General features: G+C 36.4%; 2 protein-coding genes and 3 long non-coding RNA genes across 5 annotated transcripts; 1 reads left to right on the top strand and 4 right to left on the bottom strand.

The window, feature by feature from the left end:
* Nucleotides 1-25,625: 25,625 nt before the first annotated feature.
* On the bottom strand, nt 25,626-31,556 carry LOC104878878 (solanesyl-diphosphate synthase 1, mitochondrial). Its single transcript, XM_010649776.1, has 4 exons — nt 31,384-31,556; nt 27,214-27,346; nt 26,372-26,461; nt 25,626-25,736 (listed from the first exon to the last, which is right to left on the bottom strand). The coding sequence occupies exons 1-4, from the start codon at nt 31,554-31,556 to the stop codon at nt 25,626-25,628; spliced, it is 507 nt and encodes a 168-aa protein (XP_010648078.1).
* A 14,790-nt stretch (nt 31,557-46,346) lies between these two features.
* On the bottom strand, nt 46,347-46,729 carry LOC109122352 (uncharacterized). The gene is made up of 2 exons (XR_002029747.2): nt 46,658-46,729; nt 46,347-46,559 (listed from the first exon to the last, which is right to left on the bottom strand). It is a non-coding gene; the product is annotated as an uncharacterized LOC109122352 (long non-coding RNA).
* A 452-nt stretch (nt 46,730-47,181) lies between these two features.
* On the bottom strand, nt 47,182-48,239 carry LOC104878880 (uncharacterized). Its single transcript, XR_009465371.1, has 4 exons — nt 48,051-48,239; nt 47,819-47,956; nt 47,444-47,528; nt 47,182-47,365 (listed from the first exon to the last, which is right to left on the bottom strand). It is a non-coding gene; the product is annotated as an uncharacterized LOC104878880 (long non-coding RNA).
* Nucleotides 48,240-50,112: 1,873 nt separating this feature from the next.
* On the bottom strand, nt 50,113-51,082 carry LOC104878873 (uncharacterized). Its single transcript, XR_002029736.2, has 3 exons — nt 50,851-51,082; nt 50,499-50,666; nt 50,113-50,135 (listed from the first exon to the last, which is right to left on the bottom strand). It is a non-coding gene; the product is annotated as an uncharacterized LOC104878873 (long non-coding RNA).
* A 520-nt stretch (nt 51,083-51,602) lies between these two features.
* Nucleotides 51,603-57,072, top strand: LOC100247569 (uncharacterized). Its single transcript, XM_002264972.5, has 8 exons — nt 51,603-51,793; nt 51,974-52,000; nt 52,159-52,281; nt 53,382-53,631; nt 53,932-54,006; nt 54,288-54,377; nt 54,490-54,570; nt 55,652-57,072. Exons 1-8 carry the CDS (start codon nt 51,738-51,740, stop codon nt 56,615-56,617), a joined length of 1,668 nt encoding a protein of 555 aa, XP_002265008.1. The 5' UTR covers nt 51,603-51,737; the 3' UTR covers nt 56,618-57,072.
* Nucleotides 57,073-72,089: the final 15,017 nt, after the last annotated feature.

The raw sequence follows: 72,089 nt of genomic DNA, 5'->3' as shown, positions 1-72,089 counted from the left end.
CATTCTTCGTACCCGTGTTAATTTTTTAGTATTTTTCGATTCCGATTTTTCCGGATATCATTTGACCACCTTCTAAGTGTAACGGACTTATTTAAACCACATCCAAGCCATATCATGCCCCAAAAAATTTTAAAAAGTCCAAAGAAGTGGAGATTTGGGAGGGTATGAAGAATGTGATGATTCCTCACATTCTTCGTACCCTTGGGAATTTTTTAGTATTTTTGGATTTCGATTTTTCCAGATATCATTTGACCACCTTCTAAGTGTAACGGACCTATTTAAACAACATCCAAGCCATATCATGCCCCAAAAAAGTTTAAAAAGGCCGAAGAAGTGGAGATTTGGGAGGGTACGAAGAATCCTCACATTTTTCGTACCCTTGTGAATTTTTTAGTATTTTTGGATTTCGATATTTCCGGATATCATTTGACCACCTTCTAAGTGTAAGGGACCTATGTAAACAACATCCAAGCCATATCATGCCCCAAAAAATTTGAAAATGTCCAAAGAAGTGGAGATTTGGGAGGGTACGAAGAATCCTCACATTCTTCGTACCCTTGTGAATTTTTTAGTATTTTTGGATTTCGATATTTCCGGATATCATTTGACCACCTTCTAAGTGTAAGGGACCTATGTAAACAACATCCAAGCCATATCATGCCCCAAAAAATTTGAAAATGTCCAAAGAAGTGGAGATTTGGGAGGGTACGAAGAATGTGAGGTTTCCTCACATTCTTCGTACACTTGTGAATTTTTTAGTATTTTTCGATTCCGATTTTTTCGGATATCATTTGACCACCTTCTAAGTGTAACGGACCTATTTAAACAACATCCAAGCCATATCATGCCCCAAAAAAGTTTAAAAAGGCCGAAGAAGTGGAGATTTGGGAGGGTACGAAGAATCCTCACATTCTTCGTACCCTTGTGAATTTTTTAGTATTTTTGGATTTCGATTTTTCCGGATATGATTTGACCACCTTCTAAGGGTAACGGACCTATTTAAACAACATCCAAGCCATATCATGCCCCAAAAAATTTGAAAATGTCCAAAGAAGTGGAGATTTGGGAGGGTACGAAGAATGTGAGGAATCCTCACATTCTTCGTACCCTTGTGAATTTTTTAGTATTTTTGGATTTCGATTTTTCCGGATATCATTTGAACACCTTCTCAGTGTATTGGACCTATTTAAACAACATCCAAGCCATATGATGCCCCAAAAAATTTTAAAAAGTCCAAGGAAGTGGAGATTTGGGAGGGTACGAAGATTGTGAGGATTCCTCACATTCTTCGTACCCTTGTGAATTTTTTAGTATTTTTCGATTCCGATTTCTCCGGATATCATTTGACCACCTTCTAAGTGTAACGGACTTATTTAAACCACATCCAAGCCATATCATGCCCCAAAAAATTTTAAAAAGTCCAAAGAAGTGGAGATTTGGGAGGGTACGAAGAATGCGAGGATTCCTCACATTCTTCGTACCCTTGTGAATTTTTTAGTATTTTTCGATTCCGTTTTTTCCGGATATCATTTGAACACCTTCTAAGTGTAACGGACCTATTTAAACAACATCCAAACCATATGATGCCCCAAAAAATTTTAAAATGTCCAAAGAAGTGGAGATTTGGGAGGGTACGAAGAATGTGAGGATTCCTCACATTCTTCGTACCCTTGTGAATTTTTTAGTATTTTTCGATTCCGTTTTTTCCGGATATCATTTGAACACCTTCTAAGTGTAACGGACCTATTTAAACAACATCCAAACCATATGATGCCCCAAAAAATTTTAAAATGTCCAAAGAAGTGGAGATTTGGGAGGGTACGAAGAATGTGAGGATTCCTCACATTCTTCGTACCCTTGTGAATTTTTTAGTATTTTTTGATTCCGTTTTTTTCGGATATCATTTGAACACATTCTAAGTGTAACGGACCTATTTAAACAACATCCAAGCCATATGATGCCCCAAAAAATTTTAAAAAGTCCAAAGAAGTAGAGATTTGGGAGGGTACGAAGAATGTGAGGATTCCTCACATTCTTCGTACCCTTGTGAAGTTTATAGTATTTTTCGATTCCGATTTTTCCGGATATCATTTGGCCACCTTCTAAGTGTAACAGACCTATTTAAACAACATCCAAGCCATATGATGCCCCAAAAAATTTTGAAAAGTCCAAAGAAGTGGAGATTTGGGAGGGTACGAAGAATGTGAGGATTCCTCACATTCTTCGTACCCTTGTGAATTTTTTAGTATTTTTGGATTTCGATTTTTCCGAATATCATTTGAACACCTTCTAAGTGTAACGGACCTATTTAAAAAACATCCAAGCCATATCATGCCCCAAAAAAATTTTAAAAAGTCCAAAGAAGTGGAGATTTGGGAGGGTACGAAGAATGTGAGGATTCCTCACATTCTTCGTACACTTGTGAATTTTTTAATATTTTTGGATTTCGATTTTTCCGGATATCATTTGACCACCTTCTAAGTGTAACGGACCGATTTAAACATTATCCAAGCCATATCATGCCCCAAAAAAATTTTAAAAAGTCCAAAGAAGTGGAGATTTGGGAGGGTACGAAGAATGTGAGGATTCCTCACATTCTTCGTACCCTTGTGAATTTTTTAGTATTTTTCGATTTCGATTTTTTCGGATATCATTTGAACACCTTCTAAGTGTAACGGACCTATTTAAACAACATCCAAGCCATATCATGCCCCAAAAAATTTTATAAAGTCCAAAGAAGTGGAGATTTGGAAGGGTACGAAGAATGTGAGGATTCCTCACATTCTTCGTACACTTGTGAATTTTTTAGTATTTTTGGATTTCGATTTTTCATATCATTTGACCACCTTCTAAGTGTAACGGACCTATTTAAACAACATCCAGGTCATATGATGCCCCAAAAAAATTTTAAAATGTCCAAAGTAGTGGAGATTTGGGAGGGTACGAAGAATGTGAGGATTGCTCACATTCTTCGTACACTTGTGAATTTTTTAGTATTTTTCGATTCGAATTTTTCCGGATATCATTTGAACACCTTCTAAGTGTAACGGACCAATTTAAACAACATCGAAGCCATATGATGCCCCAAAAAATTTTAAAATGTCCAAAGAAGTGGAGATTTGGGAGGGTACGAAGAATGTGAGGATTCCTCACATTCTTCGTACACTTGTGAATTTTTTAGTATTTTTCGATTTCGATTTTTTCGGATATCATTTGAACACCTTCTAAGTGTAACGGACCTATTTAAACAACATCCAAGCCATATCATGCCCCAAAAAATTTTATAAAGTCCAAAGAAGTAGAGATTTGGGAAGGTACGAAGAATGTGAGGAATCCTCACATTCTTCGTACCCTTGTGAATTTTTTAGTATTTTTGGATTTCGATTTTTTCGGATATCATTTCACCACCTTCTAAGTGTAACGGACCTATTTAAACAACATCCAAGCCATATGATGCCCCAAAAAATTTTAAAATGTCCAAAGAAGTGGAGATTTGGGAGGGTACGAAGAATGTGAGGATTCCTCACATTCTTCGTACCCGTGTGAATTTTTTAGTATTTTTCGATTCCGATTTTTCCGGATATCATTTGAACACCTTCTTAGTGTATCGGACCTATTTAAACAACATCCAAGCCATATCATGCCCCAAAAAATTTTAAAAAGTCCAAAGAAGTGGAGATTTGGGTGGGTACGAAGAATGTGAGGATTCCTCACATTCTTCGTACCCGTGTGAATTTTTTAGTAATTTTGGATTTCGATATTTCCGGATATCATTTGAACACCTTCTAAGTCTAACGGACCTATTTAAACAACATCCAAGCCATATCAGGCCCCAAAAAATTTTAACAAGTCCAAAGAAGTGGAGATTTGGGAGGGTACGAAGAATGTGAGGTTTCCTCACATTCTTCGTACTGTTGTGAATTTTTTAGTATTTGTCGATTCCGATTTTTCCGGATATTATTTGAACACCTTCTAAATGTAACGGACCTATTTAAACAACATCCAAGCCATATGATGCCCCAAAAAATTTTAAAATGTCCAAAGAAGTGGAGATTTGGGAGGGTACGAAGAATGTGAGGAATCCTCACATTCTTCGTACCCTTGTGAATTTTTTAGTATTTTAGGATTTCGATTTTTCCGAATATCATTTGAACACCTTCTAAGTGTAACGGACCTATTTAAACAACATCCAAGCCATATGATGCCCCAAAAAATTTTAAAAAGTCCGAAGAAGTGGAGATTTGGGAGGGTACGAAGAATGTGAGGATTCCTCACATGCTTCGTACCCTTGTGAATTTTTTAGTATTTTTGGATTTCGATTTTTCATATCATTTGACCACCTTCTAAGTGTAACGGACCTATTTAAAAAACATCCAAGCCATATGAAGCCCAAAAAAATTTTAAAATGTCCAAAGAAGTGGAGATTTGGGAGGGTACGAAGAATGTGAGGATTCCTCACATTCTTCGTACCCTTGTGAATTTTTTAGTATTTTTCGATTTCGATTTTTTCGGATATCATTTGAACACCTTCTAAGTGTAACGGACCTATTTAAACAACATCCAAGCCATATCATGCCCCAAAAAATTTTATAAAGTCCAAAGAAGTGGAGATTTGGAAGGGTACGAAGAATGTGAGGATTCCTCACATTCTTCGTACACTTGTGAATTTTTTAGTATTTTTGGATTTCGATTTTTCATATCATTTGACCACCTTCTAAGTGTAACGGACCTATTTAAACAACATCCAGGTCATATGATGCCCCAAAAAAATTTTAAAATGTCCAAAGTAGTGGAGATTTGGGAGGGTACGAAGAATGTGAGGATTGCTCACATTCTTCGTACACTTGTGAATTTTTTAGTATTTTTCGATTCGAATTTTTCCGGATATCATTTGAACACCTTCTAAGTGTAACGGACCAATTTAAACAACATCGAAGCCATATGATGCCCCAAAAAATTTTAAAATGTCCAAAGAAGTGGAGATTTGGGAGGGTACGAAGAATGTGAGGATTCCTCACATTCTTCGTACACTTGTGAATTTTTTAGTATTTTTCGATTTCGATTTTTTCGGATATCATTTGAACACCTTCTAAGTGTAACGGACCTATTTAAACAACATCCAAGCCATATCATGCCCCAAAAAATTTTATAAAGTCCAAAGAAGTAGAGATTTGGGAAGGTACGAAGAATGTGAGGAATCCTCACATTCTTCGTACCCTTGTGAATTTTTTAGTATTTTTGGATTTCGATTTTTTCGGATATCATTTCACCACCTTCTAAGTGTAACGGACCTATTTAAACAACATCCAAGCCATATGATGCCCCAAAAAATTTTAAAATGTCCAAAGAAGTGGAGATTTGGGAGGGTACGAAGAATGTGAGGATTCCTCACATTCTTCGTACCCGTGTGAATTTTTTAGTATTTTTCGATTCCGATTTTTCCGGATATCATTTGAACACCTTCTTAGTGTATCGGACCTATTTAAACAACATCCAAGCCATATCATGCCCCAAAAAATTTTAAAAAGTCCAAAGAAGTGGAGATTTGGGTGGGTACGAAGAATGTGAGGATTCCTCACATTCTTCGTACCCGTGTGAATTTTTTAGTAATTTTGGATTTCGATATTTCCGGATATCATTTGAACACCTTCTAAGTCTAACGGACCTATTTAAACAACATCCAAGCCATATCAGGCCCCAAAAAATTTTAACAAGTCCAAAGAAGTGGAGATTTGGGAGGGTACGAAGAATGTGAGGTTTCCTCACATTCTTCGTACTGTTGTGAATTTTTTAGTATTTGTCGATTCCGATTTTTCCGGATATTATTTGAACACCTTCTAAATGTAACGGACCTATTTAAACAACATCCAAGCCATATGATGCCCCAAAAAATTTTAAAATGTCCAAAGAAGTGGAGATTTGGGAGGGTACGAAGAATGTGAGGAATCCTCACATTCTTCGTACCCTTGTGAATTTTTTAGTATTTTAGGATTTCGATTTTTCCGAATATCATTTGAACACCTTCTAAGTGTAACGGACCTATTTAAACAACATCCAAGCCATATGATGCCCCAAAAAATTTTAAAAAGTCCGAAGAAGTGGAGATTTGGGAGGGTACGAAGAATGTGAGGATTCCTCACATGCTTCGTACCCTTGTGAATTTTTTAGTATTTTTGGATTTCGATTTTTCATATCATTTGACCACCTTCTAAGTGTAACGGACCTATTTAAAAAACATCCAAGCCATATGAAGCCCAAAAAAATTTTAAAAAGTCCAAAGAAGTGGAGATTTGGGAGGGTACGAAGAATGTGAGGATTCCTCACATTCTTCGTACCCTTGTGAATTTTTTAGTATTTTTCGATTTCGATTTTTTCGGATATCATTTGAACACCTTCTAAGTGTAACGGACCTATTTAAACAACATCCAAGCCATATCATGCCCCAAAAAATTTTATAAAGTCCAAAGAAGTGGAGATTTGGAAGGGTACGAAGAATGTGAGGATTCCTCACATTCTTCGTACACTTGTGAATTTTTTAGTATTTTTGGATTTCGATTTTTCATATCATTTGACCACCTTCTAAGTGTAACGGACCTATTTAAACAACATCCAGGTCATATGATGCCCCAAAAAAATTTTAAAATGTCCAAAGTAGTGGAGATTTGGGAGGGTACGAAGAATGTGAGGATTGCTCACATTCTTCGTACACTTGTGAATTTTTTAGTATTTTTCGATTCGAATTTTTCCGGATATCATTTGAACACCTTCTAAGTGTAACGGACCAATTTAAACAACATCGAAGCCATATGATGCCCCAAAAAATTTTAAAATGTCCAAAGAAGTGGAGATTTGGGAGGGTACGAAGAATGTGAGGATTCCTCACATTCTTCGTACACTTGTGAATTTTTTAGTATTTTTCGATTTCGATTTTTTCGGATATCATTTGAACACCTTCTAAGTGTAACGGACCTATTTAAACAACATCCAAGCCATATCATGCCCCAAAAAATTTTATAAAGTCCAAAGAAGTAGAGATTTGGGAAGGTACGAAGAATGTGAGGAATCCTCACATTCTTCGTACCCTTGTGAATTTTTTAGTATTTTTGGATTTCGATTTTTTCGGATATCATTTCACCACCTTCTAAGTGTAACGGACCTATTTAAACAACATCCAAGCCATATGATGCCCCAAAAAATTTTAAAATGTCCAAAGAAGTGGAGATTTGGGAGGGTACGAAGAATGTGAGGATTCCTCACATTCTTCGTACCCGTGTGAATTTTTTAGTATTTTTCGATTCCGATTTTTCCGGATATCATTTGAACACCTTCTTAGTGTATCGGACCTATTTAAACAACATCCAAGCCATATCATGCCCCAAAAAATTTTAAAAAGTCCAAAGAAGTGGAGATTTGGGTGGGTACGAAGAATGTGAGGATTCCTCACATTCTTCGTACCCGTGTGAATTTTTTAGTAATTTTGGATTTCGATATTTCCGGATATCATTTGAACACCTTCTAAGTCTAACGGACCTATTTAAACAACATCCAAGCCATATCAGGCCCCAAAAAATTTTAACAAGTCCAAAGAAGTGGAGATTTGGGAGGGTACGAAGAATGTGAGGTTTCCTCACATTCTTCGTACTGTTGTGAATTTTTTAGTATTTGTCGATTCCGATTTTTCCGGATATTATTTGAACACCTTCTAAATGTAACGGACCTATTTAAACAACATCCAAGCCATATGATGCCCCAAAAAATTTTAAAATGTCCAAAGAAGTGGAGATTTGGGAGGGTACGAAGAATGTGAGGAATCCTCACATTCTTCGTACCCTTGTGAATTTTTTAGTATTTTAGGATTTCGATTTTTCCGAATATCATTTGAACACCTTCTAAGTGTAACGGACCTATTTAAACAACATCCAAGCCATATGATGCCCCAAAAAATTTTAAAAAGTCCGAAGAAGTGGAGATTTGGGAGGGTACGAAGAATGTGAGGATTCCTCACATGCTTCGTACCCTTGTGAATTTTTTAGTATTTTTGGATTTCGATTTTTCATATCATTTCACCACCTTCTAAGTGTAACGGACCTATTTAAACAACATCCAAGCCATATGATGCCCAAAAAAATTTTAAAATGCCCAAAGAAGTGGTGATTTGGGAGGGTACGAAGAATGTGAGGATTTCTCACATTCTTCATACACTTGTGAATTTTTTAGTATTTTTGGATTTCGATATTTCCGCATATCATTTGAACACCTTCTAAGTGTAACGGACCTATTTAAACAACATCCAAGCCATATCAGGCCCCAAAATATTTTAAAAAGTCCAAAGTAGTGGAGATTTGGGAAGGTACGAAGAATGTGAGGATTCCTCACATTCTTCGTACCCTTGTGAATTTTTTAGTATTTTAGGATTTCGATTTTTCCGAATATCATTTGAACACCTTCTAAGTGTAACGGACCTATTTAAACAACATCCAAGCCATATCATGCCCCAAAAAATTTTAAAAAGTCCAAAGAAGTGCAGATTTGGGAGGGTACGAAGAATGTGAGGATTTCTCACATTCTTCGTACCCTTGTGAATTTTTTAGTATTTTTGGATTTCAATATTTACGGATATCATTTGAACACCTTCTAAGTGTAACGGACCTATTTAAACAACATCCAAGCCATATGATGCCACAAAAAATTTTAAAATGTCTAAAGAAGTGGAGATTTGGGAGGGTACGAAGAATGTGAGGATTCCTCACATTCTTCGTACCCTTGTGAATTTTTTAGTATTTTTGGATTTCGATTTTTTCGGATATCATTTGAACACCTTCTAAGTGTAACGGACCTATTTAAACAACATCCAAGCCATATCAGGCCCCAAAAAATTTTAAAAAGTCCAAAGAAGTGGAGATTTGGGAAGGTACGAAGAATGTGAGGATTCCTCACATTTTTCGTACCCTTGTGAATTTTTTAGTATTTTAGGATTTCGATTTTTCCGAATATCATTTGAACACCTTCTAAGTGTAACGGACCTATTTAAACAACATCCAAGCCATATGATGCCCCAAAAAATTTTAAAAAGTCCAAAGAAGTGGAGATTTGGGAGGGTACGAAGAATGTCAGGATTCCTCACATTCTTCGTACCCTTGTGAATTTTTTAGTATTTTTGGATTTCAATATTTACGGATATCATTTGAACACCTTCTAAGTGTAACGGACCTATTTAAACAACATCCAAGCCATATGATGCCACAAAAAATTTTAAAATGTCTAAAGAAGTGGAGATTTGGGAGGGTACGAAGAATGTGAGGATTCCTCACATTCTTCGTACCCTTGTGAATTTTTTAGTATTTTTGGATTTCGATTTTTTCGGATATCATTTGAACACCTTCTAAGTGTAACGGACCTATTTAAACAACATCCAAGCTATATCATGCCCCAAAAAATTTTTAAAAGTCCGAAGAAGTGGAGATTTGGGAGGGTACGACGAATGTGAGGATTCCTCACATGCTTCGTACCCTTGTGAATTTTTTAGTATTTTTGGATTTCGATATTTTCGGATATCATTTGAACACCTTCTAAGTGTAACGGACCTATTTAAACAACATCCAAGCCATATCATGCCCCAAAAAATTTTAGAAAGTCCAAAGAAGTGGACATTTGGGAGGCTACGAAGAATGTGAGGAATCCTCACATTCTTCTTACCCTTGTGAATTTTTTAGTATTTTTGGATTTCGATTTTTCCGGATATCATTTGACCACCTTCTAAGTGTAATGGACCTATTTAAATAACATCCAAGCCATATCATGCCCCAAAAAATTTTAAAAAGTCCAAAGAAGTGGAGATTTGGGAGGGTACGAAGAATGTGAGGAATCCTCACATTCTTCTTACCCTTGTGCATTTTTTAGTATTTTTGGATTTCGATTTTTCCGGATATCATTTGACCACCTTCTAAGTGTAACGGACCTATTTAAAAATCATCCAAGCCATATGATGCCCCAAAAAATTTTAAAATGTCCAAAGAAGTGGAGATTTGGGAGGGTACGAAGAATGTGAGGATTCCTCACATTCTTCGTACCCTTGTGAATTTTTTAGTATTTTTGGATTTCGATATTTTCGGTTATCATTTGAACACCTTCTAAGTGTAACGGACCTATTTAAACAACATCCAAGCCATATCATGCCCCAAAAAATTTTACAAAGTCCAAAGAAGTGGACATTTGGGAGGGTACGAAGAATGTGAGGAATCCTCACATTCTTCGTACCCTTGTGAATTTCTTAGTATTTTTCGATTCTGATTTTTTCGGATATCATTTCAACAACTTCTAAGTGTAACGGACCTATTTAAACAAAATCCAAGCCATATCAAGGCCCGAAAAATTTTAAAAAGTCCAAAGAAGTGGAGATTTGGGAGGGTACGAAGAATGTGAGGAATCCTCACGTTCTTCGTACCCTTGTGAATTTTTTAGTATTTTTGGATTTCGATTTTTCCGGATATCATTTGACCACCTTCTAAGTGTAACGGACCTATTTAAACAACATCCAAGCCATATCATGCCCCGAAAAATTTTAAAAAGTCCAAAGAAGTGGAGATTTGGGAGGGTACGAAGAATGTGAGGAATCCTCACGTTCTTCTCACCCTTGTGAATTTTTTAGTATTTTTGGATTTCGATTTTTCCGGATATCATTTGACCACCTTCTAAGTGTAACGGACCTATTTAAACAACATCCAAGCCATATGATGCCCCGAAAAATTTTAAAAAGTCCAAAGAAGTGGAGATTTGGGAGGGTACGAAGAATGTGAGGAATCCTCACGTTCTTCTCACCCTTGTGAATTTTTTAGTATTTTTGGATTTCGATTTTTCCGGATATCATTTGACCACCTTCTAAGTGTAACGGACCTATTTAAACAATATCCAAGCCATATGATGCCCCGAAAAATTTTAAAAAGTCCAAAGAAGTGGAGATTTGGGAGGGTACGAAGAATGTGAGGAATCCTCACGTTCTTCTCACCCTTGTGAATTTTTTAGTATTTTTGGATTTCGATTTTTCCGGATATCATTTGACCACCTTCTAAGTGTAACGGACCTATTTAAACAACATCCAAGCCATATCATGCTCCAAAAAATTTTAAAAAGTCCAAAGAAGTGGACATTTGGGAGGGCACGATGAATGTGAGGATTCCTCACATTCTTCGTACCCTTATGAATTTTTTAGTATTTTTGGATTTCGATTTTTCCGGATATCATTTGACCACCTTCTAACTGTAACGGACCTATTTAAACAACGTCCAAGCCATATGATGCCCCAAAAAATTTTAAAATGTCCAAAGAAGTGGAGATTTGGGAGGGTACGAAGAATGTGAGGTTTTCTCACATTCTTCGTACTGTTGTGAATTTTTTAGTATTTTTCGATTCCAATTTTTCTGGATATTATTTGAACACCTTCTAAGTGTAACGGACCTATTTAAACAACATCCAAGCCATATGATGCCCCAAAAAATTTTAAAATGTCCAAAGAAGTGGAGATTTGGGAGGGTACGAAGAATGTGAGGAATCCTCACATTCTTCGTACCCTTGTGAATTTTTTAGTATTTTAGGATTTCGATTTTTCCAAATATCATTTGAACACCTTCTAAGTGTAACGGACCTATTTAAACAACATCCAAGCCATATCATGCCCCAAGAAATTTTAAAAAGTCCGAAGAAGTGGAGATTTGGGAGGGTACGAAGAATGTGAGGATTCCTCACATGCTTCGTACCCTTGTGAATTTTTTAGTATTTTTGGATTTCGATTTTTCATATCATTTGACCACCTTCTAAGTGTAACGGACCTATTTAAAAAACATCCAAGCCATATGAAGCCCAAAAAAATTTTAAAAAGTCCAAAGAAGTGGAGATTTGGGAGGGTACGAAGAATGTGAGGAATCCTCACATTCTTCGTACCCTTGTGAATTTTTTAGTATTTTTGGATTTCAATATTTCCGGATATCATTTGAACACCTTCTAAGTGTAACGGACCTATTTAAACAACATCCAAGCCATATGATGCCACAAAAAATTTTAAAATGTCTAAAGAAGTGGAGATTTGGGAGGGTACGAAGAATGTGAGGATTCCTCACATTCTTCGTACCCTTGTGAATTTTTTAGTATTTTTGGATTTCTATTTTTTCGGATATCATTTGAACACCTTCTAAGTGTAACGGACCTATTTAAACAACATCCAAGCCATATTATGCCCCAAAAAATTTTTAAAAGTCCGAAGAAGTGGAGATTTGGGGGGGTACGACGAATGTGAGGATTCCTCACATGCTTCGTACCCTTGTGAATTTTTTAGTATTTTTGGATTTCGATTTTTCATATCATTTCACCACCTTCTAAGTGTAACGGACCTATTTAAACAACATCCAAGGCATATGATGCCCAAAAAAATTTTAAAATGCCCAAAGAAGTGGTGATTTGGGAGGGTACGAAGAATGTGAGGATTTCTCACATTCTTCATACACTTGTGAATTTTTTAGTATTTTTGGATTTCGATATTTCCGCATATCATTTGAACACCTTCTAAGTGTAACGGACCTATTTAAACAACATCCAAGCCATATCAGGCCCCAAAAAATTTTAAAAAGTCCAAAGAAGTGGAGATTTGGGAAGGTACGAAGAATGTGAGGATTCCTCACATTCTTCGTACCCTTGTGAATTTTTTAGTATTTTAGGATTTCGATTTTTCCGAATATCATTTGAACACCTTCTAAGTGTAACGGACCTATTTAAACAACATCCAAGCCATATCATGCCCCAAAAAATTTTAAAAAGTCCAAAGAAGTGGAGATTTGGGAGGGTACGAAGAATGTGAGGATTTCTCACATTCTTCGTACCCTTGTGAATTTTTTAGTATTTTTGGATTTCAATATTTACGGATATCATTTGAACACCTTCTAAGTGTAACGGACCTATTTAAACAACATCCAAGCCATATGATGCCACAAAAAATTTTAAAATGTCTAAAGAAGTGGAGATTTGGGAGGGTACGAAGAATGTGAGGATTCCTCACATTCTTCGTACCCTTGTGAATTTTTTAGTATTTTTGGATTTCGATTTTTTCGGATATCATTTGAACACCTTCTAAGTGTAACGGACCTATTTAAACAACATCCAAGCCATATCAGGCCCCAAAAAATTTTAAAAAGTCCAAAGAAGTGGAGATTTGGGAAGGTACGAAGAATGTGAGGATTCCTCACATTTTTCGTACCCTTGTGAATTTTTTAGTATTTTAGGATTTCGATTTTTCCGAATATCATTTGAACACCTTCTAAGTGTAACGGAGCTATTTAAACAACATCCAAGCCATATGATGCCCCAAAAAATTTTAAAAAGTCCAAAGAACTGGAGATTTGGGAGGGTACGAAGAATGTGAGGATTCCTCACATTCTTCGTACCCTTGTGAATTTTTTAGTATTTTTGGATTTCGATATTTTCGGTTATCATTTGAACACCTTCTAAGTGTAACGGACCTATTTAAACAACATCCAAGCCATATGATGCCCCAAAAAATTTTAAAATGTCCAAAGAAGTGGAGATTTGGGAGGGTACGAAGAATGTGAGGAATCCTCACATTCTTCGTACCCTTGTGAATTTTTTAGTATTTTAGGATTTCGATTTTTCCAAATATCATTTGAACACCTTCTAAGTGTAACGGACCTATTTAAACAACATCCAAGCCATATCATGCCCCAAGAAATTTTAAAAAGTCCGAAGAAGTGGAGATTTGGGAGGGTACGAAGAATGTGAGGATTCCTCACATGCTTCGTACCCTTGTGAATTTTTTAGTATTTTTGGATTTCGATTTTTCATATCATTTGACCACCTTCTAAGTGTAACGGACCTATTTAAAAAACATCCAAGCCATATGAAGCCCAAAAAAATTTTAAAAAGTCCAAAGAAGTGGAGATTTGGGAGGGTACGAAGAATGTGAGGAATCCTCACATTCTTCGTACCCTTGTGAATTTTTTAGTATTTTTGGATTTCAATATTTCCGGATATCATTTGAACACCTTCTAAGTGTAACGGACCTATTTAAACAACATCCAAGCCATATGATGCCACAAAAAATTTTAAAAATGTCTAAAGAAGTGGAGATTTGGGAGGGTACGAAGAATGTGAGGATTCCTCACATTCTTCGTACCCTTGTGAATTTTTTAGTATTTTTGGATTTCTATTTTTTCGGATATCATTTGAACACCTTCTAAGTGTAACGGACCTATTTAAACAACATCCAAGCCATATTATGCCCCAAAAAATTTTTAAAAGTCCGAAGAAGTGGAGATTTGGGGGGGTACGACGAATGTGAGGATTCCTCACATGCTTCGTACCCTTGTGAATTTTTTAGTATTTTTGGATTTCGATTTTTCATATCATTTCACCACCTTCTAAGTGTAACGGACCTATTTAAACAACATCCAAGGCATATGATGCCCAAAAAAATTTTAAAATGCCCAAAGAAGTGGTGATTTGGGAGGGTACGAAGAATGTGAGGATTTCTCACATTCTTCATACACTTGTGAATTTTTTAGTATTTTTGGATTTCGATATTTCCGCATATCATTTGAACACCTTCTAAGTGTAACGGACCTATTTAAACAACATCCAAGCCATATCAGGCCCCAAAAAATTTTAAAAAGTCCAAAGAAGTGGAGATTTGGGAAGGTACGAAGAATGTGAGGATTCCTCACATTCTTCGTACCCTTGTGAATTTTTTAGTATTTTAGGATTTCGATTTTTCCGAATATCATTTGAACACCTTCTAAGTGTAACGGACCTATTTAAACAACATCCAAGCCATATCATGCCCCAAAAAATTTTAAAAAGTCCAAAGAAGTGGAGATTTGGGAGGGTACGAAGAATGTGAGGATTTCTCACATTCTTCGTACCCTTGTGAATTTTTTAGTATTTTTGGATTTCAATATTTACGGATATCATTTGAACACCTTCTAAGTGTAACGGACCTATTTAAACAACATCCAAGCCATATGATGCCACAAAAAATTTTAAAATGTCTAAAGAAGTGGAGATTTGGGAGGGTACGAAGAATGTGAGGATTCCTCACATTCTTCGTACCCTTGTGAATTTTTTAGTATTTTTGGATTTCGATTTTTTCGGATATCATTTGAACACCTTCTAAGTGTAACGGACCTATTTAAACAACATCCAAGCCATATCAGGCCCCAAAAAATTTTAAAAAGTCCAAAGAAGTGGAGATTTGGGAAGGTACGAAGAATGTGAGGATTCCTCACATTTTTCGTACCCTTGTGAATTTTTTAGTATTTTTGGATTTCGATTTTTCCGGATATCATTTGACCACCTTCTAAGTGTAATGGACCTATTTAAACAACATCCAAGCCATATCATGCCCCAAAAAATTTTAAAAAGTCCAAAGAAGTGGAGATTTGGGAGGGTACGAAGAATGTGAGGAATCCTCACGTTCTTCGTACCCTTGTGAATTTTTTAGTATTTTTGGATTTCGATTTTTACGGATATCATTTGAACACCTTCTAAGTGTAACGGACCTATTTAAACAGCATCCAAGCCATATCAGGCCCCAAAAAATTTTAAAAAGTCCAAAGAACTGGAGATTTGGGAAGGTACGAAGAATGTGAGGATTCCTCACATTCTTCGTACCCTTGTGAATTTTTTAGTATTTTAGGATTTCGATTTTTCCGAATATCATTTGAACACCTTCTAAGTGTAACGGACCTGTTTAAACAACATCCAAGCCATTTGATGCCCCAAAAAATTTTAAAATGTCCAAAGAAGTGGAGATTTGGGAGGGTACGAAGAATGTGAGGATTCCTCACATTCTTCGTACCCTTGTGAATTTTTTAGTATTTTAGGATTTCGATTTTTCCGAATATCATTTGAACACCTTCTAAGTGTAAGGGACCTATTTAAACAACATCCAAGCCATATCATGCCCCAAAAAATTTTAAAAAGTCCAAACAAGTGGAGATTTGGGAGGGTACGAAGAATGTGAGGAATCCTCACATTCTTCGTACCCTTGTGAATTTTTTAGTATTTTTCGATTCCGATTTTTCCGGATATCATTTGACCACCTTCTAACTGTAACGGACCTATTTAAACAACGTCCAAGCCATATGATGCCCCAAAAAATTTTAAAATGTCCAAAGAAGTGGAGATTTGGGAGGGTACGAAGAATGTGAGGTTTTCTCACATTCTTCGTACTGTTGTGAATTTTTTAGTATTTTTCGATTCCAATTTTTCTGGATATTATTTGAACACCTTCTAAGTGTAACGGACCTATTTAAACAACATCCAAGCCATATGATGCCCCAAAAAATTTTAAAATGTCCAAAGAAGTGGAGATTTGGGAGGGTACGAAGAATGTGAGGAATCCTCACATTCTTCGTACCCTTGTGAATTTTTTAGTATTTTAGGATTTCGATTTTTCCAAATATCATTTGAACACCTTCTAATTGTAACGGACCTATTTAAACAACATCCAAGCCATATCATGCCCCAAAAAATTTTAAAAAGTCCGAAGAAGTGGAGATTTGGGAGGGTACGAAGAATGTGAGGATTCCTCACATGCTTCGTACCCTTGTGAATTTTTTAGTATTTTTGGATTTCGATTTTTCATATCATTTGACCACCTTCTAAGTGTAACGGACCTATTTAAAAAACATCCAAGCCATATGAAGCCCAAAAAAATTTTAAAATGTCCAAAGAAGTGGAGATTTGGGAGGGTACGAAGAATGTGAGGATTCCTCACATTCTTCGTACCCTTGGGAATTTTTTAGTATTTTTAGATTTCGATTTTTCCGGATATCATTTGACCACCTTCTAAGTGTAACGGACCTATTTAAACAACATCCAAGCCATATGATGCCCCAAAAAATTTTAAAATGTCCAAAGAAGTGGAGATTTGGGAGGGTACGAAGAATGTGAGGATTCCTCACATTCTTCGTACCCTTGGGAATTTTTTAGTATTTTTAGATTTCGATTTTTCCGGATATCATTTGACCACCTTCTAAGTGTAACGGACCTATTTAAACAACATCCAAGCCATATGATGCCCCAAAAAATTTTAAAATGTCCAAAGAAGTGGAGATTTGGGAGGGTACGAAGAATGTGAGGAATCCTCACATTCTTCGTACCCTTGTGAATTTTTTAGTATTTTAGGATTTCGATTTTTCCGAATATCATTTGAACACCTTCTAAGTGTAACGGACCTATTTAAACAACATCCAAGCCATATCATGCCCCAAAAAATTTTAAAATGTCCAAAGAAGTAGAGATTTGGGAGGGTAGGAAGAATGTGAGGAATCCTCACATTCTTCGTACCCTTGTGAATTTTTTAGTATTTTTCGATTCTGATTTTTTCGGATATCATTTGAACACCTTCTAAGTGTAACGGACCTATTTAAACAACATCCAAGCCATATGATGGTCCAAAAATTTTTAAAATGTCCAAAGAAGTGGAGATTTGGGAGGGTACGAAGAATGTGAGTATTCCTCACGTTCTTTGTATCCTTGTGAATTTTTTAGTCTTTTTCGATTCCGATTTTTCCGGATATCATTTGACCACCTTCTAAGTGTAACGGACCTATTTAAACAACGTCCAAGCCATATGATGGCCCAAAAAATTTTAAAATGTCCAAAGAAGTGGAGATTTGGGAGGGTACGAAGAATGTGAGGTTTTCTCACATTCTTCGTACTGTTGTGAATTTTTTAGTATTTTTCGATTCCGATTTTTCCGGATATTATTTGAACACCTTCTAAGTGTAACGAACCTATTTAAACAACATCCAAGCCATATGATGCCCCAAAAAATTTTAAAATGTCCAAAGAAGTGGAGATTTGGGAGGGTACGGAGAATATGAGTATTCCTCACATTCTTCGTACCCTTGTGAATTTTTTAGTCTTTTTCGATTCCGATTTTTCCAGATATCATTTGACCACCTTCTAAGTGTAACGGACCTATTTAAACAACATCCAAGCCATATGATGCCCCAAAAAATTTTAAAGAGTCCAAAGAACTGGAGATTTGGGAGGGTACGAAGAATGTGAGGATTCCTCACATTCTTCGTACCCTTGTGAATTTTTTAGTATTTTTCGATTCCGATTTTTCTGGATATCATTTGACCACCTTCTAAGTGTAACGGACCTATTTAAACAACGTCCAAGTCATATGATGCCCCAAAAAATTTTAAAATGTCCAAAGAAGTGGAGATTTGGGAGGGTACGAAGAATGTGAGGTTTCCTCACATTCTTCGTACTGTTGTGAATTTTTTAGTATTTTTCGATTCCGATTTTTCCGGATATTATTTGAACACCTTCTAAATGTAACGGACCAATTTAAACAACATCCAAGCCATATGATGCTCCAAAAAATTTTAAAAAGTCCAAAGAAGTGGAGATTTGGGAGGGTACAAAGAATGTGAGGTTTCCTCACATTTTTCGTACCATTGTGAATTTTTCAGTATTTTTCGATTCCGATTTTTCCGGATATTATTTGAACACCTTCTAACTGTAACGGACCTATTTAAACAACATCCAAGCCATATGATGCTCCAAAAAATTTTAAAATGTCCAAAGAAGTGGAGATTTGGGAGGGTACGGAGAATATGAGTATTCCTCACGTTCTTCGTACCCTTGTGAATTTTTTAGTCTTTTTCGATTCCGATTTTTCCAGATATCATTTGACCACCTTCTAAGTGTAACGGACCTATTTAAACAACATCCAAGCCATATGATGCCCCAAAAAATTTTAAAGAGTCCAAAGAACTGGAGATTTGGGAGGGTACGAAGAATGTGAGGATTCCTCACATTCTTCGTACCCTTGTGAATTTTTTAGTATTTTTCGATTCCGATTTTTCTGGATATCATTTGACCACCTTCTAAGTGTAACGGACCTATTTAAACAACGTCCAAGTCATATGATGCCCCAAAAAATTTTAAAATGTCCAAAGAAGTGGAGATTTGGGAGGGTACGAAGAATGTGAGGTTTCCTCACATTCTTCGTACTGTTGTGAATTTTTTAGTATTTTTCGATTCCGATTTTTCCGGATATTATTTGAACACCTTCTAAATGTAACGGACCAATTTAAACAACATCCAAGCCATATGATGCTCCAAAAAATTTTAAAAAGTCCAAAGAAGTGGAGATTTGGGAGGGTACAAAGAATGTGAGGTTTCCTCACATTTTTCGTACCATTGTGAATTTTTCAGTATTTTTCGATTCCGATTTTTCCGGATATTATTTGAACACCTTCTAACTGTAACGGACCTATTTAAACAACATCCAAGCCATATGATGCTCCAAAAAATTTTAAAATGTCCAAAGAAGTGGAGATTTGGGAGGGTACGAAGAATGTGAGTATTCCTCACGTTCTTCGTACCCTTGTGAATTTTTTAGTCTTTTTCGATTCCGATTTTTCCCGATATCATTTGACCGTCTTCTAAGTGAACGGACCTATTTAAACAACATCCAAGCCATATGATGCCCCAAAAAATTTTAAAAAGTCCAAAGAAGTGGAGATTTGGGAGGGTACGAAGAATGTGAGGATTCCTCACATTCTTCATACCCTTGTGAATTTTTTAGTATTTTTCGATTCCGATTTTTCCGGATATCATTTGACCATCTTCTAAGTGTAACGGACCTATTTAAACAACGTCCAAGCCATATGATGCCCCAAAAAATTTTAAAATGTCCAAAGAAGTGGAGATTTGGGAGGGTACGAAGAATGTGAGGTTTTCTCACATTCTTCGTACTGTTGTGAATTTTTTAGTATTTTTCGATTCCGATTTTTCAGGATATTATTTGAACACCTTCTAAGTGTAACGGACCTATTTAAACAACATCCAAGCCATATGATGCTCCAAAAAATTTTAAAAAGTCCAAAGAAGTGGAGATTTGGGAGGGTACGAAGAATGTGAGGTTTCCTCACATTTTTCGTACCGTTGTGAATTTTTTAGTATTTTTCGATTCCGATTTTTCCGGATATTATTTGAACACCTTCTAAGTGTAACGGACCTATTTAAACAACATCCAAGCCATATGATGCTCCAAAAAATTTTAAAATGTCCAAAGAAGTGGAGATTTGGGAGGGTACGAAGAATGTGAGTATTCCTCACGTTCTTCGTACCCTTGTGAATTTTTTAGTCTTTTTCGATTCCGATTTTTACGGATATCATTTGACCACCTTCTAAGTGAACGGACATATTTAAACAACATCCAAGCCATATGATGCCCCAAAAAATTTTAAAAAGTCCAAAGAAGTGGAGATTTGGGAGGGTACGAAGAATGTGAGGATTCCTCACATTCTTCGTACCCTTGTGAATTTTTTAGTATTTTTCGATTCCGATTTTTCCGGATATCATTTGACCACCTTCTAAGTGTAACGGACCTATTTAAACAACGTCCAAGCCATATGATGCCCCAAAAAATTTTAAAATGTCCAAAGAAGTGGAGATTTGGGAGGGTACGAAGAATGTGAGGTTTTCTCACATTCTTCGTACTGTTGTGAATTTTTTAGTATTTTTCGATTCCAATTTTTCTGGATATTATTTGAACACCTTCTAAGTGTAACGGACCTATTTAAACAACATCCAAGCCATATGATGCGCCAAAAAATTTTAAAAAGTCCAAAGAAGTGGAGATTTGGGAGGGTACGAAGAATGTGAGGAATCCTCACATTCTTCGTACCCTTGTGAATTTTTTAGTATTTTTTTGTTTCGATTTTTCCGGATATCATTTGACCACCTTCTAAGTGTAACAGACCTATTTAAACAACATCCAAGCCATATGATGCCCCAAAAAATTTTAAAAAGTCCAAAGAAGTGGAGATTTGGGAGGGTACGAAGAATGTGAGGATTCCTCACATTCTTCGTACCCTTGTGAATTTTTTAGTATTTTTGGATTTCGATTTTTCCGGATATCATTTGACCACCTTCTAAGTGTAACGGACCTATTTAAACAACATCCAAGCCATATGATGCCCCAAAAATTTTTAAAAAGTCTAAAGAAGTGGAGATTTGGGAGGGTACGAAGAATGTGAGGATTCCTCACATTCTTCGTACCCTTGTGAATTTTTTAGTATTTTCCCATTCCGATTTTTCTAGATATCATTTCATAACCGCTTGCACGCAACTAAAGTTTGGCTGATATGGATGTTCGTTTACCACAATGATGTCCCTTCAAAGGAAGAGCAATTACATGTAGCAAAATGCCAAATTGCCCTATCAATACACGAATCTATGGAGGAATCCAAACAAATTACAACTTATACAAGTAAAGCTTAACCGGTCGATCGGTTCTCTTCAACCTGTCTCCTACTTATCTCAACCGGTAGCCATTGGCCATTTGAGAATCCAGGCACCAAAAGGGCCAGTGGCTACCGGTTGAGCTAAAGATGCAACCGGTAGAATATAACCGGTCAACCGGTTATTGTAATTCATTTTGTTTTCGTTTAGGTATGTGATATGGCGATTAGATCAAAGCATATGACTTCTCTTTGTTACTATTCCCAACATAGATCAAGACATAGGCTTACCCACAGACAAGCTCACATCAAACACCAAACGGATCTTGTGATCCTTAAAAAACCCAACCTTATCATGTATAGACATAGGCTTCCAATTCATTTGATGCAATTTTTGGTTAAATAACGCATTTCAACATGGACATAAAGAACATGAATAAAAGAAGTAACTAATGAATTATATAACCTTATGCTACCACCATATGCATCAGTTTTTGTACCTTTGTTGGTTTTTGTTAGTTTATTTCAATCCCACAAAGTCATTCCAAAATTGACTAGATTAAAAAATGTTGATCTTATGTTGAATCCTCATTTAAGGGGTTATAGACATTTGATCCTTTTTCTTCAATAGGCCATCAAGTCTTTTTTGGATAATCGAAATTAGGAGGTGCAATTTAGGCAAGTTGTCATGACTTAACCCAACCTTAATTTGGATAAGGTTCAAAAATTATTTATAATCTTAGGGTACAATTTTATTTCCCCAAACTTAATTAAGGTGAAATACAAATAAAAATTCGAACAACCCAAACCTAATCTAAATCCAATTCAATATTTTTATAATAATTATAATTTAAATTATTTTATTTAATAACTTCATTTTATTTAATTTTGTACATGTTACAATAATAATATCAAATTACTATTTTTCCCCCTTTTTTATAAATACAATAACGGGGCGAAGGCGGTCGACCGGTTCGTCGGGGGTCAGAACTTAAAACGGCCCTCGCGCGCTTCATTTATCCCATTTTCGCCTCAATAGCTTCCCGCCCCTTCATATCCTTGCTTCCCGAAGAGTTTTTGGCCAGATTTCAGCCCGTTTGCAGGCTGAGGACATCATTTTGGGACGGATTTGGGCTAGGGTTTTGGTTAGAAACCCAGGGTTTCACCTCTTCAAGGCGCCTCCTCTCTTCACCGCGCGTGTGAGGGCTGTTCAGCTTCATCTCCAGGTGTCTAGGGTTTCGGGTTTGTGGTTGCATCTTCCTCTTTGCTTTCATTCCCTGTTTGGACTCCTTCTTCACCTCTTTCACTTCATTGATGGCACCACGGAGAGAGACGAGGACTTCCAGGGCTCAGGGCAAGCGCCCTGTTGACCCATCTCAGCCTGAGCAGCCGGAGGCTCGCCGAAAGGCGAGGTTTGACACGGCACTTTTCAGTTCGAATGAGGACTATCAGCGCTACAAGCAAAAATTTGCTCAGAGGAAAGTCATCCCTGGGAGAAGTGTGAATTTCTCCCAACTTCAGCACTTTGGCTTTGAGGGGTTGTTCGGACGGATGGGATGGCTGCCCATAGTGACGATCTCTGAGCCCGTCTTCCCGACTCTGGTGCGGACTTTCTATTCTCGGGCGAGTTACGAGGTTGGAGGACCCGTATTATCCACTATGAGAGGCGTTCAGATCCGTTTGAGTCCGGAGAGCATCTGCCGCATTCTCGACATCCTTTCGGTTGGACTCCGTGTTTATGAGGCCAAGGTGTGGCCCACTGTGCTGGGATTTGAGCCTACAGAGGCTGTTCAGAGGTTGTGCGGACTTGCCGATCCTCAGGGGATGGGCAAACCATCGGCTCACAGTTTGACAGTGACTAGCCAAGTCCTTCACCATATGATTTGTTCGATTCTCTTGCCACGTGGAGGACATCTAGACGAGGTCTCCTACCTCGAGGCTTTCATTGTTGACTCGATCCTCACCGGGAGACGGATTCATGTTGGCTACCTTATGATGATGCACATGATCTCCTGTGTTGAGAGCTCGACACGTGTACTCCCCTACGGCCGTTTCCTTACCCGTGCTTTCAAGGATGCCGGGATCGACTTGAGTAGAGAGATAGATATTGAGGCCCCCACCACTTATGACACGTATGATGCGCAGTCTCTGGGGCGCATGAAGTTCGAGAAGGCACCCGATGGCTCATGGGTTAGGAAAGCCAACCGACAGGCTCGGGGACATGATCAGATACACCTTGGAGTAGATGAGGAGGCCGAGATCAGAGAGATGGAGGCTGGGTTGGACCCTCAGAGGGACTTTGAGCATAGAGGGCCCGATGTTGACATTCCGCCACCACATCAGTCAGAGGGCATTCATTGTGAGGCTACCTTCTCCGAGCCTATGATGACTGAGTCGTCCTTCACAGCAAACCCTTCATCTCAGCCATCATTTACCGAGCTACCATCTCAGGCTCCTCATGCTACTGATTATCCACCTTGGATGGATTTGTCAGCACAGATCAGCTCTGTCGGGACCCGTATGGAGGAGTTAGCCGTAGTGCATGATACTCGTTTTTCTTCCATAGAGGATCACATCGATCAGTCTGAGGCCAGCTTCACCTCTCAGTTTGAGCATCTCGTAGAGAGGATTGAGCGGCTTGAGAGCCGCCAGGAGAGTCACCACGAGGAGCTGATGGCTTACCTACGTTCTGTGTTTCCACCACCACCTCCTCAGCCTTGAGTGTGTTTGGGATCCCCCTTCGTTTCTTTTTTATGTTGCCAAAGGGGGAGATATTTATAGGATGTACGATCTATAGGATCTACGAGTCTATCATGCATGTCATTGTTATCAATGTCATAGCTATCTTATTGTACATGTTAGATTTCCATATATATATGATATGATATTTTTATCAATTGATTCTTCGTGTTTTACATTGCTTATCATATGATTGATCCATGATTGGTTTGAGGAGGAGATTTCTTTCTTTCTCTCCTAGATAACCAAGGTTTGTCAGCATAAAAAAGGGGGAGATTGTTAGCCCAAGGGTTCTCCTAATCGGGTTTCGATGATAACAAACCATGGTTAAGTAACTAATTGGTTTAATGTTTAAGAATCTCAAGTAGTAACTCCGAAATTCATCAAAGGACCAAATGGTTTTTGTTGGACGTGACATTTTCTTCTATGAAATTATTATATGTGGATTTGTTGTACTATTGCTTTGACTCCATATATAGATTTTTTTTTCCTTTCTGGAATCCAAATATCTTAAACAAAAACTAATACCCAACTACTCATGATATTTTTTGTTATGTGCATTTTACTTGAGCTACTGCCTTGAAAAAATGTAAACAAGATGCTGATAAATTATATAACTAGAGTTATTGCTAGTTAATAAATAATAAACTACGACGAGATACTTTATACATCTGTTTGTATATATATCTTGATTAGTTGCAAAACCATAACCAATGCTATGCTTATCTCACCATAATTTATTATAGAGCAACCGGTCGACCGGTTACCTTCAACCGGTTGTCCTGTGGACTCGACCGGTAGACACTGGTCATTGTGTCTTATCTGGTCATTAATGATTTTTGGTCCAATGAATTATTGTATTTGCAGGTAGTTGATGTGAAACAACTTGACCGAAATGGCCTTCAAGGAAATAGAGAATTCTTGGTGGAGGTTCTCATGCTTAGCCTCTTACATCACCCAAACCTTGTTAACTTGATTGGTTATTGCGCTGATGGGGACCAACGTCTGCTTGTCTATGACTTTATGCCATTGGGATCTTTGGAGGATCATTTACATGGTTAGATTGCCTGCCTTTTGTGCACTAGTTATTAACCCATAAATAACAAAAGACAGTTTTGTTATTTTTGCATGTAGATCAACCATGCTGGCATTTAATTTAGTGTGAAACTTGATTTGCATGTTCAGGAGGAATGCTTATCTTGAGGTTGTTTCTTAGCCTTTTATTTGTCCACCAAGATCTTAGACGTTTGAGATAAACAGAATAGGTTCTTAGAATTATACAATTGTTGTTTATATGACATCATAGATTAATTTCTGACTGTTGGTTGTGGACTGACTTTGGTTTTTTTTCCTTCTTTTCGGATTTATTGCAAGCATTTATGCACTTATCGTATTAGTGTGTGTCTATATATACCTCTTTCAATTGAACATGGTATGCTAACAAGAGGATTACATAGAAAAAGGAGATGCTTTAATTGAGAGCTAAAATTCAAATACCAGCATTGTCACCAAACAGAGACACAATAAGAAGACAAGAAAAATATCACAGCCTCATAAGTTCCCTTTTGTAGCTTCAGTATGAGCAGCATCAACCACATGCAAAAAGAAAAGAAAGGTTCAGAAACTGACAAGATCAATATCTGCAGGATTGTCAAGGCCGCGTTTGACAACAGCATCCAATTGAGGGAACTCTTCTATAGCAAACAATATTGGGGCTGTTATTATTCCCTGTAAAATAATCAAAATTGTCTCCACTTACAATTACAACATAATACGCATTAAATAGTATACAGCCAAAAATTAAAATTAAGTCCGTAGTGGAACCCACTATAAAAATGCATAGTTCCCACATGCTTTGCAAAAGTTAGTAGTAGCATTTTCCCACATTCCATATTAGTGCTAACAGATTAACCTTTCTAGGGCAAAATATAGCAAATGTACAATTGTTAGTGCCTACACTTAAGGATATGTTTCAAGAAAGAAAAGTAATGCAACACTGAAATTGAATTTAGAAATGAATTGAAACTATTGCATGAGACAACACAAGCAAAAAATGGTGCAACAGTTCAATTAAAATTTAAAATAAATAGCAACTATTAGATGAGGCCACTGAAGAGATAACAATAACAAAGACTTAAAATGACAGCAGTAGGACAAGCCAAATGAATTTTTTATCTGCCATTCAGTTCCTTCTAGGGTCATGTCCTCCATTAAATTTAAGACAATTGAAGAAACATTGTGAGGAAAATAGCAGATTTCCTGACACTTCTGTCTACCACATTTATATCTTTGCTTCAATGAACTTTTCAAGCTCAAGAAAACTTTTCTACATTAACATTATACATCAAAGAAAGAAGGATTACATTACGGATGTCAGACAATGAACCCTTCCCCAGGGAAGCTGATGTGCCTGTGAAATCAAGGACGTTATCTATTAATTGGAATGCCAATCCCTGTCCAGAAAAAAGGGCAGCACCAGACCAATCAGATTGAAAGAGACATAAGAAAGAAAACCACAGCAAACAACACCAATATCTTCTCCACAATAAATCATAGCAATTGCACCAAGTCACTACATGCCAAATCATTGGGGACAGTGCTGATGTCATTTTGCCAAAATAAATGAACGGTACACTTTCAAAAAAAAGACATCAGTGTCCCTCCACTGTGATAGGCAGTGCAGCAGTTGGAAACAAGATTGCAATAGCAACAATAGCAATCAACAAAATGGATCCAGATTCAACCACTTGTCATAAAAAAACTAAATTAAAATATTCAGATATCTCAATATTATACAAAGAAGTTGGCAAGAAGAGTGATGTTTTGAGAAGCGTAATTTCAAAAGTATCCAAGATACTGATATGTATATTTGTCATCTTTCTAGACCCCAAATTGATGGAATGACCCTATCAGATCAAATAAACCATGAAAAAAGCCCAAATAAAACCAATTTGTAGTTTATTTAAGTAATCAATTTCTAGATGTTCCTATAGAAATTAAAGTTTTTCTTCTGATTTACATGTTTAATAGGTGTAGGGTCAGGTGAGAGACCATTTCATTTTGAGGAGAGAGAAAATGAATTTGTCAACTAGAATCTCTAGATTTGTCTATTAGGAGATAAGACCCATGAACTCAAAGAGATTACTCCACTAAGCTTACTCCAAACATATAATAGAAAGAAGATGAAGCTAAGGAATTCACAAACCAGATTCTTGGCATACTCGAAGGCCAACATTGAAACTTCCGCAGTTTGCCCTGCAAGAAGAGCACTAGCCTTGCTGCTGTTTGAAATCAAAGATGCAGTCTTGTAGTATGTCTTCTGCAAATAATATTCCATGCTGCAATCACAAACAATTATTTTCACATAATTTACTGAAAGGACCATCTTAATGTGCAAACACAGGAATAAGACTTGATAATCTATCAAAATGGATGTTTAATATGCTACAAATAATCCCATAATCCAAAACAAACACAACTCCATGTGTTGACATGTGAAAATTACTTCTAATTCATGTAACAGGGGTATAATTTGATTCTCTATATGTCAGAATTTAACAGGATCGTTGTGAACTATGCCTCTTATATACAGTTTTGTTTTATACTCTAAAATGCTTTAAACACGTGCTCTATTTGTAAATAATTTTTTTTCTATAAATTTGTTTGTATTTTATCTTAAATACTAAATCTCAGACATAAATTTTTATTATTTTTATTCATTGTGATGAAGTTAATTCATAAGTAGACAACTTTATACATCCAAGATAGAGTTGACTAACACAGTCATGAGTGGAAAAATAAAGGGACAGTTTCCACAAGGAACAAGGGAACTCAGAAGTGAGGGGACTGAATGCCTTATGGTTATTTGAAAACATACTATTTTGTTCTTTGCCTCTTTGAGCTGTAACTGGTGTTTCTTATGGTTCGTTCCTAGATTTTTGTAACCTTCCTTAGTTTTCCAACTTGTATGATTCCTTTTAAGGAGTTTCTTCTTTTCTTTTGATCAGATTTGTATATTGTGGAAGGATGTCTCATCCCTCTTGATCTTTAAAATTAATAGAAAAGATTTAGGGTTGGTTTGTTTTTTTAACTTAAGTCTCAAAGCAAGTTGCTTTAAGATTTAAGATAAAAATAAAATAAAATTTTAGAGCCTCTTTGGGAATTGTTTCTAAGATAGTTTTTTTTTTTTTCTCTTTTTGATAGAAAAAATGTTTTTTCAGAACTTGTTCTGAAAGTAAAGTGTCTGTTGATAACACACTTTAATTGTTTTAGTTGTTTTGTAACGGTTGGTTTAAAAAATACTTGTATAAATATGGAGAATGATTAAAAAGAACTCACTACAAATTTAAGAAATATTAGAAAACATAGGAAACAAGTTAAAAGCATACCAAGATCCAAAATAAATTCTTATTCTAAAAAACACTGAGAACTGTTTGCGAAAACTGTTTTAAACAACTATTTTAAAGAAGTTCCCAAACAAACCCTTACATTTGACATTAAGACAAAATTGTCATAGAAAAAGTGGTAAGTTAAAAAACAAACAATTTTAAAAATGACTTAAACTCCTAAAAAAACTTGCTTTAAGACTTACATATAAAATAAAAAAATAAAAAAAATCAAAAAGAAAATAAACAACTTAATACTTAAAACTATTGAGTACTATTTAGACTTAAGTTAAATTAAGGTCTATTTAGATTTAAGACAAAAAAAAAAAACAAATGTATCCTAAGTGTATTTATGAGAAGTAGGATTGGTAATACTTTTAGCAATTCTTTGAAGGAGTTCTTTGTAGAAGTAGTAGCAGTAGTGATGTAATGATGTATTTTTTAGGCGAAAGAAAGACAGGATAGATGACTTGATGGTGGAGCTGACACTAGATGCTGACAGGCTCAACCACTGCATGAGAGATTGTGTTTATGACACTTCTCGAACCGTATCGACCCGACAGGCTACACCGGTCGACCGGGCAGGCTAAACTGGTCGACCGTCTGGCACATAGTCTCGACCGGTTGCCATTTTGACCCCGAGAAACTTCCTTTTCAAATTCATTTCTTTTCTACTAATTATGCAAGGTCTTTAGGTGAATTAATATGCCATTTTATAATCAATTTGCCTAAGGTATGTTTGCAAAAACTCGGGTTTTAAAGAAAAGCAAGTTTTAAAGAATAAACTGAGTTTTGTAAGATGCATGAAAAGGTATGAACATCCTAAGTGCACTCGTGCTATCATCCAACATTTATTTCCTATGATCTCAAGTCTTCGAAGCGTCTCGATCATCTATCCATTTGGTCCTTTGATGAATTTTCGAGTGTATACCTGAGATTCTTAAAAATTTAAAACAATTAGTCACTTAACCATGGTTTGTTATCATCAAAACCCGCTTAGGGGCACCCATTCGGCTAACAATCTCCCCCTATTTGATGATGACAAACCTTGCTTATCTAGGAGAGACGAAATCTCCCCCTCAATCCAAACATGGATCAATTAAAGCGAAAATTTTAAATGACATGCAAAATTTCAATAGGAGACATTGTGAATTGTGAAAATAGCATATCATATATAATAATATCGCATATACACAACACAAGACTAATGATATGGAAATGTCATGCATCTGTGTGCCCCCTACATCATATAATTTCTCCCCCTTTGGCAACATCATAAAGAAACGAAGGGGAGGGGGGGTGATTACTACTCAAAAAGGGCTATTTGATAGCTTGTAATTAACTCTTTTAAACACTTTTGAGTAGTAATTATTGCCTTTTAACCCAATTAACATATTAAGGACCTTTGCAATCACTTCTAATCACTTTGTGTAAGTTTTGGTGTTTTTGTTAGTAATTTGATCACCAAGGCAATCCAAGATGGAGGAGAGTTATTTGGAATCCATGGCAAAGCAATGGAAAGCTCAGAAACATGAAGAATCAGAGCTTTGAAGCCTTAAAGTCCTTTGCCATAACCAATCCGGAATGCAAGGAGGAGAAGTAAAGAGAGAATCTACCTTGAAGCATCCTTGATGACAGTAATTTCAGCCACTTTTGGAGTACTTCCTAAAGTCCAATTTATGCATGCTTTATGTCGTTTCGAAGATCGGGAAGTCAACAATCCAATGCTTCAAACGGTTCGCAAATCAGAGTTGAAATGAAGAAGTTAGAGCCAATGGAAGCAGATCACTCCAAGCTGAAGGCCAATTTCGCAGGGCTGCGAAATCAGCCTTTGGCTGCGAAATCAGCCTTCGGCTGCGAAATTTCGCAGCCATTTTGTGCGCCTGCGAAATTCTCCTGAGTGCTTCCAGATATTTGCGACCAACGTTTTTGGATATTTTGCTTCAGATATTTGTTGTCTAAATCCCAATTCTCTCCTTGTAATCCACCAATTAGATGATTCCTTAGTTGTTAAGCAAGAATACAGGGGTAAACAACCTGTTATATATTGTTTTGTAATTTTCATTTTATAGGCCCGTCGTCGGGGAACTTTCCCCAGGAGACCAACTTATGTAAATTTTACACTTAGCTAAATACAGGGTATCTTTTGCTTTCTTTTTCTCTCTACTATTTTCTATTTTCTTAGTAGCCAAACATCCTTGGAGGATGAAATCCCCAAGGATGAGAGGCTAAAACCTTTTAGTTTCTTGAAGTAATGGATGCCATGTGAAGCTCCCGTGTCAGGATGGAGATTTCCAAGCCATAAATGTAAGTAGTTGAGCATCATAAATGTTTTCATTCAAAGTAAAGCTTTTAATCCCTCTGACTTGCTTTGAATGGCCAATACTTGATAACCTTTTGGTCTCAGTGGATTCTTATTGTTAGATCCACTGACGTTCATTAGTTATCTCCTACGAGCCATTGTATTGCAAGTCGAGGAGATGACCTATATCATTAAAAGAGCATTTATGAGGTTCAGCTACCCTTTTTGTAAGTTTTCAAGGACTAAAACTTAGTTGTTAAACACATACCGGTTCGGGAAGTAAGCATCACCTGAGTTGCTTCCCCAACTCGAGGTGAAAAGTTCCAAAATCTCCATTTTTACACCGTGAGTTAAGCATGGCTATCCAAAGCTTTGAGAAACTTCTTTTTCCATCTTTTAACCTACTTGCATGTTAGTTTAGTTTACAACACCTTCATCTTTTTATGTTTTCATCTTAATCTAATTTTTATTAAGAAAAGTTCACTCCATCCTCCGAACTTCACCAGTTAAAGTAAAAACCCTTCCCAGTGTTCGATCCTAGAGCCACTATGCTATAGTAGCTTTGCTACTTTAGTGTAAGGACCTTAGGTATAAATTTTGTTGATACCCTTACATGCCAAGCTACCAAGAGTCGGGTTATCAGGGGGAGGGGGGGTCTCGAATATATCAAGGCGGAGGTGGAGAAAACACTGAGCGAAGGTAGGCCATCATCTCCTCATGCTGTTGATCCATATGCTCCTCAAGATGCCCAAGTCTCTGATCGAGATGCTCAAACTGAGAGGTGAAGTCGGTCTGATACTCATCTATGCGATCCTCCATAGAGTGGAAACGAGTATCATTGACAACTGCCAGCTCCTCCATACGAGTCCCGAGAGAAATGATCTGAGCGGATAAATCCATCCAAGGCGCATGATCAGGTGTGTGAGGTGGCTAAAATGGTATCTCTGCGTCATAAGGCTCAGATGGTCCAGTTGTGTATGCCGGCTCAGATATCATCGGCTCAGGAGGAGGAATGTCGCACTCAGGCATGCTCTGAACAAAGTCCCTCTGAGGGTCTAGGCCACCCTCCATCTCTCGAATCTGGGCATCCTCCTCATCTACATGATGCATATGTCCCTGCCCATGGGCCTGTGCCGGTGGTCGCTCAGCTCTCCTGATCCAAGAGCCATCAGGGGCCTTCTCAAACTTCATCCGCCCCAGAGACTGCTCGTCATATGTGTCATACGTGGTTGGGGCCTCCAAATCTGTCTCGCGGCTCAAATCAACCCCGGCATCCTTGAATACTCTCGTGAGGAAGCGACCATAGGGGAGGACGCGGGTCTTGCTCTCACAGCAAGATATCATATGCATCATCATCAAGTACCCGACATGAATCCGTCTCCCTGTCAAAATGGAATCCACTATGAAAGCCTCGAGGTAGGATACCTCGTCTCGATGTCCACCCCGTGGCAAAAGAATGCAGCAGACCATGTGATGCAGGATACGACTGATCACTGTCAGGCTATGTGCAGAGGGTTTGCCCATCCCCTGGGCATCGGGAAGTCCACACAGCCTCTAAATAGCCTCTCTGGGCTCAAATCCTGGCACCGTTGCCCACACCTTGGACTCATACACCCTGAGTCCAACTGATGGTATATCGAATATCTCTCCGGACTCAAGGTGATCTCAACTCCTCTGACAGTGGAAGTGATCGATCCTCCAACCCCGTAGGTCACCCGTGAGTAGAAAGTGCGAATCAGAGTCGGGAAGATAGGCTCCGAAATAGTCACCACTGGCAGCCATCTCATCCGTGCAAATATCTCCTCAAATCCAAAGTACTTAAGCTGGGAGAAATTGATGCTTCTCTCGGGAACAACTTTCCTCTGGGCGAATTTTTGTTTATATCTCTGGTAGTCTTCGACAGAGCCGAAAAGAGCGGTGTCGTACCTCGCCTTTCGGCGAGCCTCAGACTGATCTGGCTGAGATGGGTCAGCAGGGCACTTGCCCTGAGCCCTGGAAGCGGCTGACTCTCTCCTAGGCGCCATCCGAAATGAAGAGATGAAGGAGACGAGGCTGAAGAGAGGGATGCTCACACACCTGCAAGGCCTAACGTGCGGGAAGACACTGACGCAGGCTCTGGTGCGTCTACTGAGGAGGAAATCGCCCAAATACGAAGCCCTGGGTCCCAAATTCGAAAACCCTACCCTCCAAAATCCAATCCGTAGCCCGCTGAAGGTTGTAATGGTGGCAAAAATCCCTTCAGGGCAGCTGGAACGGCACAAGGTTTGACGAACCAGAAGAAAGTAGTGAGAAAGTGAGGCGCGGGAGTCTTTTTAAATTCTAATCCCCGACGAACCGGTCGACCGAAATGAAACTAGTAGTAACTTTTGAGATGATTTGTGGAAAAGTTTTCCTTATGCATAGACTTTAACATCTTAGCATGCTAACTTTGTCCAATGATATTTGCACCTGTTTCACAACAGTACTCATTTTTCCAATATTTCATTTTTCATTGAAAAAAAACATAGATGAAGGCTCCATCAGTATGGAAAGGAAAATCAGGTAAAGAAACACCCAAACTGTTGAAATAAATTAAACATTAGAATATTTTAAATTGAAATAAATATTCAATTAATAAAATTGAAAAATATTTGATATTATTTTAAATTTAAATGTTCAATTTAATTTGAACATTTAGTATCTATTTGGGTAAGCTTTCTATTCTTTGTTTAAAAAAAAAAAAAACCAATAGTAACTTCTAAATAAATTGGGTTATTAAATAACTTTTATCACCTCATTTTTTTTAATTAATTTTTAAGGACAGAAGGTGAGCTTATATTTTGTACCTAAAATTTCTACTTCTATATATCAATCTAGCAAAGGAAAAAATGTTGATAATTATGGTAGATAATTATGAATTTTCCAAACCCTGTCTTGCTTCTTATTTCATCAAAAAAAAAAAAAAGAAATTGTTGTCTTTGATTGTTATTCATATAGTTTGTTTGGGAATAATTGACTTATTTGTTTGGCATTTGCCTGGTTATTGTTGTAGGACATCATGAGTGATGCTGAAGATGGTAGTGATGAAGGATCAGAGAGTGAAGAAGGTACCTGCATCTCTTCTGTTGGTATTATGTTAAACCATTTTTTTGTTCTGTTACCTGCTACCTATAATCGTGCCATTTGTCTTTGTGTAGATTCAACCAGGAAAAAAGAGGCCAACTGAATCTGCCACAAAAACACCTGTTCCTGCTAAAAAGGCTAAATTAGTTTCACCTCAAAACACAGGTGATCTTCAATGTTTGTAATTTGTGGTTTTTATAGCTGTCTTTAGTTATTGATGCAAGGGCTATGGATAATTATGGTTTTATGAGTGTATCTGTATAATTTCTATGCCACACTATCCTGATATGTGCTTTTTTCCCCTAGTTAAATAATTTAATACGAGTAAATTTGGAATGCATAGGTGCCCCATTCATAAGGTATTCATCTTACCTTACGATAATTTGAAACCAATACTCAAATCAGATAAGCAGCTAATTGACTACTGCTTGTATCCTATGTGGCTAGCATCGTATGGAATATAATTGTTGTATCCTAAAAAATGCATTGTAAGTGATATATTGATTTTGTGTGGTTTCTCCTATGATATAATTTCTATTCATCTTTGTGATTTATGAGAGCATTTCTGCAGGAGGTTAATTTCTATCTGAACTTGGTATTTTTCCTCCTAAGTTTTTAATCTGTTTGTTTTTATTGGTATTTTCATGGGAACTGTCATCCTTCTATTTATTCATCTCTCCACCAAAAATTGTTTTTACCTTGTTGGACATCCATTGATAAATTTGTTAGCATATCCCAAATAACCTTCAAATCTTATTTGAAATATGTTTGAAATCTCCTTTGTTCTGATATTGCATTTTAATAAATTTATCAAATTTTTGATATATTTCTCATTCATCTATTGAGAGTAGGAGTCTCCTCTGACAGCTTCCGTTTTAACCCTTTAGTTTTATCCATAATTCATTCTATTGTGGTGGAATTCATTATCTGCTCATTGCTCGTCAATATTCTGTTAATTGTCTGCTAATTGTCTGTCAATATCCTGCACCCTACATTCCCAAGTTCATTTGAAAAATTATGATGTGAACTGAGAGAGTACTTGACATGGAGCAATTAAAATGTTTTTTGTTAAAATGTTCTATGGCATGAATTTTGTGTTAATGCTGAAAAGAGTGTTGCTTATGGGGTGCAGATGGTAAGAAGGGTGGGGCTCATACAGCAACTCCTCATCCTAACAAGAAGGCGGGGAAAACTCCTGCTACCGGTGACAAAGGCAAGGAGCAGAGCCCAAAATCTGGTGGCCAAGTCTCTTGCAAATCTTGCAGCAAGTTCGTCATCTGAACTCACAAAGCTCCTTTTCTTTTGATTCTAGAAACAATGGAAAGTTTTTTGAATAACTCATATGCTTTCTCTTGTTAATAATAACAGGACATTCAACTCAGAAAATGCGCTTCAATCCCATTCCAAGACTAAGCATGGTGTCTCTTAGAGCAAAAGAAGTCTGTCTGTCGAAATCAGAAAATGAGCTGATTATTATGCATCAAGTATTTCAGTTTTGTCACAACAGAGAGGGAGAGGAGAGGAGAGGAGAGGAGAAAGCTTTGGCTTAAATTACTATTTTTGTTAACGTTTTGCTATTCCTGTACCCCGTCTCTGGCGTCTTAGGAAGTTTTATTTTCTAGTTATTGGTTGTGCAATTAGTCATATGAGTCTTTGTTGTCCCATGAACTTAACTTATCATCTGCTTTTATTCATATGGCGTGTGTTTGTAACATGCAAATTATATATCTTCAAGCCCATCTCTATGATTTTCTTTCTTATTTATTTTCCTAGCTATCTCCTTTCCGATACTATCTAAACATGGGAAAATGATTATTATCAACATTTTTTCCTTTGCTAAATTGATATATAGAAGTAGAAATTTTAGGTACAAAATATAAGCTCACCTTCTGTCCTTAAAAATTAATTAAAAAAAATGAGGTGATAAAAGTTATTTAATAACCCAATTTATTTAGAAGTTACTATTGGTTTTTTTTTGTTAGAGAATACCTTACACATGTGTTCAACTTTATTTGCAAAGTAGTGTTTTGTTAAGTGTTGAGAGACACCTAATACCCAAGGCCTCCTTCAATTGTTTCTGAAGAAACAATTGCTCACCTTAGTAAATGTGATTTTCTTTCAAGAGCCCCTGCCTTCCGAAGGGAAATCCCTTTGAATCCACTCCAACCTCAATTTGATTGTCCTTGGCATGCAAAATAAAGACACAAAATAGATAGAAGAACTAAATAAAAGGTTTTGAATTAGAGTGAGCCTTTATCCTTTAAAGATATATTGTCTTTTTCTTATATCTAGTCTTTTGTGGAACCTGTCTTTCACTCCATTTGAAGCCACCATAGATTTAAAAGGGGTACTAAGAGGAAGACCTAAGTAAGTAGACAGAAGACCACCCGCCTTATAACCAATCTCTAAAGGCCACTCTTCTAAGTTCTCCATCATTTCCATTGGAATTAATTTGCTCTAATCTAGATTAATTTACAACCTTAATATAGCCTCAAACCACATAAAATCGACTCAAATAAGTCATTTGGTTCAAAGAAGACTTACAGGAAAAAATAGGATCAACAACAAACAAATTGTTGGACAAAAGTAAACACTACAGCTGCAGATGGATGTGTAATGGAAATTTAAAGGCTCACAACAATGGAAATCAATGGCTCACAAGTGAGGATTAAAAATTAAAAGTTAAAACAGTGCCCTTAATGGGGAAGTCAAAAGTGATCCAATGCCATCGGCCTGTTACCAGCAATCTCATTTTCATTTATAGCACCATTCTAGAATTGATATTTGAACTTCAAGTCTATGCAAAACACAATGGAGATATTTGTTTTCATAAGACATCCAAATGCACCTCAAATAAAAATGTATTTAAAATAGTAAATAAAGAATGGGTTTAATAAGGAAACCAGAGGGCCAAAACTCAGTACGATAATTCATGCAAGCAGGCAAGCATAGCTCACCCTATTGTAGTAAGTATTAACCGGTCGACCGGTTGTATTCGACCGGTTGACCTGGGAACTCGACCGGTAGACACTGGTCATTTTTTGGTGCGAGTCCCAAAATGGTCAGTGGCTACCGGTTGCAAACCAACATGTGACCGGATGATGCTATTTATCGACCGGTTGACACTGCCATTTTTTTTCCCCCAAAACCAAAAGCGGGACTTGCTACCGGTTGATGCATTGCCTCATCCGGTTGAAAATACCCAAGTTTTATTAAAAAAAATATAGTAGGCTGACCATATTCGTAGACATTATAGTAGATTAGACAAAGGGAGGAGAATACATACGTTTTACGATGAACCAATACTGAGTGTAACCTTCCTAACGCATGATTCTTCTATGGTTTTGATGGAAATAGTCATAACCTTCCTTTTGCCATCCGAAACCAGGGATTTCAGACTCAGTATTTAAAATACAAAAATTTTCATGGCACCCAAATGGGAACCTACATTATGTGATGTCTACCAACAATTTAAAATATACAGAAGAAGGTTTAAAGAGATGAAAATAACCTATATATCAAGAGCTATAAACAAAATAAGATAGGTAATATATATACATGTAGAGGAAAATACATCATCCATATACCATCATTTGCATTGAGCGAATACATTTACGCCATTTATGTGAATGGCCGATGACAACATCCATAAGTAATACGAGAAGTCATAATAACAAAAGGGCATTTATATTAGCCAAATGTCAAAAAACAGAATGAAAGTTTAATAACTATAAAACTAGTACAAAATGTAGAAGGGGTCATTAATGGTCTGGTCCATGAAGCGGGAAGTGGGATCGAAAGAAGACCATCATCTCATCATGCTGGCGTCGTATAACTTGCATACCCTCTTTCACTTCCTCGTGTAAACCATCAATGCAATTCTCCAGAGATGTCAAACGTCGGTCATTGGCTAATACAATCTCCTCCAAGCGGGTACCAAGGGACTTAATCTGGGCATTGAGGTTATCTGATGCCTCAGAGTCGTCCGGTCCAATTAGTGAAGGATGATTTGTTAACGCCCTAGCTCTTACACCACCTGTTGATGGTATTTGTGTGACATTTGCTTTTGCATGAGTTCTTCCCTGTACATCCTGATCTTCATATTCTTCATCGTTCGAGGGCCCATTGTCTGAAGAGACATCAACCTCTGAGGAGGGAACGGAAGACTTCCTTGCCCATGAACCATCTTTCTTCCGTACAAAATGCATGCGCCGAAGTGAAGCCCGATCATATGTATCAAATGATTTGAGTTTTTTCCCGTCTGTCTCATTGCGCAAATTGACATTGAAGTATTTGACAATCATTGTGATAAACATGCCATAGGGGAGAACTGAATCTTCGCTGATTGAACATGCTTTCATATGTTGGAAAATTATGTAACCAATATTAACCTTTCTTTCTATGAGAATGTTGTCAACCAAAAAAGCCTCCAAGAAAGATACATCATCTCGGTGCCTTTCTTTAGGGATGAAAATGTACGATATCATGTGATGTAGGATACGACTCAACACAGTCAACAAATGGGAAGTTGGTCTATCAGATCTCGGGTAACCACATAGCCTCTCTAAAGCTTCTGCAGGTTTGAAACCTTCCACCCTTGGCCACTTCTTAGCTTCATACAAACAAACCCCTTCGTTTGGAATCTCTAAAATCCGACAAAGTGCAGCAACATCAAAAACGAACTGTACACCGTTAATCGTTGTAGTAATGGGTCCTTCGCCTTCGAATGTCATATTGGAGTATAAACATTTGACAACCTTGGGATAAACGAACTCATTGACGGAGACAATCGGAAGCCAACCCATTCTCGCGAAAAGCACATCGAAATGGAAATAACTGAGCTTTGCAAAAGCAATGTTCCTACCCGGGATTACGGTCCGATTCGCAAAGTGAAGATGAAATCGTTGGGCTAGGTCAGGGGTTGCGAACGTAGATCGATCAAAGGTGGCCTTCTTACGAACCTCCGGACTTGCTTCCACGACCGGTCGTTTAGCGTTGTTGGTGGTGCGTTTTGCTCCATCCGAGGTGTTGTGGGTGGTTTCGCTTGCTTGTTGTCGGTCGGAGGTCTTTTTGTTGGTCCCGCGCATCCTTGATACCGCCGGCCTCTTCTCTTTCCGACCGGGTGAGGAAGCTTCGACCGGTGCTCGTTTTGGGGGCATGAGTATTCAGATGGGCTTCAGGTATTGCGTGAGGATGAAGAAGACTGAAGTGGAAGACGGACGGGTTCAGGTCTCACGCGAGGATGAAGAAGAATGGAGTAGAAGACAAAGGGGTTGAGGGGTAGAACTGGTTTGAACATCGGTTGACCTTCGTGGAAAGACATCCACTTTATGAAGTAATTAAATTTTAATTAACTTAATGTCTTACATTATATTTGTTACACTTTTAATGTAATAGTTTCCATATGAACTGATTAAACCTATAATGGATTAAATGAATAAATATTTTGATGTACCTTAAAGAAATTAATTGAAGTTAATTTCACAAAATTTATATTAAGGAAAATAAAAAATGAGAACTTAAGTTAATTAAATCATATAAATTAACTAATCTTTTTGATAGGTACGATATAGTATAATGAACTCACTAAGATATAGTCACACCTATTAGATTAAAATTGTAATTAACTAACATATACTACCATAGGGGCATCAAAATTAATTATGGTTGTATGACAAAATGTTCGAATAAGTACGATATACCATGGTGAGTGAAATAAATTAATGAATCTGAATTTATTTAAAATATCCATAAGTAGAATATCATAACTTATCTCATTTTACGTAATTAAGTGTAATTAACCTACCTTTATCATGTCTAGGATATATTATGAAGCATTAATTAAAAATAAATTACGTTAATTCATGGAAAAATATAGTGTAATGAACTCACTAAGATATAGTCAGACCTATTAGATTAAAATTGTAATTAACTAACATATACTACCATAGGGGCATTCAAATTAATTATGGTTGTATGACAAATTGTTCGAATAAGTACGATATACCATGGTGAGTGACATAAATTAATGAATCTGAATTTATTTAAAATTTCCATAAGTAGAATATCATAACATATCTCATTTTACGTAATTAAGTCTACTTAACTAACCTTTCTCATATATAGGATATATTAGGAAGCATGATTTTAAAAAAAAATACCGTTAATTGATGAAAAAATATAGTAAGTAGGAAACGGTATCAAAACATAGTTACAATAAATAGGCTAAACAACAGTAACAAATGTCAATATTATCAATTAAGTCCATATATCCCCTTTATATTTTGTTAAGTTATACACATATCCATTTGCAATGGGTGTAAAAAATATCCACATTAGGCTGACTTTCCCAACTGATATAAATGTTATATTTAATGGCACCTAAAAAACTGATGCAAATATCCAAACTATCAACCACTAAGTGTACCATTGTTGGTAGGTTTTCAACATGTGGCAGCCTATTAAAAAATGTAATAACTCCATCAACCAACCACATACATATATTACTATATATTTGGGGGAGTTTTAGTATTGTAAGAACCTTACCATCTGAACGAGGTCTGCTATTTTTTGGAGAACAGGTCACAAAAAACATCCAGAAGACAAATCTTCAGGTCAAGCTGCATCACACTTGGACCTTCCATTTTAACGGTATGATCTTTAACTCAATAAAGAATAGATAAACAAATCCATAATACATTTTTTAAGCTGAATGCCTTCATCTTTGAAATGGATGGGGGAATATTTCCAAAACCTAATAGTGATTTTTAAATGGTATGTATTGATGTTAAAGAGTTTGGATTTTGATTGTCTAAAGCACATTGTTAGTAATATGCATCAGTGATCTGTTGAACAGTTGAGATTAATTTAGTTAATATAAGTGAGTCATGTTGGTTGTAAAAATCACAACATCATCAAAATGATAGGGTAATACATATTCAAATGACTTAAAAAGAGAGAATCAACCTTAAGAAATGTGTATTATTGACTCCCAATATGGGGTAAGTTTGGAATAAGTTTGGCGGTGTACCCAAAAGCTTCCGTGCTTTTAGATAGAATTATATAAAAGTCATTTTCCATGTTTTTAAAGAAAGTGGATGAGAGGTATTAATTATTGTGACTGGCAAACTCCTTGAAGATGGCAACTAAGATTAATGTTGGAAATTTTGTTAACATAGTATGCCTAAATAGGGCAACATTATAACGTTCAGATAAGGAATGAAGGCCTTAATGAAATCAACAACGAAAAGAAACAATTAGCTAATCGGTTTACATATTAGGCCAGTAGCTACCGGATGAGGAATTTCCTCAACCGGTTGAGAAAAATCCTCAACCGGTAGCAACTGGTTAAAAAAATCCTCAACCGGTTGAGGATTTTCATCAACCGGTTGAGGAATTTCCTCAACCGGTTGAGCGAATGGGTATCAACCGGATGAGGAATTTTCTCAACCGATTGAGGAAATTCATCATCCGGTAGCTACTGGCCAAAAAAATTCCACAACCGGTCGACCGGCTTAATGCAACCGGTAGATAGATATTCTCAACCGGTAGACACTGCCAAATTTTGTGAACAGCACCAAAATGCATCCGGTGAATTTGTAGCTCAACCACATTATAATAGCTTAGAGCAAGGGAAGAGAGTAGATTCGGGTTACGAGGAAACAAAAAATTGAACCGATTGTTGTTTTATGCTCATCAAGACCAACAACACCATCCGCTACCAAAAAAAAGTTGGACAATCTGAAATATTGTTATTGCACAAGGACCGCCAAAAGCACTACAACCTTAGCCTCAACAGGAGAACCATGTCTACGAAGTTGAACTTAACTATTACTTCACTTGGTTGTCTAAGGACAATTTAAATTATGTGCGTTTCTGTATAGATGTCAGACGTGGATCATTGTCTAATGCCATATTTTGAGGGTATTGGTGTCGCACTTGCATTTTTCACAAGTTATTTCCTCAACATAATGATTTTTAAGTGATATTTAATGATTTTAAAAAGTTTTGCTTATGATTGTGTATAGCAGAGTAGTATCAATTTTGCAACATATGACCTTTTAAATGGAAAATCATGGGGAAATTATCACGTGTGCAGTCTACACCGGTTCTATAATTTATCAAATTCTAAATTTTTTTCCAAAAATGAGAATAGATGACGTTGTCGAATTCGGTTTATCTTCAAGTATGCAATCAATTGATACAAAAGTGATACGATAATTTGTTAAAGTATTATTGGGGAATTTTTTTACCTTATTTATGTAATGTAGATCATGCAATCGGTGAAGGAGAAAACAATCAAGCGGGAGTTTGAAGTGAAGGAGGAGGACGTCGTCGATGACGATGCATTTATCGGTGCCACTTACGACCTGGGTGGAAACGGTTTGAAACAGAAGGTGTTGAAGGGTATTTCAGATGAAGAAGTCTACAAATTGCAATTCGATCGCATAGATGAGGCTGAAACATTTTACAACATGTTAGCTAGAGTAGCCGGATTTAGTATTCGAAAAGATGATTTGAAGCGAGACAAGAATGGAGATATAATATCTCGAAAGTGGGTGTGTTCTAGAGAAGGACAGCGAGCGACAAAGTTTATTGAAAATGACAAGCGACAGCGTGAGCCACGATCATTGACTAGGGTTGGATGTGAAGCTGCATTTCGTGTAGGCTTGAATAGGAAAGATGGAAAGTGGATTGTAAAGGAATTTATAGGAGATCATAATCATAATTTGGTCGATGCTATCAACACACAATTCCTTCGGTCTCATCGAACAATAAGTAATCCAGATAAGGCACAAGTTGATGTTTTGCGTAAAGTAGGTGTTAAAACCACACAAATTATGGACTATATGGTAAAACAATCAGGGGGACATGAGCACGTCGGTTTCACACAAAAAGATATATACAATCACGTTGATGCAATGCATAGAAGTGAAATTAAAGACGGTGATGCAGAAGCGGCATTGGCTTATTTGTGTGGAAAGGCAGAAATGGATTCTTCATTTTTTTATAAATTCAACATTGATGAAGAAAGTCGACTAGAAAATTTGTTTTGGGCTGATTCAACTGCTCGAATGGATTATGCGTGTTTTGGAGATGTCCTAGCATTTGACACAACCTATAGGACAAATGCCTATAAAAAGCCTCTAGTAGTGTTGGTCGGTGTTAATCATCACCATCAAACTGTTGTATTTGGTTGTGCGTTATTGATAGATGAAAGTGTTGGGACATATGAATGGGTGTTGGAGACATTTCTTGATGCAATGATGAATAAGAAATCCATATCTGTTGTAACCGATGGGGATAAAGCTATGCGTAAGGCAATTAAAAAAGTATTACCCGATACGTGTCATCGATTGTGTGCATGGCATTTGCAACGAAATGCATTCACGAATGTGCATATTAAGGACTTCTCAAGCATATTTTCAAGGTGCATGTTCATGCGGGGGAATGAAGAAGAATTTGAAAAGGTTTGGCATGAAATGGTTGCAAATTTGGGACTTAATGAGAATCGTTGGGTGACCGAGATATATGGGAAACGTAAAAGATGGGCAGAGGCGTATTTACATGGAAATTTCTTTGGAGGGATGAGAACCACACAAAGGTGTGAGAGTATGAATGCATATCTAAATAGATTCTTAAAAATTCGCTTGCGATTGTATGAGTTTGTACAACAATTTGATAGAGCCATACTAAGAATACGGCAAAACGAGGCAAAGGCAGAGTTCGAGTCGAACAATTCTTCACCCGTGCTTTCAACCAAACTAGCCATACTTGAAAATCATGCTGCGACGGTATACACAAAAGAATCTTTCCTTAAATTTCGTGAGGAGATGAAAAATGCTGAGTTATTCTTTGTGGTTGGTGTTGTAAGTGATCATTCAATGCGGGCATACAGCTTATCTAAGTTTAGACACCCGAACTTAAATTGGGAAGTACAATTTTGCCCGGATATTGTAACATTAAAATGCTCATGCATGATGTTTGAGTCAATTGGCATCCCATGTTGCCACATGGTGGTGGTTATGAAGGTGGAGCATTTGGAAGAGATTCCTCAGTCATGTATTATGAAGAGGTGGACAAAGTTAGCAAAGGTGTATACAAGATCAGTACCAGTGAATGAGACGGATAACAACATGGATCGGTTTGTACGATATGGTTCATTGAGTTCGATGTGCAACAAGCTCTCCTACTTTGCGTCAGATACGTCATCTTCATTTATAGAGGCCAAAAATGAAATACAAAATTTGACGGCGAGAATGGAGGAACTCTATAACTATAATTTGAAAGGGAAGAAAATAGCATCAGATGGAGCGACAGGTACTAACCAAGTTCGTGATCCAAATATTGTGAAGACTAAAGGGAATCCAGGCAAAGTGGCAATGAATGTTCAAAAGGGAAGACGATGCAGTCGTTGTAAAAGAGTGGGTCACACAATTCGAAAGTGTCCAGAAGCTACAATCCCTCAAAATGCTCAGCCGGGTTATATGGTATGTCATATTCAATAAAAATTGCCCCTAAGATTAATTTTTGTAGGTGTACTAACATAAATGACTAACATAATTGTTTTGATGGCATTATGAGTACGTAGGAGGAAACTAATTTGTCTTCCCAATGTGACATTCAAAGGGAAATGATGCCTTCAACAAATTCATCAGTTGACATTTTTGCAACCTTACATGTATGTACAATAGGCTTGTTATATAATTTCCAAACATTGATAACATATAATTCAATAATAATTGACAACACTTAATTATTGAAACATATAGGGAATGTTAGGGGAGCAGTTGCCGAATGACCCATCTGACATGTACATAGATTGGGGTGAACTTAATAATGTAAGATCGGGAATGAAGAAACACTTTTGACATGAATTTCAGCTATGCATTATTTAATGATTAGGTTTAATTAATTGGAATGGAATTGGATAGCTGAAAAAAACAATGAAATGTGCATGTGCAGATAGCAGGATTTCAGCAACATGAACAAAGTATGTCAACACCATGTGAAGGTAGGGATCCAAACAAATATCCAAATGAAAAGGATATGCAACCTTTTTTTTATTCCTTAGCGGAGTAAGGGATGGTAGGTATTAAATCAGTATTTATATTAGTTGACGTTATCACTTCCACTAATGTGTACTTTTAACTTAACTATTTAATGAAAAGTTTGAATTTTGATCAAGAGTCAAGTTGATTGATAGAATGCAATATCCTCTACATTTATAATTTAATTGATAACAAGGGATAAAATGATTAGTAAATGGAGAAACCGATTCATTTATATCATGTCGAAAAAAACGGTTAATTATGCGGATTTAATTAAATTCAATTGTGGTTAAAGTTTGACAATTAGGTGGTTATGAGTTAACTATAGGAAAGTAATCAATATGATGTAATTCACATGAAATAGGTAAATTTAGTGATTTTACTCAAAATGGGTAAATCGTAGTTAGGTAAATTGTAATGCTAGTTTCCATCAATTTCAAACCTTATAATTGAACTTAATGGTACATTGTCGAATGTTTCCATAGTGAAAAGTTATTGGTACAACTCACATCATACCCTTTTTGTGCACAATAGCATTGCAGGAGGCAACCGGTTGAGGAAATTCTTCAACCGGTTGAGGCATTATAGACCAGTGGCTAACGGATGAGGATTTTCCTCAACTGGTTGAGAAAATTCCTCAACCGGTAGCTACTGGTTAAACAAATCCTCAACTGGTTGAGGAATTTCCTCAACCGGTTGAACAAATGTGCATCAACCGGTTGAACAAATGTGCATCAACCGGTTGAGGATTTTTTTGACCAGTGGATACCGGTTAAGAAAATTTATCAACCGGTCGAGGAAATTCCTCAGCCGGTAGCCACTGGTCAAAAATGGCTCAACCGGTTGCTCAACCGGGTGTGCCAAGCCGGTCGACCGGTTCGAGACGTGATCGACCGGTTGAAGTTGATTAACAATATACGCAACCGGTTGAGGAAATTCCTCAACCGGTTGATGCCCATCTTCACCCGGTTGCCACTGGTTAAAAAACCATGAACCGATTGAGCAAATTCCTCAACCAATTTGCTATATTTGTCAACCGATTCCCACTGGTCAAATCATTCGACAACCGGTTGAGACAATTTCTTCATTGATCAACCACTTTCCACAACTGAAAATATGAGGAATGTTCTCAACCGGTACGAATAATGCGTATGCCTATGAAAAGTGGACATAGATAAATCGTTGGACTGGTTCTTACCGGCTGAACGACATTCGTCAACCAGTGTAGTAATGTACTAACTATATATTGTTAGCATAGATAAATGAATATTTACAGATCTGATTAGGTTAAAGATCGTACAAAATCACACATGTCGAACATGAATGATATCAATATATTACAATTTCATTTTGACGACCATATTGAAAGAAGAGTATTTGGATATTGAAATAAAATGGACTTAATCATTAATAATGTATGGTCATCGAAGCTCACAACTTCCCAATAAACATGACGATATGTGGATATGGAAATGATAAATATTTGAAAAATAAAAAATATCATAATAATAATTTTTTCATTGCTCGTGTCGACGTCTTTGTACAAACAATAGCCACAATGGTTTGTTTTTCTCTATTTCCCTTGTGTAAAACTAAATCACATGCTATTTCTCGACGTATTTCCATAGAATTACAAAAGTCGGAGCTCGTCATCGGATCACCATTTTTGAATCTCTGCATATGTCTAATGACATGCACTCCACAGTCCCACCTAAGAAAGAGAAAAGAAAAGCAAAACAACTTATTCAATGCTTGTCTAATTATACCTCAGGAAAAGAATAGTAATGTCAGTTATGTATTCATACTAACCCATTCTCTTGGGTCGGAATCGAAGGAGCCCAATCAATGGAGAATTGGAAGACATCTTTCCCTATGTCATACAGTTTGAAGAACGTTTGACAAAATTCAGCCTAATTTATTATGAAACTGTTAATAAATATGGAAGAGGAAAAAATAGAATAGAAGAAAAATATAAACATGGAAGCATACCACTGTTTTGACACTCTGAAACCGGAACTTGTCTCGATTCTTCGATCGTAATGAGTCCAAAATTTGGGTATAAGAGTTTTTGAAGTCAATGACGCACAAATACCAATGACCAGGGCATTCGTCATGCATTGGAATAAATAGCTGTAAAGTTAGAAAAACAATATATATGAGTTGGGGCAAAAAAAAATCTACTATATTATAGGTGAAAACAATATCTATTCTAAATTTCATATATGCAATTAAACATTAGAAATAATTACTAACCTTCTCGCAATCATCCAATTCACTAATGTACTTACTCACGATGGATGTTTTTCTATCGAAAACAGGATGAGGACTCCCGCACAAAATCATTTGCTAATAAGAAAACATAATACGAACATTACTATATTGTACTTAATATGTAAGTAAACAACAAGAGAAATATGAGCTTACTGAAAATGTCGTGGGAAGATAGCATCTTATACTTCGTATGCCTATGAATTGTCTTTCAAAATAATTTAGCTTTGAGGCTTCTAAATTTATTACCTGTTGTTGAACAATAACTTCAATAAATTTATTTAACTAATATAGGATGCATTTAATATAAATGAAGTAGGTACTTACAACATCCATCAAATTTTGTCTAGGACGTAAGCATGCAAAATCTCCACGAACTCCATGTTCATGACCAAAGTCAACAAGAAGCTCACTAAAATAATAATATGTTCAAACAAACTTCAGTAAATTGGAAGCATATGAAGGCTAAAATTGTAACAACACATCTATGAATGTTCTAGACGCGACAAACCTTTTTGACAACGCTTTATTGAAAACATAATCAGCGATAAGAGATTGAAGTACATTGAATGATTGAGTATCCACCACGTCTTCACGAATGGACATGGGGATTGACTAATTCGAAAACAAGACATAATTATTAACTACATATGTTAAGTATCAAAAAATAAGAACAATGATATTAAACTATTTGTATTATACCTCTGATGCTTCACGTTTTACCATCTTCCTTGATTTCTGTACAAACGGGGAGACCTTGAATTTACTTGGTTTCCTCTCCCTTGATGAACGTGTTTTCATGACATGATTAGGATAACCACATAGTGCTCGTAATGGTTCCTAATATGGAAAATGTCAGTAACATACATCTATTTACTATGTAATGGTTAAGTAGTTGTAAAGAAAATAATTTTTTCTTTTATATGATACATACCTTTCCATAATCTCTTCTACTCCTTTTGATTGGAAGTGGTAAAATATTTTCATTTTCGTCTGGAATGATATGCACTTCAATTGATGTAGCACATGCATCTTCATTCTTTTCATTCAAGTCCTCGGTGCATAACTTCTCATTTGACAAAGTGTGAAGATAATGTTCATTCACATTCATATTGTTCGTATCTTCCAAACTTTTCTCGCATGAGAGCATGTCATTCTTCGTTCCTTCCTCGTGCATTCTCAAAGGTTTTCCGCTTGACCTAAGGAAGAGACCTTTCACTTGAGTATAATTCTCCTCAAATTTAGCCAAAATTTTATCACAACTACTACTACTTGCACCATAAGCCATATAAAGTAGATGTGTCTTTAATTGTTGAAAGGTTTTATCCATCTCCATTAAGTTCCCACCATCAACCTAGTGATATATACAAACGTGATTAATAACATCATAATACAAAGGTTCAATGCTAATATAGATAGTCACGATGAATATTGTAAAACACTTACTCGTTTAATAACATCTTTGTTCAGATTGGATACAAATTTCTCATCGTCCTCATTCTCACTCGCCATTGTCGCTGCATTTCCATCAACGCAATCCCTTATCTCATTTTCTATCACCCATATTTTGAGCTACAATATATTCATCAAAATATAATACATATCAGATTTTAAATCACTAAAAACTTAAATCAATAGTAAACGACTTTCAAAACTATAACTTACATTCTCATTTGCATATCCACCAAGTTTTTTCAATCTTCGTTTCCTGTCCAATACTTCATCATCTCCCCAAGCAGTAATCTGAGGAGAAGGTCGAGTATATAGCGGTAGGAATTTCTCTTCAAAGGATATATGCTCGTGGTAGAATAACTACGAGTATATTTGACATAGATATATAGTTAGTTCATAAATTATATTAAAACAAAATCGTATTTCACTATGATGTAAATTAATTACCATTAAAAACAATAAGCAACCGCAAACCCCACTTTGTTGTTTCTTCTTAAACTCTTCAATCCCGTGCACAAGATAGGACAACACAAATTCTGCCCAATTCATCTTCTTTATTGAATCGATGTCTTCCACAAGATGTAAGAAAGAGCGATTCACAAAAAGCTTCATTGTTGGGCACAATAATGCACCCAACACAAATAATACAAAACGAACTTTAAAATCGTTCCCACCCTCTTTATCCTCCTTAATTTGATTTTCTAACATCACTAATGGCAATCGCCCTTTTTTATCACAATATTTTTTTACATAAATCATTCTTATGACCAACATCTTTGTTCATGCCAATCTTGAACCCTCTTGCCCTCAATCCCATAATAAATTCAACATCAATGGGGGATAATTTGATACAAGTATTATACAACTGTAACATATAAGTGTTCGGATTAAAACTATTTATCAACCAAAGACATAACCCATGATCAATTTTCCTACATCGAAGTTGCAAGAGGCTACCAAATCCTATTTCTTCTATGGCTGCCTTTTGCTTTGGTTCTAAATTTTCAATCACTCTAATAACTCGCTCGGGGGAGCATCGAGTCTGAAGATATAACTAAAAAGATACACAAACATCAAACATGTTTACATTAATATAATTTCCAACAAATACATAAGTAAAGAAATTAAATATTCATTACAAAAAAAAATTACCTTTGGAACCACACCCTTTTGAAGTGAATATTGTTTTGAACTTTCTTTGGACTTTGCCATGAAATTTTCTTTTTCTACTTTTGAAAGTGCATTCCACTTGATGCCCAATTTTTTCCTCAACTACATTAATTGCTCACATAATTTAAATTCTTATTTTAAAATGTAATTATATTAGACGTAGCAAAATTACTCCTTACATCATCATTTATCTTCACTCCTTTGTCCTTCTCTTTCATCATGGCTAATTGATCGTTACTACAAAACAATTTCAAACAAATTTAACAATAACAACCACAAAAAATAAATTAAAAAACATATTATTTTACATATTTCTATTTTCCCTTACTAGTAATGTATCCAAGCGCCGATAGGCCTCTTTGGATTTCTAACAACTTCAAGACCATCGCATTCGCTCCTAAAAATTAAATCAAAGCATTTAAGTCAATTTTTATAATATGATTTCAAATATAATAAATCAAACATACTTTCACCACCACATTATCTCAACATAAGTTTTTTTTCACATTTCAATAAATTTTATTTTTATATCTTACTACAACCAACCAAATGCCAATTAAAATACAAATACCATTACAACTACAACATCCTCCCTAAATATCTTTACATTTAAAATGATGACAAAATTAACATACAAATTTTTTTCAATGTTCAATAATCTAACCACACTCTTTTTCTATAATGTAATCAATTCATAAATCTAACAAAAAACATGAAATATAATGGACACAATATTGTAAAACACATAATTACTACTCACATTTTTTTCCCTTTATATAGAACTCGCCAAATAATTAGGATACAAGCGCCTTTTGAGTAACAAACAATTGTGTCCTTCTCAGCTTTCTTTTCCTTAGTACTACACGTCCTCTTCTTCTTCTTCCAGCTACGTCTTCAATTCGGGTTTTTAAACCATTAAATTTAGAACCTGAAAACACCCCCTTACACCTCTTAAACAAAATATAAAATATGAAGAAAACACAAGGGTTATGAAGATTCCACAGAAATTCTCCATGTGACAAAATGTAGGGGTAGGGGGGAGAGAAAGCAAAAATTCAGAAAATTTACATAAAATCTTCGAGAAGAAGAATCTAGCAGAAAAAATAGCTGACCTGGACATCGGGAGAAATGAAGTCTAAGACTCGGATCTTGGCACCGACCTCGCCCACAATCCTGAGCTCGCGGTCCTTGAGGGAGACTTCTTTGATGAGGTCAAGACGTCGACTTGGAGGAGGTTGGCCCGGTTCACGGCGATGGTGGTCTCCACCCACCTGTGAAGACGTCTTTGATCCCGGCTGACGGCGAAGGTGGTCTCCACCTAGCTGTGGAGACGTCTTTGATAAGGTCTACGACGTCGGCCTCAAAGAGGTTGGCCCGGTTGAAGCCGACCATGGTCTTCACCCAGCTGTGGACAATCAGTGGAGAGAAAAACGGGAAAAGGGAGAGCAAACAAAGATGACAGCGGGAAATGGGTGAGCTATGGAGGAAGTCGGCAAACAAAGATGAGACCGGGAAATGGGTGAGCTGAGGAAGTCGGCTATGGAGGATGCGCGAGACACCCAGCTATGGAGGGGCGGGAAACGGGTGAGCTGAGGAAGTTGGCTTATGGAGGATGCGTGAGATGGAGGGGAAGAGAGCAAGAGAGCAAATTAGGGGGGAAAAGGATGCCGAATGGGGGAGAGAACGGGAGGGGAAGGTACCCGGGAGAATTTTTTTTGAAATTTTTTTTTTTTCTTTTTCATTTTGGATGGTTGAGATTTAATCATTTTCATCCAATGGATGAAAAAAAATGGAGGCATGGTACCGAAGGAGGTATTGTAGACTTTTCCCTATTTTATTTATGCTGTAAGTATTCGTGCTTGACTTCTCCCGCGTCTCTTATAAAAACTAAAGAAAACCACTCCAAGAGAGCACACTTCAAGAATCTTCTTTTTTTTTTTCTTTCCTCTTTCTCTTTACATATATACTGAGAAAGCCCAGCTCATCCCTCAATTCCCAGATGGGTTTTATGAATGTTCTCAAGTTCTCAGCTGCATGCTTTGATATTCTTGCCTGGTATGTTGTCCACGCATTTTCTCGCCATTGGAAATTTTTGGAAAATGAAGTGGAATTCTCTGTTTGAGGACAAACATGGGATTTTCTTTGATTTCTCCCTGTTGGTTTTATCTATTTTCTTTGGATTACCCACATTCTTGTCATTGATTGTTAGTCATTTGTTTGGATTTCTACTTGCAGGCCTCTATTTGCACTGGGTTATCCTCTGTAAGTCTTGGTCTTACACCTCAAGATATGATGATTCATTTACTCTTTTCTTGTTCTACGAATAGTTCAGTTACATTTATTGTGTTGGGAAACTGAAAAGGGAAAGGATTATTCTTTATTGTCGTAATAATCATCAACATCATCTCGGTTCTTCACAGATGTTCTTCAATTCGGGCAATTGAGACTAACTCAATCTCAGACTTTCGGAAGTTGGTGGCGTATTGGGTTCTATTTTCCTTGATTTCACTCTATGATCATGCTTTTTCCAAGCTCCTTGAATGGTAATTTTGCTCAACTGCATTCCACTATACGTGACTCTGTTTGTTTCATTTCTTTGCCCTTAAGGAATTTGGAGTTGCTTTTTTCAGTTTTCTTTCCTATGAAAATAATCGAGATGTTTAATGTTCCAGGCCTCCATGTATTTTATATTCCTTCATTTCTCTGCTTTGACAAATGCTCACAATCTGATCAGCAGAAAGGTTATAACATTTGAAAAAGAAGTGGTTTATTTTTGTTTTTTTTAAGTACAATAATTTTCGTTTGGATAAATGGTCTGAAGGGTGTTTGTGTTTGGCTGAGTTCATGGAATTTTCAAGCTAATTTGGGATTTATTCTCAATTTCAAGATCATTGTGGATACGTCAGAAATTAATGAAATATAAATGGTGGAATGTGATTTTCTTGTTTAAGAAAAGTTTTTCTTTGAAAATGCGGGTGCACCCGACCTACCTTATTGTGCTATTTGGAACACAAAACATAAGTACAGGTAATTTATTAACTAAATTGTACACTTTTTGATAGTTCAAGGAGGTGGTTTTCTTCTTTTAGGGTGTCAGCTTTGGAAATAAGATGGATCTACAAGTTTTTATGTCTCATCTTTATAGGGAACTTGAAAGCATGGATGCACTTATCTCCATGGAATTTGGCTGCCTTGAAATCAAATTAAGCTTTATGCATCATTTGGATGCTGAGAAACAAATGGAAATAGAAAATTCGGAATCTGACAAGTTTTTGTAGGGCAACTGGATCTAATCTCTCACTTGAAGCTTAATTGGGGCAAATGCTGATCATCTTTGAACCCATTGAAAGCTCTAATCTGTGCACAATTCTAATGTTTTTGTTTTCTTCATTTCTTTTTCAACTCTTCATAATAGATGTTGAAAGTTAAAACCGAGCTTACGTAGTCCATCCAAGTGGATGCATATAAATTTAACAGAAACTGAAATTCGAAGAAACTTATTTTCCCTTTTGTAAATGGTGTTTAAAAAGTCTGTGTAGTTTGGTTTTTTTCCGGGAAGATCAGATGATTTTGTGATCATTTTTCTATTTGCCTTGTCATCATGAGATTTAAATATTTTATTTTCTTATATAATGCATGTCAGGGTACCATTCTGGCCTTACATAAAGCTGATGGTCATCTGCTGGCTGGTGATACCGCAGTTTGATGGTTCATATTATGTCTATCAACACCTAGTTCATCCATGCTTGTCCATGGATCCACAAGTTGTCATGAATTGGCTCTTCAATGAATCAAAAAAGAAGTTTCATAGTAGAGAAACCTTTCTTGTTTCAGCAGACCAATATACTAAGGAGAATGGACCTGAAGCTTTGGAGAAACTACTTGCTAGGAAGGTATGCCATTATAAGTAGGATTATCAACAAGTCAAACAGAGTTTTATTTGAAATGTTCAGGTAAAAAATGACTATAGCAGGTCATCTAAAATCATTTGGTCTAAATTCATGTATATATCTATATATAATTGTGTTCTCATTTTTTCACATATGCATGTGCATTTAGATTTACATAATTATATATGCATAATCAGATTCAACTGTGATAGCCCGGAATTTAATTCAGTATTCGACTCTTCTGGGAACATGTTGGTTATGGTTTCTCTCTCACTGTCCTCTTCTTTACACATGACTTTTCAGTTGAGGAGCACAAAGCCTAATGTTGAAGTGAAAGAGATCAAAGCACCTGCAGCACCGGAGAAAAAAGGGGAACAGGTAAGTACTCTAATGTGGCTATTTAATTTCTATGGAGGCAGATCCCCAGAGAAATGCTGTTCATGTAAATTACTGATGCATTTGATTCAATGGCCACGGTTTTAAAAGAAAAACCACTTTATGTATGTTTCTGTGAATGAGAGAACAAGTTTATGGATTAAATGATATTTTTTATGGTGAAATAATCAATAATTTTCAAAATAATAATACATTCCTGCATGTTTTTGCAATTCATGAATTCCTTTTATGATTGATTCTTCTCACCTTTTTTCTCACCTCAGTGGAAGTGTGAAGAGCCTAATGTTGCTGAAAAGGAGATCCAAGTAGTCAAAGTAACAGAGATAAAAAATGGGGGGGATGAAGCAAAGAGGGTAAGTTTTGCTTTTTATTTATAAAGTAGGCTGTCTTCACACAAGGATTATTATTATTATTTTAAGACATGAATGTTGAATGATTTTGGAATTGTCCTTGAATCATGTGAAGTATGAATGGCCTAATGCTGCTAAGGAGGAGGTCAAAGTGACAGAAGTAACACAGAGAACATTTGGTGGTACAGCACAGTGGGTAAGGTTTCTTCTCATATTTAAATGGCTCCTTATATTTCACTAGGATTAATTTTGCCCCTACAAACTATTTGGCTACAAGTTAAGAGAGAGTTCCAGATGCTGATAAATCTGAGACATAAGTAATGAACGAATTTAGACACATGCACAACTCTTGTGTGAAACACAATGAGAGTGGAAAATAGCTAAGTTCAAAAATGGCCAAATACTATTTTGTAGTTCCCCCTACTGCTTAAGTAATTTTTGTCATCCTTTGTGAATGGAAAATGCAGTCCCTTCAGTAATTCCATTATATTCATGACTTGGTGAAGCATATAACCATTAGTGTCTTACCCTAAGTCGACCTTTAATGATGATCCATTGAGATGGGTCTGACTTTTGTCAACCCTCTTATTCCCTTGATCATAGAGGTGAAACTTAGGGGGCTTAACCCACTTTTCAATCTTATTGGATATATGGCACGTGGTATCCTCTTCATCTTGAAAGAGTGAAGTGGTCATACTCTTTCCTCTGAGTCCATTGTAGCCATGCACTTCTGGCTTATTGGGCTGAGTGAAAGGATTCCCTTCTGCTTCAAATCATAGAGAGATATGCCATGGTCAGCCTCTTTAATTCAAGGGATTGAAGTACTCAAATCCATTTCTCTGTATCCATCTTAGTTCTGCATTCATGTCTCATGGTTAACCAAGAAGATCCAGCCTCCATCCATGAGATCAGCATCTGCAGGTTTATGACACCACCCTTCCTTGGCATAGGAAAGGGATCATTAAGCCGTGTGTCGGATGACAGAAGTCATCATTCAGGTTATCTTGAGAACTAAGGAAGTTGGAATTCTAATTATTGCATATGGTTCTTGATGTTTAGCCAATATACTATAGGATTTTAAGCATCATGCTCACGTGCATTGTGGTTGTTTATCAGCTATATGGTTTATCAAAATGAGGGACTGATTATGGTCATAAGTACCTTTTTCCCATTAATTTCTTGCATGTGCTCTGCTGAGATTATGTTTTTGACAGTCCAAATCAGGGCAAACCAACAAACAGCTTTATGTTAACTTTTACAAACTGCCACATTTTCAGGTTAAACAAACAGAGATAAATCTTGGTGAAACTAGAAGTAATACAACCTGTTCTGTGGAGATAAAAGAAAGGGCAGCAGTACTGGTGGCTGCAGAAATTGAGGCATGTAGAGACGATAGAACCCCCAAGATACCTCTTCATGAGAAAGTCCAGAAAGAGTGGGCTTGTGCTGTATGCCAGTTCACAACCCAAACTGAAGCGACCTTCAATTCCCACCTTCAAGGGAAGAGACATCAGGCCATTTCTGAGCAGCTGAGAGCCAAAAACCAGGCAACCAAAACCAATTGTTCCCCATCTGCTTCAATGGCCAAGAAATCTGATCAGTCCACCAAAGAGGAGCAACCAAAGTGTACTTCCAACAATCTGAATTCCAAAAACAATGGAATCTCAGCTGCTTCAACAGTGAAGAAACTTGATGAGACCAAAGATGATGAGCAACAAAAGTCTGCATCTAGCAATGGACCAAACCAGAAGAATAACAAAAAGCAAGAGGTACAGACCAATGAGCAAGGCCATCAGAAGAACTCAAGGCAAACTGGTGATGGAATGAAAGAGTTGAGATCATGGTGCAATATCTGTAATGTAAGCTGCACAAGGGAGCTTGACCTGGCCTCTCATCTCAATGGAAGGAGGCACTTTGATAGGATAAAGCAGCTGTCTGAATTATGGTGCAGTAACTGCAATGTAAGGTGCAACAGTGAGGTTGATATGGCCTCTCACCGAAATGGGAGGAGGCACTTGGAGCAGCTGAAGGAACAGTTAGGATTATGGTGCAGTATCTGTAGTGTGAGTTGCAACAGCAAGGTGGACATGGATTCTCACCTAAATGGGAAGAGTCACTCGGATCAGATCAAGGACCAGTTAAGATTATGGTGTGGGGCATGTAATGTAACCTGCAAGAGTGAGCGCAACATGGCCTTTCATCTGAATGGGAGGAAGCACTTAGAGAAGAAGGGGAATACCTGATTTGCTCTTCAGATTATTGATACTTACAAATGGTTTTAGTTAGAAGCATACAGACCAGTGGGTGGTGCTCACAGATGCCTCTATTTTGTTGTATGAAGTAAAAACAGTATTTCCATGTCCAGAAATCAACCACTTGTTTAGTGCATGCATGGCTGGTTCAAAATTAAACCTAATTGTGAATGACTAGGAGCAGGGAGGGAAAAATTGAAGTGAAGAATGTAAGATTATGGCTTCATTTTTATTTTTTCCTCTTCTGAAAATTGTAAGATTGTGTTAGGAGGAGCTGGAATGGGTTCAAATCAGGAATTAAGACCCAGTTCCAAGACATGGAAAGTGTCTTTAGATTATGTTAAGTTATTTCCATTTTTTTTTCTTTATTTACGGTAAGAGGGAGCATAAGGAACGAAAATGAATATTTTTTTTTTTTCGAATAAAAATGAATTTGATAATTTCAATTATTGTGTTTGGATGTATTTCGGAATGTAAGATTAAAATAATTATTTGTTTTCATTTTAGTGTTTGATAATAATGAAAGTATGAATTAAAAAATAAATTGATAATAATATTCTTATATTTAATTTAAAATATATATATATTTTTTATTTTAGAAGAATATGGGTTAAAAGTTTTTTTTTTTTTTTAAATAATAAGCTTAAGAAAAATAATTTTTACTCAATAAATAAAATTAATCATACAAAGTCATAAAAACCAAACCAAAATATAAGGGTAAAATAATAATTTTAAACTATTCATTTAAGTTATCCAAATGCATTCCGACTCTTCATTCTCTTATACCAAATACCGTCTTTAAGTATTTGTCAAACTTATTTTTTTGCAAAATATCAATATTTTACTAATATTTTTATCGATTATTTGCCGATATTTATCGCCACGTCACCAATTCTTTGAGTTTGACTTTCAAAATTTTGAAATGATCTTTGAAGTCCAGTTCAGCCCAAATCACTACACCCATGAACTCATCTACAAAAGGGAACGGCTGGGCCACCACACTAATATGGCCCATACATGGGACCTCGTAAAAGAATACCCATCTTCAAAAATAGGGACCATATTAAATTATTAATGTAGCTATAGGAAGCATTTGAGGACAAGGGTTATGATTTTTCCCTTTTCTTTTTCTCCTTAATTTTCACATCACCCAACAACACCACTCTTAATTCACACAAATTTGAAGGTTTGGAATGAGACTTCTTCATAATTATATTGTAATTATGTTATAATAACCATGTCGTTTTTGGATTTATTTATTCAGTCCATCTAAATCTTTTGTTTATTCGCGTCAAAACAATATATTTATAATCGAATCCATTTATGACATGTTCATCTTTTATAAATTCATTAATTTTATATATTTAAAATTTATAAAAGTTAAATATATTTTTTCAATTATGAATATCATATTACTAAAATATTAAATAACTAATTAACTTGAAATGTTTTATATTTCATTAATTATTTTATAATTACAAAATTAAGTGAAATAATAAATAGGTTAAAATATATATTTTATTTTAGTTAAAAATTATAAATTGTTATTGAGACACATAACTACTAAAATTCTACCCATTTGACTATCAAACAAACAACTTAAGTTTTTAGTCATAATTTAAGCTTATGATAAACTCTATTTACAAAAATTAGAAACCAAAATCAAATTCTTCCTAGACTCAAAAATATAAAGACAATCTTTTAACTTTAGAAGAGAACTATCATCTAAGATAAGGGTAACACATCCCATTGCCTGTACAACAATTCTTGCTTCAAAAGCTAATGTTAGGTACATATCCCTATCATTCAACCTTTCCCTTAGCTAAAACCCCTATAAAGAATTATAAACATGATCAATGGCTCCAAAATTTATCCACCAAGAGTTAGTGGAATCTAATACTAAACATGATTCAACTAAAAGAGAATGATGCATACCTGACTGTCTCTTTAAGAACTAAGGGCATTCCTTTTTCTAATGGCCTTTTTTACCACAAAGGAAACATTTGTCATGACCCTTACTCTTCTTCTTCTTCTCTTGCCCTTGAACTTTCCCTTCTGTTTGGTGAATTCTATAATGTTCTTATTTTGGTTAGAAGAACCTAAAGAACACTTAACTGCCATATAAATACCTCTCTGATCCTTGAGAATTCCCTCAATCATTTTGTGTTCTCTCATCAGTTCGGTTATAGTTTAAGAAAAAAATTGTTTTTTTTATGTGACTAAACTTGGAATGAATGTCCAAGTTGCATACATACTCGGGTTGAGATCAAGTCATAATGTAGTTTAAGAAAAATATTTTTTATTTTTTATTTTTATTTTTTATCTGATTGAACTTGGAATGAATTTCTAAGCTACTTACGTATCCAGGATGGGATCAAGTTCTAACATAGTCACAATGCAGTTCAAGAATTATTTTTTTTTCTTTTTTTGTGCTCCAACTTTTGCCAAGACTAAAGATCTTAATTTTGCGAGCATGTCCTAACTTTTGCCTAGGTCGCCTTTCCAAGTTTTCAATTTAGCAAACTAGGTTTTTTTTTTTCTTTTTAGTTCTCTAACTTTTGCCAAGACTAAAGATTTTAATCTTGTAAGCATGTCATAACTTTTACATAAGTCGAATTTTTAGGTTTTCATAGTGCTGGATTTTTTTTTTGTTTTTTGTTTTTTTTTTGTGTCGTAGTCAATTTAAGCTCATATGGGTTGGAAGCGATGTGTAGTTTGTTGGGATTGAGCCCTTAAAAGCAAGACATGATGTAATAAAGTTAAACTTAACTATCCCCTTACTATCCTTTTGGTGTATCAACATTGATTTAAACATTCAACCCATATCTCTTACATTGTATATGATTTAGAAGCATTAGGAGTTGTACAGAAGATACAAGTTATGTGTTCTTTGTAAGTAGGTGAGTTATCCATAGTCATTTCATGGATTTGGGCAATCTAGTAGAGACTATAGTGCACCACCTCCTAATTGAAGGGATGACTTGTCTTGGCCGTTGGGATGAGTTTCCTATGGTGAGCGTACTAGTGTATATGATGCACATTGGATAGGACCTATGACAAATCATGATGCAAGGCTATCAATTGTCATGATTCACCAAGTTACTATACTACATGGACTCTCAACCTTGAGAGGACATTGAACCTGTGTCAAAATCAATAGAAAGTTTTGACCTATGGGCGAGACCCTAAAGTAGTCATATATCCTTATGAATTAGGTCATTGTTGATGGAGGCTAGTGATAATAGGCATTCTCAATAGAGGCACCATGATATGTCATGCGATTGAGATGGTGTGTCCCTTTGGGTGATCCAAGGAACATGTGATCATGAAATTTGTGGCCACAGTAATTCCTTTAGTGGAATTTGACATATGCTCAAGGATTTGAGAGATAATATTGATAGGTGATAACACTATCTTGTTAGATTATAGACACCAGTTTCATGGGGAATCTGCATGTAGTGGATAGTAGGTCATGAATGCGAGCTTTGTCTCGTTGTTATTTACATAAGGTACTGGAGTGTAGTTGATTCTCTTTAGTAGAATGTTAAATCAACTTCAAAATTGGATTATGAGGGAGCCAGTACTCCTATGGGTCTCAATGGTCCCCACTCTAAGCTTATATACCATGATGACATAATTTATGAGGGTTGGATTGGCTTTAGGTTCATTCTTATGCATAAGGGCATTTTGGTAATTACTCAAGGTTGCATAGGGGATAATAAATAAGGTCTCTAGATTGGACTAATTGATTAATTAGATGGCCTTATGTGGTTAATTAATCAATTAAGACATGTTAGGGCTAGATTAAGTGACTCAAGCCTTGATGGGTTCAAGTCACTTAAGCCTAGTGGGTAACCGTATAAATACCCCCTTATGGGTTAGGGTTTTCTAATGACTTTTAGTTAGTCATCTTCCACTTTTAGAAAAATAGAGAGAGTCAAAGCTTCCTCCTTTCCACTGCCCACACTTTGGAATGCCAAGATCGTGGATCGAGTCATCGAACGAAAGATCTTGGGTGTATGAGACCTTCGAACTCTTTAGGCTTCTTCTTCGTTGGATGGATTTTGATCTAGGAACATCTAGATCACATGTATGTGTTATAAAATTTGGTTAATTCAACCTAAGGTAATCATCCTAGAGAAGGGGCGAATAGGGTGATGATCTTTTTTTGAAAATTTAAATTATGTGAATGCAAGAGACAATTATATGCAAAATATATAGCAAAACCATATAAAAACAATTGCATATAAAGTAAAAGGGTAAGGAAGAGAGAAAATAAACACAAGATTTTTATAGCGATTCAGTGCAACCCGACCTTCATCCATTCTCCTCTAGCTTCAATCCCAAACTTGAGGTTCCACTAATTTAAGGCTTCCAACCCAAGCCTTCAAGCAATACAATCGGATTATGGTTCCAATCAAACCTCTTGAAATTTTAGTTCTAAGCACATTTTACAATCTTCAAGAGATACCTCACTCTTAAACAACTCCTTAAGTGATACCCCACACTTGAGAATCCCTAAGTGATACCTCACACTTAGATTTTTCATCTCAAAGATTTATAAATGAAGATAGGAAATTGTTAGCCCAAGGGCTCTCCTAATCGGGTTTTGATGATAAAAAATCATGGTTAAATGACTAATTGGTTTAATGGTTAAGAATCTCAGGCATAAACTTGAAAATTCATCAAAAGACCAAATGGATACAAGATCGAGACGTTTGGAAGACTTGTGATCATAGGAAACTAATGTAAGATGAATGCATGAGTACACTTAGGATTTTCATACCGTTTCATGCAATTTAGAAAACTCGGTTTATTCTTTAAAACTTCAATTTCATTAAAACTTGAGTTTTAACAAATGTACCTTAGGCAAAATGTTTTAAAATTGGCATAATAATTCACCTAAAAACCTTGCTTAAGTGTTAGAAAAGAAAGGAATTGAAAAATATAGGTTTTCGGGGCCAAAAGGCTCAACCGATCGAGGCTATGACCAACCTGCTCAACCGGTTGGGGAATCGGTCGACCGGTTGCCCCTGTCCGGTCGAGGTTCGATAGAGGGATGCACAAAATTTTCTTTCTCTCCCAGTAGCCTTCTCTTCTCGGTCGAGGTCTGGTTGAGGACCGATCAAGGTTCGATCGAGGCAACGGTAACCTGTCAAGCATTAAATGTTCCAACGGCTAGTGAACCGGTCAACCCCTAGCTCGACCAGTTGAGGTTACCTTTTGCTGTTTTTGGCTCCCGAGCTTAGAAACCTATAAATTGAGAGCTCCACTTTATTTATTGACGAGAGAACACTTGCAATCAATTGTCTACCTACCTGTTCTTGATCAAAAAACTCTCATTTCTTTCTTTGTGCATTAAATCATCACTTGCATATCCTTTAGTGCACTCTTATGTGTCATCCTAGCTTTGTCTTATATTTGAGCTATCCTTAAGCTAGGTTGAGGGATTCATTCTTGTAAAAACTGAGTGTCAAAGCCTTCAAGAGGTTTAAATCTTGAAGAGATTGTGTAAGAGCCCATTGGAGCCAGAATCCAAGTGTAAGAAGATTGGAAGCTTGGTTGAAGCTTCAAGTTAGTGGAACCCTCACTCGGTTAAAAGATTGAGGAGAGTGGATGTAGGGAAGGAAGTGTCGAACCACTATAAAACCCAAGTTTGAATTCTCTAACTCTATCTCTTTATTTTGCTTATATTGTGCTTGAACTCGTTGTGATTGAAAAGAATTTAAAAAACCCAATTCATCTCCCTCCCCCCTTTTAGGTGTTTTTCTTAATTAAGCATAGCATTTATTTTCTCAATTGGTATCAGAACTAGACCTCTTGTTTTTTTTTTTTTTTTAAAAAAAAAAATTAATCGTCTAAGAGGATATGACTATTGCATCAAGCTCATCTCAAGCTAAAATTTTTTCAAAACATAGAGCTTCATTCTTTACGGGATCCGACTATCCCTATTGGAAAACTAGAATGACTTGGTACTTACAATCTACTGATTTAGATGTATGAGACGTCATTGAAGATGGCCTAACTTTTCCCACTAAACTAGTTGATGGAGTTTTGGTTCCAAAACCCAAGCAAGAATGGAATGAGCTTGATAGAAAAAACTTTCAATTAAATGCTAAAGTCGTTTTTACTTTGCAATGTGCTATGGATAGAAATGAATATAATAGAATATGTCAATGCAAATCGGCTAAAGAAATTTAGAGGTTGCTTGAAATAACTCATGAAGGAACTAATCAAGTGAAAGAGTCAAAAATTAATTTACTTGTTCATAACTATGAATTGTTTTCAATGAAAAAAAATGATACTATTGTTGAGATGATTACTAGGTTCACCGACATTGTCAATGGTCTTGAAGCTTTGGGAAAAACCTACAAGGAATCCGAGAAGGTGATGAAGATATTGAGGTCTTTCCCATCAAAGTGGCATACCAAGGTCACTGCAATTCAAGGAGCAAAAGACTTGACTAAGCTACCTATGGAAGAGCTCATAGGGTCATTAATGACATATGAGATCAATTTGACAAAGAAGCTACAAGAGGGTAAAGACAAAAAGAAGAAGAACATAACCCTCAAAGCTATAACCAAGGAAGAAGAAGATGTTGAAGAAGAAAAACCAAGTGATGAAGATGATGATTTAGCCCTCATCACAAGAAAGCTCAACAAATACATGAGAGGTGAAAGGTTTAGAGGAAGAAAGTTCACCTCTAGAAGAGATCCTTCTAAAAAGGAATCTTCATCCCATGGTGACAAGGAGAAATGAGAAGATAAAAGAGATTTGATATGCTTCAAATGCAAAAAACTGGGACACATTAAATATGATTGTCCACTCTACAAGAGTGAAGCCAAGAGAAGAATGAAGAAGGCAATGATGGCCACTTGGAGCGAAAGTGAAGAATCCTCCGAAGAAAAAAAGGAGAAGGAAGTAACAAACATGTGCTTCATGGCAATAGATGATCTTGATGAGGTAAACTCTAACTTTAGTGATGAAGATATGTATGATGTTTTTGAAGAATTATATGAGGATTTTGAAAAACTTAGTTTGAAAAATAATTCTCTTAAAAATAAAATTCAAGAACTTGAAAAAGAACTTGAAGAAGTAAAAGAAAAAGTTTCAATTGTTGAAATATCTAAAACTCATCTTGAAAAAGAAAATAAGATTTTGAGAAGTGAAAATGAGATTTTGAAAAAGAAAAATGAATGGTTGACCTCCTCTCTTTCAATTTTCTCTTGTGGAAAAAAATATTTTGAAATGATCTTAGTTAGCCAAAAATGTATTTTTGACAAACAAGGGTTAGGATTCAAATCTTCAAAAAATCAAAAGTATTTTAAAAACTACTTTGTAAAAGAATCCGCAAGTGTAAGTCATTCTACCACTTGCAACTTTTGTAGAAGAGGAGGAGACATTAGTAGTACATGTCTCTTAAGAAATGGTTCTCAAAAGAATTCAAATGCTAAAGCTAAAAAGGTTTGGGTTGAGAAATCCAAAGTCACTAACCCTCAAGGACCCAAAAAGATATTGGTACCTAAATCAACTTAAATTTTATTTTGTAGGGTTCAAAGAAGGATAAGTGGTTCTTGGATAGTGGATGCTCAAGACACATGACCGGGGATGAATCCAAGTTTGTTTTCCTTACAAAGAGAAAGGGAGGATAGGTTACCTTTGGAGACAATGCAAAAGGAAGGATCATTGGTCAAGGCAACATTGGTAATGACACATCCTCTCTTATTGAAAGTGTTTTATTAGTGGATGGTTTAAAACATAATCTTTTGAACATAATTTAACTTTGTGACAAAGGTTTTAAAGTGATTTTTGAAGCATTTCATTGCATTATCAAAGATATTCAAAATGATAAAACCATCTTCATGGGCCATAGATGTGATAATTTTTATGCTATAAATATTTCAAATATGATGGCCATGGTAAATGTTTTTCAAGCATGCATGATCAAAGTTGGTTGTAGCATAGGAGGTTGGGACATGCTAACATGGACCTCATTTCCCAACTCAACAAAGAAGCACTTGTTAGAGGCCTTCCCAAAAGAAATTTTCAAAAAGACAAAGTTTGTGAAGCTTGTCAAATGAGAAAGCAAATCAAAAACTCTTTTAAAAACAAAAATTTCATTTCAATAACTAGGCCTGCATATGGATTTATTTGGTCCCTCTAGGACACCAAACCTTGGAGGAAAATCTTATGCATTTGTTATTGTGGATGACTTCTCTAGATACACTTGGGTCTTATTTTTAAGTCAAAAGAATGAAGTCTTTTTTGAGTTTTCAAAGTTTTGCAACAAGGTTCAAAATGAAAAAGGTTTTACAATTTCTTGTATAAGAAGTGATCATGGAGGAGAGTTTGAAAATATTGATTTTGAAGACTATTGCAATGAGCATGGTATTAACCACAAATTTTTGGCTCCTAGAACTCCTCAACAAAATGGGGTAGTTGAAAGGAAAAATAGAACTCTTCAAGAAATGGCTAGAACCATGCTAAATGAAAACAATTTACCAAAATACTTTTGGGCCGAAGCAATTAACACTTCTTGTTATGTTTTAAATAGAATTTTATTGAGGCCTATTCTTAAAAAAACTCCCTATAAGCTTCGGAAAAACAAGAAACCCAACATTAGCTATTTCAAAGTCTTTGGGTGCAAATGCTTTATATTAAAAACCAAAGACAATCTTGAAAATTTTGATGCAAAATCGGATGTTGGAATTTTTCTTGGTTACTCAACTTTAAGTAAAGCCTTTAGAGTTTTTAACAAAAGAACCATGGTTGTTGAGGAGTCCATCCATGTTATTTTTTATGAATCTGACAATTCTCTCCAAGAAAGAGAGAGCTTTGATGATGATTTAGGCTTGGAGACCTCCATGGGAAAATTACAAATTGAAGATAGAAGGCAACAAGAAGAAGTTGTAGAGGATCCCAAGAAAGAAGAATCACCTTTGGCACTACCTCCTCCTCAACAAGTGCAAAGTGAATCAAGCTAAAACCTTCCTAAAGATTAGAAGTTTGTCATCAACCACCCACAAAATCAAATTATAGGTAATCCATCTAGTGGGGTAAGAACTAGATCATCTCTTAGAAACATTTGCAATAATCTTGCTTTTATCTCTCAAATTGAACCTAAAAATATAAATGATACTCTAGTTGACGAAAATTGGATGATTGCTATGCAAGAAGAGTTAAATCAATTTGAAAGAAGTGAAGTATGGGAATTAGTGCCAAGACCTCAAAATCAAAGTGTTATTGGAACTAGATGGGTCTTTAGAAATAAAATGGATGAAAATGGCATAATTATAAGGAATAAAGTAAGATTGGTAGCCCAAGGTTTTAATCAAGAAGAAGGGATAGATTATGAAGAAACCTTTGCTCTCGTAGCTAGATTGGAAGCCATTAGGATGCTACTTGCCTTTGCACGTTTTAAAGACTTTCTTTTATATCAAATGGATGTGAAAAGTGCTTTCTTAAATGGCTTTATAAATGAAGAGGTATATGTTGAACAACCACCCGGTTTTCAAAGTTTTAACTTTCCTAATCATGTTTTTAAACTTAAAAATGCACTTTATGGTTTGAAACAAGCACTTAGAGCATGGTATGAAAGATTGAGTAAATTTCTTTTGAAAAAGGGTTTTAAAATGGGAAAAATTGACACAACTCTTTTCATAAAAATAAAGAAAATGACATGCTCTTAGTGCAAATATATGTTGATGATATCATTTTTGGAGCTACTAATGTCTCTCTTTGTGAAGAATTTTCTAAATGCATGCATAGTGAGTTCGAAATGAGCATGATGAGAAAACTTAACTTCTTCCTTGGACTTCAAATCAAGCAACTAAAGGAAGGAACCTTCATCAATCAAGCAAAGTATATAAGAGATCTCCTCAAAAGGTTCAATATGGAGGAAGCGAAAACAATGAAGACTCCAATGAGTTCATCCATCAAGCTTGACAAGGATGAGAAAGGTAAGTCCGTTAACTCAACTATGTATAAAGGCATGATAGGTTTTTTGCTATATTTGACCGCTAGTAGACCTGACATCATGTATAGTGTATGCTCGTGCGCTAGATTTCAATCTTGTCCTAAAGAATCTCACTTAAGTGCCGTAAAATGAATTCTTAGATATTTAAAAGAGACAATGGACATAGGCCTATGGTATCCTAAGAGTGATAACTTTGAATTAATTGGATTCTTAGATGCCAACTTTGCCAATTGTAAAGTTGAAAGGAAAAGCACTAGTGGCACTTGTCATTTCCTAGGACACTCACTTGTTTCATGGCATAGTAATAAGCAAAATTCGGTAGCCTTGTCAAAGGCGGAAGCAGAATACATAGCAGCTGGTTTATGTTGTGCACAAATCCTTTGGATGAAACAAACACTTAGTGATTTCAATTTGATTTTTGAGCATGTTCCTATTAAACGTGATAACATTAGTGCCATAAATATTTCAAAAAATTTGATGCAACACTCTAGGACTAAGCATATAGAGATTAGACACCATTTTCTTAGAAATCATTTACAAAAAGGTGACATTACACTTGAATTTGTAAGCACAAAAGATCAACTTGCCGATATTTTTACAAAACCTCTAAGTGAAGAGCAATTTTTTTATATTAGAAGACAACTAGGGGTGATTTCTTTATAATCAAATGATTACTTGATGAATTCTTGATTGAATATACCTTATGATTGCGTGAATTTCACATCATATGCATCATATAGAAATAATCTTAGGAAAAAGGTCAAATTTTGACCAAAAATCAAAATTCCCTTGGCATTGGATATCAAAAATTGGGGATTTCAACTGAAAAGGGCAAGGGAAGGATCACGAGACAAGCAAAAGCCAAAAAATTAGAGCGTTGACCATTGACCATTGACCATTGACCAAGCGGTTCGTCGGGGCTGGGAATTTAAAGAGACCCCCGCGCTTTATTTTTTTCACTATTCCCCTCAATTCCTTGAAAACTCTTCACATACCTGCTTCCAGAGACCACTTTGGGTTGAATCTTGGACCATTTGAAGGGCTTGGAGTTGTTTTTGGGACGTTTTTAAGACTAGGGTTTCAATCTGAAACCTAAGGTTTCCATTTTTAGGAGCAATTCCTCTCAGACCACGTGCATCAGCCAGGCTCAACTCCTTCTCCTTGCGCTTAGGGCTTCCGGTTGGATTTCATTCTCTCTTGTTTGGTTTCATTCTCTCTTCAAACTTCTTTTTCTTCATTTTCCGTTCTTTGGATGGCGCCTAGGAGAGAGACAACTACCTCTAGGGCTCAGGGCAAGCGCCCTGCTGAGCCATCTCAACCTGAGCAGATGGAGGCTCACCGAAAGGCGAGGTATGACACGACCCTCTGTGGACCCGCATTTTTCACGTGCGTCCCCACTCGATCGGCGAGACTCGCTTTTTATTTGTGAAAAATTGATCTTTAAAAAAAAAAAAGTTGGAGTCGCCACCTATTTTATTTTTATTTTGAAGGGAAAATAAAACAAGAAAGAAAAACCCTAAAAAGTGACTCCATGGTTTTGGAAAAAGCATGTCTTTGAGAAACCCGAGTCTAAGTCCGGGGATCAGGTTACTTATTGGGAAGGTACCTCTAGGAGGTAGCACCCCTCTAAGCCCTAAAAAGGTCTCTACTGACTAAGTTAAGGGAAGCGTGGCAATTAAATGGTTGATCATGGATACCTAAGTAGGCTAGGTGATTCCAAAAACATAACATATCAAACAAGATCAAATCACAATTAAGGAGAGTTAAAAATGCGTACCTGGACGGCTTCCCAAACGCTATCATAAAACATAAGAGATTAGTTTGGAGATACATCACACAACATTTGTTTTACTCAAGCAAATCAGGCATATATCAAGACATTCAAGAATCACGTCAAATATGGATATGGTCATCAATGACATACAAGTCCATAGAATTCTCGAAAAAAGGATGAAAATGAGCGTACCTGGATAGCAAGCTAGAGCGCCTTTATGGGAAACAAGGTTAACCCAATAACAAATTCAAGCATATCTCCAAGAAGAATCAAAATCAATTGAATACCAAAAAATCATCTTTAAAATCAATATTAGTGAAGATATTAGGAATGTAGGACCCCCCACCAAAGTCCATATTACTTTTGCACGAATTGATTCAATGAATTCCATTATTTGGAATCGTGAAGCTTATTCATGCTTGTCAAAAATCGAGAAAATCATAAAATAGTTGAAGATGATGAAAATGCATGCCGGAAGGGAAAATGGCAGCAAATAGTATGTTAAAATTTGGATTTTATGCCTAGAGACTTCTCAGGAATTTTAAATAAAACTAGAATTATTTTTTACGGGAAAAGATTTTGAAATCCAGATTTAAAATGTGTAAGATAACAAAAAGAATAAGGAGAAACATTAGGAGTATGGTGTGTGGCAAGGTGACCACTATATGAGTGAGGTCTGGAGGTGCACTTGAGACTAAATGGTTGAAACAGATTGCATAGGGAGCATTCTGTACACCACTAGTTGTCTAGAAAGAAACTGAATGTGTTCGTTTCCGAGCCCATGTTCACCGGAGTTTAGGGTGCCACCTCATTTAAAAAAAAGGGCTTCAATACAACTCTAGTTTCTCAAGATCACAATCTGAATTATCAACAGAAGCTTCTGGTGAAGACATAATGCTCAATTTCAGATTAAATTTCCTGTTCTATAACTCGTTTTCTCTGAATTTTCCTTTAATGTCTGTGCTTTCTGATCATATAAGTTGCCCGTCTGGTTCCTTGTTTGAGACTCTGCCGAACCTGGAATAATGCTTCTAGGTCTAGCTGAGGGGACCTACACCCCTTTTCATGGAACCTGAGGCATGCGTTAATTCGAAACTCTATTACTTTGCCTTCCATTGCTTTAAGTCTTTTAGCCATCTCAGCCACAAATCTGGAGATTCATTTATCTTTCTTTAATATTCAAGCCAAATGTCAATCCAGTCCGCTTAAACCCCGATTTGAATGATTTTGAACCCTCTTTTTGCGCTCTTGATGTTTTTCATTTCAACTACAATGACAAACCACCCTTCGAAAAAAGAAGAAATCTGGACCAAATCCTAAACTTTTAATTCACAACTTCTTGAGCCTGACTCTGAGTCGACACAATTGAATCACCTTGGATAAGAGTGCTTCTAAAAATCCTCCAGAATGTAGGCACAAGTGCAGCGTTCGTTAATAATGTCCATGGCATGTCACAAAGGAAAGCTTCTTTTTTTATAATCATCAACGCAAATTGACTCTTAATGGACCCCATTGCCAGCGTCACATCAAAGACTGGACAGATAGGGAGATTCACAATTTCGATAGCTATCTTTGCATTATTTGGGCAGGGCAACCATGTTATGGATATATAGCTCGAAGGTGACTTGCGTTTTGTTCTGTATCATCAGTAGCAGCCTCAAACCCGCCATAGGTTTGAGTGGTATTAAAAGACTCAACATGATCAGCTGTAGGTGATCGAGCAGCCAATTCATCATTGAGCAAATCAATAAAAGCTTGGATATCGTTGCCGAGTGGCCTAAAATCATTAGATAAATCATTAAAGTCATTAAGTATATTACTGATCTCCATGAAAACCCTCCTCCTTGCTTCTGTAGAGCGAACACAAGCTGCCACTAAAATTGGTTAGCCCGGATTGCTAATTTATGCATCCAATCACCATCGATTTCTCTTGTCCTTTTTGGAACTTCTGGAATATGGATGAAACCTGTGAAGAATGTGGTGGAATTGCGGTCTGCAAGCACGAAGTTTCCAGTTACTTGAAATGCTTCGAAATCATGGTTCCAGTTTACATCTACAGGCATTGGCTCAAGTAAGTTCGTATCAGCTTGGGTGGCTTTCGATTCCAAAAGCTCTAACAACAACATGATTCTCAAATATCCGAACAGCAATGTCCAAAATTGAATCAAGAAAATTCTTTAGCAGCAGTATGTGTTGTCCCTGCTGGAGCCATCACAGGAGCAACTAAGCTAACTGCCAAAAAGGTTCTAGCCAGTGAGATCCCATTCTGACGTTTCGGTTTTGGTGACTGATAGCTTTCTAATTGTCCCTGCAAATAATGTAAACCAATAGTTCCATTGAATGGATTGTCATCCAGAGCAAGGATCCGAATACTTGTAAGGCCATCAACGAAATCAGCGAGGGTGGTGTCGACTTCGTTGTAATCGAAGAAGGCGAGTTGCAATTCAGACAATCTGCGAGAAGAAGGCAATTTTCCATTGAAGTGGTTCATCTGAAACCCCAAATTGCAGAGCATTGAAAGCTGGTTGAAGTTTTGAGGGAGAGGTCCCTTTAATCCCAATCCCTTAACTTGAATCTGTGTAACTCTGTCACCACTATAAAATACACGAGGCCACAAATTTGACTCCACCCGTTGGCTCCTTTCCTTCATTCATTCGCTTTAACAAGTCACATTTAATTCCAAAGAATATTATATAATCTTCAAGTATGTTCAAATCAGAGGGCTCTAGTCCGTTAACCTTTACACTCTCTAGCAGGTTCTGTTCTTGTCTCTTCCTATTATACAGAAGTTCAAGCAAGTTTCATAAAGCCTGAATTTCTACACGTAGCCACTACTGGGGTCAGGTTTATCCAAGTGTGCTGCTCCAACAGAATTATCGATGTGTCAGTTTCTCTAAAAATCACCTTGTGAATCAATCCACAATACCGAGGCATCCCATCATCAGAACTTCCTAAGCTTTCAGCAAGTAGGCAAGCATTTATGCTTGAGTCAACTCTACCGATGACAACAAACCCATCCAAATCAAACTTCATAGCTGTTTCTTCTTTTCCATTAATATCAACTGGTATCCTTTCTAAAAGAATGCTTTTCTTATGACGACATGACAGTAAAACCCTTTTGCGAGAATGGCTCAGAGTTTTGATCATCATCTGATTCTATTGTATTACTGGAATGATTGCTTTGGTAAATGGAATTCAACAGAATCCACACATTCATGACTCTAAAATTCAGCTTACTAGCAACCAGATGGAACACACATTTTCTGGTTCAGGCATTCGTTTCTGGTCAGATTCATGGTATCTTAGCGGTGCAACAGACGATGCAGCAACCTCTTCTAGAGTGCCTTTTATGAGCCTCAAGAGCAAAGGCCAATGATAGATGAAGCGGTCCCTCTGCACTACTTGGGCTTCTGATTCAGAAGTTATCATGAAGCCAACGAACAAGCAGAGTGAACGCATTTGCAGTCAACCTTAAAATTTCTAATATTGTCAGCAGGCCTGATGGTAAAAAAACGAAAGTAGGGGAGCCTTATTCAAGAGGATCATTGCGAACACTGTCACGTGTTATTGGTGAGCTTGTTGGCATCTTGTTTTGGGCAGAATAATGAGATCCTTCAGTTAATTAGAGATCCATATCAACTAAACACCAGAATCATGGATTTCCCATGCTTTCTACTGGACAACGATTGTCAGTTCTTTCTCTTGTTCACTTC

This window comes from Vitis vinifera, chromosome 3 (assembly GCF_030704535.1).
Source record: "Vitis vinifera cultivar Pinot Noir 40024 chromosome 3, ASM3070453v1".
NCBI lineage: Eukaryota > Viridiplantae > Streptophyta > Magnoliopsida > Vitales > Vitaceae > Vitis > Vitis vinifera.
Note: the sequence above shows the minus strand (reverse complement) of the source record. Positions and strands in the feature narration are given on the sequence as shown.

Excerpts from the sequence above, each read along its gene's own strand:
- LOC104878878 (XM_010649776.1), bottom strand. The coding sequence starts at position 31,556 with ATGGAGGAGCTGGCAGTTGTCAATGATACTCGTTTCCACTCTATGGAG. Across the intron at positions 27,347-31,383 it reads ATGGCCTACCTTCGCTCAGT|CATGGAATATTATTTGCAGA; the intron begins GTTTTCTCCACC and ends TTGTGATTGCAG. Across the intron at positions 25,737-26,371 it reads CATTGTCTGACATCCGTAAT|GGAATAATAACAGCCCCAAT; the intron begins GTAATCCTTCTT and ends ATTATTTTACAG.
- LOC100247569 (XM_002264972.5), top strand. The coding sequence starts at position 51,738 with ATGGGTTTTATGAATGTTCTCAAGTTCTCAGCTGCATGCTTTGATATT. Across the intron at positions 52,001-52,158 it reads TTTGCACTGGGTTATCCTCT|ATGTTCTTCAATTCGGGCAA; the intron begins GTAAGTCTTGGT and ends GGTTCTTCACAG. Across the intron at positions 54,007-54,287 it reads CGGAGAAAAAAGGGGAACAG|TGGAAGTGTGAAGAGCCTAA; the intron begins GTAAGTACTCTA and ends TTCTCACCTCAG.